At 33.7% G+C, this 56,161-nt stretch overlaps 2 long non-coding RNA genes across 2 annotated transcripts; both read right to left on the reverse strand.

The window, feature by feature from the left end:
- Nucleotides 1-19,553: 19,553 nt before the first annotated feature.
- On the reverse strand, nt 19,554-23,841 carry LOC132734112 (uncharacterized). The gene is made up of 3 exons (XR_009626265.1): nt 23,233-23,841; nt 22,566-22,848; nt 19,554-22,194 (listed from the first exon to the last, which is right to left on the reverse strand). It is a non-coding gene; the product is annotated as an uncharacterized LOC132734112 (long non-coding RNA).
- An 855-nt stretch (nt 23,842-24,696) lies between these two features.
- On the reverse strand, nt 24,697-28,699 carry LOC132734111 (uncharacterized). The gene is made up of 5 exons (XR_009626264.1): nt 28,447-28,699; nt 27,784-27,957; nt 27,120-27,293; nt 26,456-26,629; nt 24,697-25,968 (listed from the first exon to the last, which is right to left on the reverse strand). It is a non-coding gene; the product is annotated as an uncharacterized LOC132734111 (long non-coding RNA).
- Nucleotides 28,700-56,161: the final 27,462 nt, after the last annotated feature.

Genomic DNA, 56,161 nt, shown 5'->3' on the forward strand with positions numbered 1-56,161 from the left:
AATATGCCGAATAGAAATCCAAGATTTAATGTTGTTAAATTTCCTGAATTTGATGATTAATTCCATTCAGCGGTCAATGACATTTTTTTTTCACGACATGGGTTGGAGGTGGCAGGGAGGGGGGGGGGGAAGAAACAGACTGGGGTACACATGTATATTTTGCCAAACAAATAAAACTGTGCAATCACTTGAGTATGCAGGTAATTATTTATTACTTATAAGAATTAATGTTCCGTGAAATAGATTTGTATGAATTGGCGGCAAATAACAAGCGCGCGAAACGCCCACTGAATGAAAAATAAGGACAAAGTTTCGAAATAACAAACAATAAAAGCCTTGAATCAGATAACCCTCTCTCTATTTCCCTAATTGTCCTTTTAATGTTTGTCGGGACATCCACTGAAAAGCGGGGTTACTGTAAACATGTTAGTCAGCGTCCAGTGACCTAGATCAAGTTCATTTTTAATCATGCCAACCGCTTTAAACGCTTGATTTTAGGGTTCTCGTCGACTTGATCCCCCTAATTCTTATTGCTTTTATCTTTTTCTATTATTTTATTTATTTTCAGCAAGTTTTTGCGAAACAGAAATATGCTAACACACGAATTAGTATATATTAGAATGTAGCTATTTCTGTTGTAAGTAATGAAAAAGGTTGACGTATGAATGACATTTATTGTATTTCAATAACGTAGTGCCTTGATGTTTTTTGCCAAAGAAAAACTCGCGCAGTGCTATAACAGTGTAGTGTGTCATCCTTAAAAAATAAGGGATAGGTTTTGGCAGATTGATTCTAGGTGATAATTTAACTACTAACGAAAGATGGCTGTTCCTTATATAGATAGGTTAGGGATAGTTTTAATCGTTTCTATCATTTCTGACATAGTATTACGTACCTATTCGATGAATCATCCGTACTGAGAACCAATGACTTCCGCTTGTCCGCTTGAAAGCAAAGCAACGCATTTTGAGACTGCATGAAAGAAAGCGAACCCTCGTAGTGGTGGTGTTGGTGGTGGTGGTGGTGGTGGTGGTATTTTTCACTCCTGATCACGGCAGTAAGCCACATTGAATAACCCTCATTTCATATTGTCGGGACAATCTACTGGAAGCTTTCATTGTGTTGGTCTTTCTTACCCATATAAATCCTACACTTACTACGCTTATTTCTTAAATGGACTTGTCCAACTTACGTTGTCTTAACAAAAAAAACCACCAAAAAACTGGCAGTTTTTAAGAAAGGACCGATATAACCTGACCTGTATTAGCGATTGTAGCTTCATAAACATAGTTTGTACTGAAATATCTTGTTCAAATTAGACATATGCACTCCTTAGGATTTTCTAGATTTCAATAACTTTCTGCAATGAAGAACTTTACCCAAAGATGAGCACAATACATCTTTAAATAAACATAATTTTGATGCCACTTTTTGGTTTATATATCAACATTACATTAACACAACATAGGTGTGACGCTCTCTTTTTTGCTTTAATGACCAACATTTCAGCACCACAATTTCGATTAGTTAAATGTCATTTGAGTTAACTGCATTTTTTCCCAAACGGATACTACACGTGTCATAATAAATCAAAATAATTTATATCAGCACCGATTTTTACTTTTATTTTCTTTGTCTTTTTTTCTTTCCCTTTTTTAAACCAAAAATTCGCGAAATATTTAGGAAGTGCAGATGCTGATGGGATTGTTACCAAGCTGACACGACACAGTCAATGTTAGAATGAATTATTTTTACAATGCTTAAACGGAATAAATACGGTCCAATGGTCAACAATAAAGTCCTGGTTGTTGTGGTCAAAATTTAGCCTTGTCGCTTTTGTAATAGAAGCGACTTTAATGGATGACTCCGTAGAAAAGGTCTTTTTAAAAGTTTTAATGACAGATATGGCGCTAAATCCACCATTCATAAAATGGTTTCGGGGTATTCAGTATTTTATTCTCTGTATCAATACCAGCTTGACACCTCTGGTCACTGGGATGTTTTTCTTTAACACGATTCACAAGAAAAAAGATCGATTAAAATTTGATTTTCGTCGCATTTAAAAGGAGTCACGTGACCATCAAGGTCGTGTTCTCAATACCAGGTCACTTGGTTTTTAAAAAGAATTGCATCATATTTATGTCACTGGTCTGGTTTAGTTTTGAGTTTTTATTGGTTAGTTTCGAATTTGAGGTCAAAAACAAGTAGGTACATTTGAATTATATTAATATTTCAATTAAGCGACTTTTGGCCGAGCAATTGTTACTACACCATCTAAATCACAAGAAATAACCAGCGATCAGCTTACTAAATATTAAAGGCTCATTATGCCTCATTTATACAATCATTTTTATTTCTCATCTTGTTACAGTTTGAAAACAAAAATTCATAATTATACATGAGTTATCTTTTTCTTCTTTTGCCATAGAGTTCCACAAGTAAAACTGTGTGGTTTTTCTACGAAGCACCCCACTTCCTAACAAACCCCTCTTTTGTATATACACACTGTTCATTATTGTGCTTGTTCTTAAAACCTTATTGAAATGAAATAAAATGTCTACTGTCAACTTATACCTTTTTGCGCGTAAGTTTTAGTTATTTTTTATCTATTTTATCTTTTATATCATTTAATCCTTAATATATGTTTTTTAAAGCCTGAATTGTTTCTAGAGAAATCTTTCCCCGCCATCGACATAAATTCTTTTACATTAATTGAACACACGCTATTAAGTAAAACTGGTTTTGAACCGCCTGACTGAAAATGGCGCTTTTTCGTACTTAAAACAAGCATGACAAGTGGTTTGATAAAAAGTGCATTAACGAAAATTATTATATAGATCTAGATATCATGATCGCCATTATATCGCTTTTGAGCCGTGAACACAAAGAAATATGTACGTGTTACTGATTTTCTCAACTTTTAACCCAACTTTGCAAGCGCGCGCTAACCTAGCCTTAAGTATTAAGCGACCGGCAGTTTGCGGACCCCGTGGCGTGAAATATGGTTTATTCTTTTATAATCTGTTCAAAAGTGGTATCTTGTAGCGAAACTTGTGGAATAAATATTTCCTTTACTGTTGACCTGGTCATTGATATCAATTTCCACATATAAATACTACTCTTATAGTTTAATAGTTACTCTTCAATTTTCATCATATTTTTTGGCTATAGCTAGCCGGCGGTAATAATGTACTTAAATTACAATTTTCTTGGGAGATTTCAGTTGTATTGTCTGCCGAAATGTTAGTTCGTTTCGCTATTTTTTACAATAACATAACTCCCGTTCACAGTTAAGAAAACATCTAAAAATATGAAACCTGCACCCACCCCTCTAAAGATCAGAGACTCAGATTGGAAACTCAGCTGAGTTTGCATCGAATGGGCTCCTGAGTAGAACCACCGACGTTCTGTAAACTAGCTGGATAGCTTCGTCACATGTAAAAATGCAAAGTCCCTCACAAGATTCGAACTCACATCGGTTAGGGTCAGGTGGTTTGAAAACTAACGACCTTTACCTCGCGAGATTCGAATCCACATCGATGAAGGGCAGTGGTTTGAAAATTAACGACCTTAAGGTCGCAAGATTCGAACCCACAACGACCTCAACCACTCAACCACGGATAATGTCTTGGTTGGTTTTTTTCAATGACTTTTACAAGAGAATCTGTCCTACTCTTGCAGATGTGCTCCGTTTTAAAAAAGAAGCTCTAGTTCTTATATGTGTCCCTCTGTAGTCAAACAGATTTGAGACAAGTTTGTTTAAAAGTTTATAAAAAATAATTGGTCAACAATTGGACGGACCTTCTACCATATGTTGTATATTTACACAAAGACGATCTTTAGCCATCCGATAATGAAAAGGAAGACCTATATAATTGTGGCATGAAAGAGGCCACGGACATTGGCTATTTGAAATTGGTCAAAATGTTTAAATTATAGTTTAAAGTGATCGGAGACGTGATTTAGAAGCCTTTTGCCAGATCATGTTTCAAGTAATTGTAATTCTATGAAGAAAATGGTTATACTTTGCAGTGAAACATAAGATGGTGTTTTGTGAAGCAAATTTTAAATGTCTGAAGAAAAAAATATGACACGATGATGAATCTTATTGTAAAGTAAAACGTGGTCAAGCAAATTTCGCGCCCCGATTTGCTGTATGTAGAAAATTTATAAGATTTTTGTTTGCTCCCTAAAGACCGCTTTTTCAAAATGATAATAATATAATACGATTAAAATTTGATTAACTTCATCATCATCACCATTACCTCATCATCATCATTATCATCATCAAACTTATCATCATCATCACCATTACCTTATCATCATCATCAGCATCATCATCAAAATTATCATCATCAATATCATCATCATCATGAAAATCATAATCATCATTAATATTATCATCATCATAATTATCATCGTCAACATCAGAATCATCATCATAGTTATCTTCATCATCGTCAACATCAACATTAACATAATCACCATCACCAACATCAACAATATCATCATCAGCAACTACATCATTATTATTATTGCAAAGTCTAGTGGGAATGTGTTATATTCAAGGCATATGTTTTAGTGATTATTGAACAAAATACTTAAACATGTCTACTTCTACTTAATATTTTTTTTTGTTTTGTTTCTCTTTTTTAGTGTTTCACAATGTGTAGTGTTATTCAAAGGGACTTTACTGAGGTTTTTGACATGACGGGACTGGAAATATTTTTTCCGAGATTCGTGTATACCATTTGATGTAGGTCTGGACCCATAACTTGTGTGCACATTCTTCTTTTTACAGGCTTATCATTTTAATTGTGCAAAATGACCCAAAAATAAAAAGCGTTGCAACGCTTTTCATTCAAATCGGGCTAGGAATCACAAAAAAATCGATATTCAATTTACTTCAATTTACTTTATAAATACTTCTCTGTTATCGTCTGCAAAGTTTTCGATTTTTTAAGTGCTGCACTTGATCAATGAAAGAACTTAAAATTTAATGGTATTAGATATTTTCAAATAATGTTTTTTAGATATTTCATTTTTACTTGAAAGCAGGTGAACGTTGTCAGGAACTCTTCAATAATATTCGTACTCCTATCTTTGACATGCTATGACTCACTCGGCTGATATATTAGTATTGTTCTTCTTCGTCTATCATTAAAGAAGAGTGGCCGCTAATGAAGCCAGGGTCAGTCTGACCGTCTGCGGGACATTATGGACGTGAGTTGATTGACGGGTTGCCTCCTCAATCCGGATAATTAACCTCGTTTCCAGGAGATAAAGTTTCAGAAAATTACAATTTCGCCTTCGTAGTTTTCTCCTCTAACAACACGACCTTAGACACGGGAAATCAACATTGAATACAGTTAGAATTTTGGTATAAATGCACATCGTATTTGTATGAAATATAAACATAATTATAATGGAAACAAAAATGAGAATGACAATGAGAATATCAAACATCTGAGTGTAAATTCTTGCTAATACTAGTAATGATAAAGACTGGTCAAGCCAGATTGTTATTTATCTATTTATTATTATTTTTATTAATATTGTTATTGTTATTATTATAATCATCATCATCATCATCATCATCATCATCATCATCATCATCATTATCGTCATTATTATTATCATTATACATGTACTATTATTATTATATTTTTTTGTATATTTTTCTTATCTATTTATATGTTGTTGTTTTTTTTATTAATGCTGGTTAACAAACATTAGCATTATACACCGAAAGATCTGCATGATGATTCTAATAAATAAGATCAACCTATGTAACGTTTCTTTAAAAAAATATTATATTGCAGTCGTTTTCATTATAGACACATTATAATCGTCAAAATGCCAAAATCAGATCAACACTGTCTGAGCCAATAGTTCTGTAAGTGGGTTTTCAAGTACTAATTTTTTATTTTTATTTTTATTTCAGAGAACTCTGTTAATGTTAAAACTTTAAACTGTTCAAAACAAAAACATGCGACGAAAATATAGTCAGACCATTTTAATAAAGACTTAGATAACGGTTATGCTGATGAGGATCGGGATAGATCTACGTATATGATCAACAAAGTCAAAATACTCCCAATTTACGACGTTATATGCAAATCTTATTAAGTACAGTACAGATTATTTTCAATAATATGTAAGTATCGTAAAAACGGGTCAACAACGATAAAGTCCGAGGTAACGGATTGTAACAACGCACAATTTCTAACCACTTGCGGAGTTTCAATCTTATTAACCAAGGTCTAGACAAATCTTAAATAATGTTGCGTCACATGTGACGTAATATTACATTTAAAATCCTCGTGTCAACAATCGATTCGTTTCCAATATTCCCATTAGTAGAAGTGGTCTAATAAGAGTTGAACTTGTTGACCTTTCGGATCTCCTCGACAAATTGAAATACACTATTGTTTGAAAATAGATAAACAACAACAACAGGCAACAACAACAGCTGAGCCATTCACTTTTTCTTCCTTTTTTTCATGCACCTTAATTGTTCGTGCGTATGTCTGTTTTGTTACCATTAGAGTCTAGTTAGATCTAGATTTCCTTTTATTTATTTATTTTCATTTAAAAAAAAAAAAAATTAATGCAAATTTCTCAATTCACATGTTTTGCGACAATGGTCATAAATATTGTCGTCTGGTTCATTCATTGAATTTTCTAATGTACGGCCAATTATTTATGAATCTGTTGGAAGAAACTACAAAAATCGCTACATTTTAAGTTAATTTAGATGGAAAATGGCCATTAATTAAGAAAATTATTATTTTGTTCATTAAAGAACAATACGTAAGAAACATGGAATAGATGTCTACGTGTTATTGTACTAATCTAACCTTACATTTAAGTTACTTAAACATAATGATAAATCTTAATAATACAAAAAATGTGTTTCTTCCAAAACTATATATAAAGCTGTATTTTGACGGAAATGTTTCAATGACAAAAATCTGGTAGGAAATTTGAAATTTGTATACAAAGGCTTAAACTTGTCTTAGTTTTATCGTCTGCGAGGAAACCGTCAAAACAGCGCGACCATTAACGCGCTAGACACTATTGTGCAGCTATTGACCAAAGTTATATAATAACTTGCAAGTCTATTTGTGCACTATCGTTGGACAAACGATTTTCAATTATTATGATCAGTGGGTTGATAATTTCGTAGCCCGCTAGGGGGCATTATCAGGTGTCAGCGCGAGGCCCCAGCAGGGCATTACTTGAAAAAATCCTTACAAGGTTACTCGGTGCATTACGTGTCGCTTTTCCTTATTTCGTTCTTTCTTTCTTTATTATTTATTTATTAAGGACAATAACAGGGTACCCAATACAAAATGAAGCAATGTAGACACGTTTTCCCACCATATTCTCAATGCATTTTGTTATAAAGATATTACACCGTTCTTTATTTAGATTAAAGGCACATTATGCCTTTTTTAATTCTCTAAAATATGTCAATCATGTTTTAAAACATGTTTTAATAATGGAATAAGAGCATGTTAGATTTTAAAGAAATGAAGAAAGTAGCGTATGTTGAATGTGCAGAAATATGTCGTATATAAACAACTTTAGAAGTATTTTGTTTACCATACAATATACTTTATTCACTATCATGATATTAATTGTAGATGGTAAATTAGTATTTATTTGGAACTGTAACAAGATAACAAATTTTTTTTTAGAGATTTCCGAGCCATAAATGGGCCTTTAACTTTAGATTTACAAATTTGGTCACTGATTACTTTATATGTGTATTTCTATCATAGTCCTTATTTATCAATGACCCTGCGTGAGTCCAAATTTTTACTACATAAAATATGGACTTTCAAAAAGAAAGATCTTTTATTTATATCCAACTTTATTCTAATAATTTCATTTAAATTATATCTTAATATCTAATCTTTCAACACAAATATAAGTGACCGTGGACCTTTGTCATCGCGCCAGCTGTAAAATCCATTTCGGATCGCCATATGTCATCAAATTTATTTCTCTCTCTCTTTTTTGAATTGATTAAAAGATGGATGCCGTAGTCAGTGACCCCTGACCTCTAACCCCTATGCTGACCAGTCAATCCAAAAACGAATAGAAAAACAAGATCTTCAACTTATGTCATTCCACAAATCATAAAAAGAGCGTCTTGAATGACCTATTTATTTTCCATGGGAAGATTGAAAATGATTGCCTTAACAGAAACATGCGCTGAAAAAATATTTAAATAGCCTCAGAAAGCCTAAAAACATAAAATTTCAAAAAAAAAATCATCAAGGTGGAAATACATGTAGTCTGCAAATAGTTAAAGAATTATGCGAAGAGTTAAAATGAATATATGAATGTGAATTTTTGTTTTGCGATTCTAAGTCCAATTTGCGTGAAAAGCGTTGAAACGCAAGGTTTTTTTTTAATTTCTGGGTCATTTTGCAAAACACAAATAATTATTCTGCAAAACAATAGAAAAGATTTTGGTTTAGACCTACATCAAAATGTACACAAATCTTGGAAAAACATTTCCAGTCCCATCATGTCAAAAAAACCTCAGTGGATTCCCTTTAAGAATAAGAATATATAAATGCATAAAATCAATAAATTCTTCAAAGGGTGTTCCTAAAGAAAGTCATGAAAAGAAAATTGCAGACTCAGATTGATTAAATATAGTCACGGCTAAATATAATATATAATTCTTGTAAAACACCTTCTTCGTGACTTGAGTATAATTTTGAAATTGTAACTTACTAATCACCCCAAAAAAAAAACTATGAAAAGACATATGTGCGCTTTCAAGTTTTCCTTTAAAAATATGAATGATAACGTTTATTTGATTCTAACGATCGGTTTAATTGCTGATATTCGGGAAAATCGCAACTTTTCGTCTCTTTCCGGCAAACTTCGGATATGCATTTGGGACCTTGATAATTTTTTTAATTACTGGACGGAATATGGGGCCCTAGGGTCCGTCATCGCTCACGGCGCTTATATAAATACATGAACCGCCATCTTATCATGTTAATGCCAATCAAATCTCGTAATACGTCACGTGACAACGTGATTTACGGTGACACGTTGTTTTCTCAGTAAACATCTGTCAAAACATTCCGGTAACGAATACGTTACCTTGATGCTCCCTGTACTAGATTTATGACCGTCTTCAGAAGAAACTCCAATATTTTCAGAAAATTTAACAATCTTTGGTCTGGTGTGATCTGATTTTGCAACAGAAGTCATTTGCTTTTTCTTCGGAGGATACATGGTTAGAAACATGACAAGGTTATTAAGTAAACAATTTTTTGACAACAAAAGATGGGTAGAAGAATGCATATAATCACATTTTCATCAAAGTATTATTTTTATTTTTCTTCATCAAAGAAATTTGCCTTACTGATCCGACCTGGGATGTACTATAACTATATGTTCCAGATCCGACCAACTATTTCTTATATTCATTTTCATCGGAATGTCTATCATGACGTCATTAACTTTTAATATGATACTTATTACCATTATTTAAATAGATCATGACCCAGTGATGTCACATCATATCATGAATACATTTCATATTACATTAATTATATAGAGCGCCATCCAAACCATTCTGCTACTATATAATAAGATCTCTGCTAAGTCGGGGCAACGTCCGATGGCAAATTTGAAAGAAGACCTGAATTACAGATCAAGATAGATAGCATATTTACTAGAATGATGATTTATCTGTTGAATGTGAAAGAAAAAAATGTTCAAAAATTATCCTGCGGAAAAAAATTGTCGACGGACTGACGGACGTACAGACGCACGTACAACGCCATACTATTCTATGACGGTCCGAAGTCACTTGTTTTTAAAGGGAAATAACTACTTATATCTCATTGATTTATAGTCAAACTGTTTGCCTCCCTTTGAATATATTATCATATTCTGTCAAGTGACCGCCCTGGAACGAGCTCTTCCTCGGAAATTCGCCTTTGACATTCACAGGTTGGACGTGACTTAAACCGAAAAAAGTAAATCATATTAATAAACAAGAAAAAAATACGACGATTTAGTGAGACATTACATATTATAAAAACAATATTTTATAATAATTGACTAGTGAGCAATTGAATATGATGTGATATTCATGTTGTATGGAACAGAATTACATTGTAGTGCATTTATTCCATCTTGCTTGATGATATTTGGACTTACATTACGCTTGCTTCCATACTTCTTTATGACAATGGAAACCTACGTATTGCTGAATACAGTCATGCATTATGATTTCATGTAATCGCAACTTCATGTGATCGCAACTTCATGTGTTCCTTTCTGAACCATTAAACTCACATATTTTAATATGCTATATGTTTAATTGCATCTTTTTTAAGGACAGCGTATAATGTTCGGTGTTTAAGATAATCTTGATATAACTAGATGTAAAATGGTAAGTTCCTGAAAGTACCTTTAATTTGCTATAAATCTGCCACTTACATTGTCGACACTATTTCAAATAAATAATTGATTTTGATCAATACTTAGGCGAATTTGACGTGTCTTTGCATTCATATGCTGCAATATATTCACTTATTACAAATTATATAATGCAAGACATGAACAGTGCGCATTGACAACGAAGATGACAACGATAGCATTATTATAATCGCATGTTACAGTACGCACTAAGCAGTTGGCAGTAAGCATAATGCGAGTTGCAATATTTTGTTTTCATATTATGACAGCAGGTGTCGCTTTGTCGCATAGTATATCTTTAAGCACAAATGTATATGAATGTATTGGTGTGTGAGGGGTGTCTGTGACACAGTAAATTGGTGACTTATAGGCCCATTGGGCTGTGTACTATAATCATACAAACATATGCTCATTATTTGTTATTGGCTATGGACATGTCACAATAATAAACAACTTCCTTCTTTCTTCATTATATATTGTACTGCGTAACACACCTATTCCCCACTATTAGTGACCCTGAGACATTTGTAAAGTTTATAGCCAATAAAATTTGCCCCTTTTTAATGTTCAAGTCATTAGATAAAGATCTTTGCAGCACCAAGGCAGGTGCTTAACAACCGGATGGCAGCATTATATGTTTTGATAAGGGAGTACACCACTATTGCATGAAACTGACACGTATATATTCCATCCCAGCTCATGAACTTATCTTTGGGCTGAGCTGGGGGTTGCAGCCCTCAAGCCAGGGCCTGAATCCGCCACTGTATAACTGCCCCATTAAATAACTGTTCACGAATATATTTTTTCTATTAGACTGTATACATTATATAAAATTATATTGCATAACCTTTTTCTACTTATATTTATATTCTTTCCTGGCCAATATATATATTTAGTGCTTGGTACGTATTTATATATACGCAAAAGAATACCGTTGTATGGTCACCGCAGTTTATGTACGGAAAACGAAATGTGGAAAAATTCCTTTGATCTTGATAATAGAGTTCTCGCCCCTTAACAGTACATTGTTTAAATTGCTTATATATATTGTAAGATGATCAAACATAATCCACAAAGCATCAGACAGCATAAACACTGAATAATGGATATTATAAGCGAAAGCTGATAGTAATCACGTTATGCGAGAGATAAATCATATAAGTCACACACATGTACAAAAGGAAGTAAGGAATAAAGTTAAAAGTAATACAAAAAAGAACTAAACCGTAACTAGTTTGTATAGAGCCTGAAGAAATGTAGCTTATACATAAAGGAATATGACGTTAACATTTTAATGTTCCAAAACAGTACGATAAATAGCTTGTGCAAGTTTGATAGTTATCACTCAATGAAAGAATTAGTCACTACGAAAGTTTGAATGAAATAATGAAAAAATAAAGAAAAGAATGCACCCTTATGCAAAGTTCAAATATCATAAAGCAAGATGGAATAAAGCATACTACAAGTTCCAATGTCATCAAGCAAGATGGAATAAAGCATACTACAAGTTCCAATGTCATCAAGCAAGATGGAATAAAGCATACTACAAGTTCCAATGTCATCAAGCAAGATGGAATAAAGCATAATGCAAGTTCCAATGTCATCAAGCAAGATGGAATAAAGCATACTACAAGTTCCAATGTCATCAAGCAAGATGGAATCAAGCATACTACAAGTTCCAATGTCATCAAGCAAGATGGAATAAAGCATAATGCAAGTTCCAATGTCATCAAGCAAGATGGAATAAAGCATACTACAAGTTCCAATGTCATCAAGCAAGATGGAATAAAGCATACTACAAGTTCCAATTTCATCAAGCAAAATGGAATAAAGCATACTACAAGTTCCCAATTTCATCAAGCAAGATGGAATAAAGCATAATGCAAGTTCCAATGTCATCAAGCAAGATGGAATAAAGCATACTACAAGTTCCAATGTCATCAAGCAAGATGGAATAAAGCATACTACAAGTTCCAATGTCATCAAGCAAGATGGAATAAAGCATAATGCAAGTTCCAATGTCATCAAGCAAGATGGAATCAAGCATACTACAAGTTCCAATGTCATCAAGCAAGATGGAATAAAGCATAATGCAAGTTCCAATTTCATCAAGCAAGATGGAATCAAGCATACTACAAGTTCCAATGTCATCAAGCAAGATGGAATAAAGCATACTACAAGTTCCAATGTCATCAAGCAAGATGGAATAAAGCATACTACAAGTTCCAATGTCATCAAGCAAGATGGAATCAAGCATACTACAAGTTCCAATGTCATCAAGCAAGATGGAATAAAGCATAATGCAAGTTCCAATGTCATCAAGCAAGATGGAATCAAGCATACTACAAGTTCCAATGTCATCAAGCAAGATGGAATAAAGCATACTACAAGTTCCAATGTCATCAAGCAAGATGGAATCAAGCATACTACAAGTTCCAATGTCATCAAGCAAGATGGAATAAAGCATAATGCAAGTTCCAATGTCATCAAGCAAGATGGAATAAAGCATACTACAAGTTCCAATGTCATCAAGCAAGATGGAATCAAGCATAATGCAAGTTCCAATGTCATCAAGCAAGATGGAATCAAGCGTACTACAAGTTCCAATGTCATCAAGCAAGATGGAATCAAGCATAATGCAAGTTCCAATGTCATCAAGCAAGATGGAATCAAGCATAATGCAAGTTCCAATGTCATCAAGCAAGATGGAATCAAGCATAATGCAAGTTCCAATGTCATCAAGCAAGATGGAATCAAGTATAATGCAAGTTCCAATGTCATCAGGCAAGATGGAATCAAGCATAATGCAAGTTCCAATGTCATCAAGCAAGATAGCATAAATGCATTAATTCTGTTCCATATGCAAGTTTGCCAGAAATATTTTCAACAAGAAACTATATTATAACAGGATGGCATTTATTTTAGTAATGACACTGTATTTCTTCGGTAACGTAGATTTCAGATCTATTAATGTAACATATTGGCTGCATATAAATAAAAAATGTCTGTAAAATATATCAAAATTTCTAAATTCTCGATCCGGAGGGACTTTCAAACCCAGGAAAATTCAACGAAGTTGGGTACCTTGCTTATTTTCAGTTAATTTCTTCAAAGATAAATTTTCGTAGAAATCAAAAAGAGTCAATTTTGGAAATGATTGTTTTATGTATTTATTCAAAGGATATATATCATATATAATATATGAGAGGTCGAATGCATACACAAATGTTGTATGTAGCAACCTTTTTTTCAAAACATTCAACTTTCAACTTTCTTGATATTTAGAAAAGTTATTGCTAAGCAGTTCTATATCTATCCCCTTACACCATGTCACGTATGTTTCATTTTATTCAAATACAATTAAAGGTTAAGAAAACAATTTTATTTTTGTAAGATAATTTATTTTTTTGGATACTATGTTAACATTATTATATATAGAATGAAATACGGCCAGTAAGCTCTTGGCAGAAACGAATAAGTTGTTGTTGAGAACTTCAACAGCTTGTTATATTTATTTTTAACATTTCTGCGGGTACATAAACATATTATGAACATATCTTTCCTTTGAAAAACACTTTTGTATCTTCTTACATCTAATACAAGGTAACCGTTACTAAGAGGCATGCTAATCCCAACTTTAACTTTTATTTTCAAAAATTGTCGAATTTTAAGTTGGAGTAACGTATGTTTCACACTGGTTTATTTATGAACTTTATCACAGAATTGAAACTTACATGTAAAATCTATTTTATTATTTAGGAATCAAATGTACATCATTCTTTTGTCATAAAATGCGATTTATGCTTTTATATTTGCATGTGTAAACAATATAAAGTCTGTTTGATAAAAGTAACGTTTGTTTCACTGTGGTTAATAAAACAAGTTAAAACTAGGCCAAAGTTAAGAAAATTTACTTACTAATGTCAAATTGTAGTTAAAGTTGCTGTTATACGTGCTTTCTGAATTAAATTTCCCTTTTGATAAAATTACTTTAAAAAGTTTGTAACATATGTTTTTGTAACGTATGTTCCATTTTTTCATTGAAAGTGGGTTGAAAATTGAGGCAAGAGCGTATAACCCGCCATGATTTGTGGTTAATATATTAAAGTTACACACATGTTCATTTTCTTTCTTATTTGGAGTCTTCCTTGAATGGATCAGCTCTTAAACAATGGTAACGTATGTTTCTTTTTAAAATGCTGTTGAAAAGATTTGAATAAAAAATGAAAATTTCCGAAAACAGAATGATATTTGAGAGGCTGCAAGCTTATTTTTGCTTATAATTATATACATGCTGTATTATTAAGCATGCATCGATTCAATTATGTAATTTCTGTTTGGCTTCTAATTGTTTTAGGTTTGTCACTATTTATTTATATGCATTTGGCGACATTTGATCATCCAATATATCAATGAAGTTTTAACAGTCGAATATAATTTTTACTAATAACCAAAGTGCATATGCACGCAGCAATGACTAATTGTACATGTTTCGTGTATTCTGGAACTTATTTTTCTGAAACACAATTTCAAAGTTGAAAATTCTAGGTGGCGACAGTAACGTATGTTACATTTCAGGGCATTAATGGTACTTGTTAAAGAAAAATACCAGATAAAAATGTAAAACTGAGAGAGTCCCTATTAGACAAAGTGGCAGCCACCACGACATTGTGACCTCAAGAAAAACCTTCCTATAAGAGCTACCCAGTGGAACATCAAATGCTGTGTTTTATTGAGAATGAGCGTTAGATATAATTATCTCCTTTTTAATATTCACCTTTAAAGATATATAAACATTGAACTTATCCTGATCCATCTATATGGTACAAGACAGACTTCATTAATTTTATCTACATGTATTATTTTTATTGCTTTCATGAAACATTGTCTCAACATTTCTCCATTCATATTCCTAGAGTATTTTCCAGTTTTAGGAACCTGTCGCACGAAAACTGGAAATAGTATACAATAAGTATCTCAGACCAAAACCAGTTTTTGTTCTGCCATATATTATGAGCTTGTGACATTGGCTGATTCACATTTCTTATGCAGATGCAACATGATCTTTTTTTGTTTATTCATTTAGGTCGCATTCATTCTTTTACTTGGGAACACACAGTGGATTATTCTTCTGCGGATATTTCACAAGTTTTATGTTTAAATGTTGAATACTGCTTTAGCCGGTACTAGTATGGACTATAGGGTGTGTGGACGGTAGCTTGCAATTGCTGTCTTAAATAAGTACATGTCTCATTCTTGATTTGTATAAATATATAGATACATGTAGAACAAAAAAAATGTGATCAAATGTTAAAATTTAATTGTAAAATGCAGCTAAAGCGATAATGAAACAATTTCGATATGATATATAATATGAGCCGCATCACGACAATACCAACATAGTGCGTTTGCGACCAGCATGGATCCAGACCAGCCTGCGCATCCGCGCAGTCTGATCAGGATCCATGTTGTTCGCTATCAGTTTCTTTACTTTGCGAGGATGCGCAGGCTGGTCTGGATCCATGCTGGTCGCAAACGCACTATGTTGGCTTTGTCGTGACGCGGCTCATATTATTTTGCACACACAAGTGACATACTGTTTGGTTATCCTAATTTACACAAAATTTCAGTCACCGCAATAAGATTTTTATCGATAATTAACTTTGCTGTTACATGAGGAATATACTTGAGACATAGTTCAAGGTTCCCGTACTCTGAGCTGTAGTGCTGCAAATCAGCCTATTTTACTAGCCACTTTAGAATGGTAACTGGTCTATGTCAGGCAACAGCAAATTTCATATACCAAAATGTTCGTCTGGATTACTTTATTATGCAGGCTGTTGATTTATTGCATTAATACAATTCCCTTTTCATGTCTGTCGCATGAAGTGGTTTCAGTACTCTGATTAATCTAGCACTCGGCTTGTACCCTTTGTGCAACTGCAATAATAGAGGTTAATGCACTTTTCTTTTTCGAGCATTAACATCTGCAGAAGCATGAGAAAGCATTTAAAACCCTAGCCTCCAGGGCAAGGAATTTAATAAGTCCAAGTGTTTCTGAGATGTTAATGCTAGATATACAAAGGCGCTATTCTTGCATATATATGTCAATGTCTGATTTTAGTTTGTTTAATTGGGTTTTAGGTCTGTTTGTTTAATTGGGGTTTACGTCACACTGACACATTATAGGTCATATGGCGACGTTCCAGCTTTACTGGTGGAGGAAGACCTCAGGTGCCCTTCCGTGCATTATTTCAGACACAAATGGGCACCTGAGTAGAACCACAGATGTTCCGTAAGCTAGCAGGATAGCTTCCTCACATGAAAGAATCCAAACCCCTGTTGGGATTCGAACCCACAGCGGTGAGGGGCAAGTGGTTTGAAGTCAACAACCTTAACCACTCAGCCATGGACGCCCCGTCTGATTTTAGTAATACCACAATTAATCGTCTCTATATGCCTTTCAAAGTGTAAAAGAGATGTCATTTAACAGTTATGAGATAATGAAAGTTCTTGAGCCATCATTACAGTCAGCTATTTTTACTATTAAGTCACCCACATATAAATACATACTACAATAGCATGGTTTTATTAGATCTTCCGTTTAAGTATAGCTGCATGTGCAGTTTTTTATGCAATTATATATGACAGTATATAAAACATTGATAAATCAAGTGTAGAATCTATTTAAGAGCATTTAAAACCCTTTTTCAAAGGGTCGGTGTGTTGACGTCATTGAAACAAACACAGTGAAAGATTATATTCCACTGAAGATTGACATATCAAGACTGGTAATAATTTTTGAATTAGAACCATTTGATGTTGTTCAGATTCAGAACCAATAAGTTATGTGCAACATCACAGACCATGTTTTCACCAAACATTTTTTAGAATAATCATTTATAAGCTGAGTTGCAACAAAAATCACTTAAAAGGCTAGGAAAAGGAGATAAGCCAATGAAGTCTACTGCCCAATATCTTGAACTGGAAATTAACATTCTCTATGAAAAGGGCATTCTGGGTACCGGTAATGCTAAGGCACTATTGAACACCATCTGGATCAACAACTGTATACTCTTTGGTTGGTCTCAGGAACAAAAGAGAATTATGATTTGAGGTACAGCAAAAAATATAGTTGCACAATTTTAAAATTATATAGTTTTTAAAATCATACTGTCAAATTTCTTATCAAGTTTCAAAAACCTTGATTTAATAAATGTCAAATAAAAACAATGATTTATAAAAGCAATGACTTATAAAAACAATAACTTTAATAATTATAGACATAAAATTCACAGCCTTGTTTTAATTTTACAAACCATGAATCAGCAAATAAGTGCTCCCACTGAGATTTGAACTCAGAACTCCTCTTATGTATGTGATACAATAAGAGGCATTTTTAAAATTAAACTACAAGAGCTTAAAACTTACTAACCATGGCTTGTTATTTAAAAGATTAACATACTTCCTACTTTTTTGCATCTATATATAGTTTTTTAAATAGCCAAATATAGGTAAGGATCAAATATAGGTCTATTTAAAAAAAAACTGGCCAAAATTCACAATTTTATCCTAAAAATTCCTTACTTTTATTAAGGATTTCTCAGAATCATTTCAACTATTTAGCACATAAGAATTTTTTTAAAAAGCACACTTAAAATGTTTTTTTATCATCCGGATTACATATTTCTAAAAGATTTTGTAAAATATTGACAATTTTCTATTCCTTATGGTTCTTATTTTACCAATCTAAGGCATGTGCTGTTATGATGAATGAAAAAACAACACTAAATTGAATTATCAACAGGAATAAATTCTGTCATGTACGTAAATTTTGCTTCTATAGGAGAAGCAAGTAAATAACTGCATACATTGTGTTAAAATGTAACAAATTCGAGAAATTTTACGGAACTAAATTTCAACATTGGTACTGTGACATCCTATAATGACGTCATGAAAAAGAACGCATGACGTTACGCGGTAAAACAAGTAAAAATCACTAAAAAAGACTGGTTTGACATTTTTGCTTGTTAAATATTTCAGAATGATAAGAACTACTTTTTTACTGCGCACAGGCCAAAACTTTCAAAAACACATCACAATTTAACTCTGTTCTAAATGAAACTCTTTTATAAAAAAATCGATAACAGGATACATAGAATGATTGGTGCTATGGATGGAGAACTTAATTAAACTATCTGGCCAAAGGCTCACCAAAAAAATTCCTCCGCCTCGCTAGATCCAAGGCACCAACCTATAAATTATTCTCTATCACTTCAGACATCAAGAAAATGGCGAACATGCAATCAAAAATGTAAAAAAAATTAGTTTGTTTGTTTGTTTGTTTTTGGGTTTTACGTCACATCGACACAGTATAGGGCATATCGCGACGTTCCAGCTTTACTGGTGGAGGAAGATCTCAGGTGCCCTTCCGTGCATTATTTCAGGCACGAACGGGCACATGAGTAGAACCACCGACGTTCCGTAAGCTAGCTGGATAGCTTCCTCACAAGAAAAAAAATCCAAAGTCCCTGTCGGGATTCGAAACCACGGCGGTGAGGGGCAAGTGGTTTGAAGTCAACGACCTTAACCACTCGGCCACGGACGCCCCTCCCCCCACCCTCCCAAAAAAAAATAAATAAATAAATAAATTTAGTGATATGTAAAATAACATTGATAATACAAATACAAGATTCATTTCTCCCCCTCTGCTTTTACCATGGCTTGGGACATGCTAGAAGTTAAAACTGCACACATCCAGATATTTTAATTTCTTCAAAAATCAATCCAAATTTAGGAAAAGTAAAAAAAAAGATATGCATACTTCTTCCATTCAATTCAAAATTAGCTTATTACAAATATTTAAAAATATTGTTATATTAATTCTACCCACTTATTAATAGAATAATATTACGCAGGTACTAAATATTTTAATACATAATAGGAAATAAATAAAAGTCTTACTTATGGCTTTGTAAATTTTATAAAGTTTTCTGAACTTCAAATCTGAATATTTAACTTAATTATGCAACATATAATTAATTTTATTTAAATATGAATCTGGAAGTGTGCTGTTTTACAACTAGGCAGCATTGGGAGAAGTGTAGCGATTGACCTTTTCGAAAACCTAGCTGCACATCATTTTCCAGTACTTTACATATGAAGATCTTGGGAATTACACCTAATGAGTAAAGTATATAGACGATATTCAAGTTTTTTCTATAAATACATGATTTATTTTCATGGAGTGGTATGAAAATGAAAAATTTCACGAGTGGTGGTAGCTACGAGTGAAATATGATAATTTTCATACCACAAGATTTCACCGTTTATCTATCGCAAATTTTACACATTTATTTGTTGATGTGTTAAAATTGAAATAAGATATCCAAATCAGTGATTTTATCGCTTGATAAAATAATTATCCAAATCAGTGATTTTATCGCTTGATAAAATAATTATCCAAATCAGTGATTTTATCGCTTGATAAAATAATTGTTTGTCATTAAGATGTGCATCATTATGTCACTCGGGCTATGACCTTGTGATATAATTCATCACATCCGAACTCCAAACAGTGATTTTGTTTAGCTATAAAATCACTATTTGAGAAAATCACATTTTCTTTCATGGAATTATTAATAAAAAGATCTAACAATGAAATAATCATTTTATTTCACTTTAATCCCGAAAAGGCCAAAAACATACAGATCGTTACATTATTATACAACATTTCATTGAATTCCCGAGAGCTATGTACAGAAAGTACCGGAAAATGGCGTTTAGCTAGTTTTTCAAATTATTAACCTTTGATTGAAGCTCTGAAGAATGGTAAGTCTGTCACTGTACAGGATATGGTTTAGATAGTCACGCGTTTTGGTTTTGCTACACATCCCCCACCATTCCATAATCAGAGCTTCAATATCCAATATCCATGTCTGACCAATAACCGGAGAAAGTTTTGGTCAAAGATTGGGCCTTTACGTTAATTATGCCAAGTAGTTAAAAAAGTTGATTGGTCAACTAGGGAAAGCCATGGCTTATGGTCATCAAATGAGGTGGTCAGGTTGGTAAGGACTTGCAGATTGATTAAGGTCCAGTCAAAGGTCAATATAAAATTGAGCTGAAATAGAAAAAAATCAATTAGAAAAACTGCATTGTCTGCACTTCCACATCATGGTAGAACTATGAATGGGAGGAGCAGACAATCAACAATCATTGACTTTCTACAGTCAAGAAAAGCCAATTGTTTCATATCTATTTCATTTATATTTTCACATGTCTGATCTTTGCACCACCAAATTATCTTCCATTACATTATTCATTCATTTTTTATTTCGTTATGAACTCATTTCACTTTCAAATTTCATTCATAAATTCCTATATTATTGTTCTCCTTTTTTCATTTCTTTGAAGCCGATTCAATTTTTTGAAAATTCAAATTTCCATGCATTCCTTCCTTTTTCAATTTATTTTCATTCATTTTTCACTTTCACATTTCCTTTTGTTATTGCTGATCTCTTGTGATCTTCATTTATATTTCATTCATATTTCAACAGATACTTTCCATTTTTCACTATCTTTCCATTTTCACTTTCAAATTTCTTCATTCAACTCTTCATAAATATCTATATTATTTACATTATTGTTCTCAAATTTTTTGAAAATTCAAATTTTCATGCATTCCTTCCTTTTTCAATTTATTTTCATTCATTTTTCACTTTCACTTTTCCTATTTTGCTATTGCTGATTCAATTCATTTCTTTCATATTTCAACAGATACTTTCCATTTCATTTTTCACTAATTTTCACTGCAGTAAACTTCCATGTCCAGTTTTCATTAATGACTTCATGTCATCCACCAGGGATCATTTCACAATTCACAATGTTACTTTCAATAATGTTTACTCTCAACTTTCATATACACAATTTCAATTTCATCTAACATAGTATGTTGTTCATAATATCATTCCCCTATTATAAATACAATATAACATCTTTTTAATAATTTTACCTTTCTGTTCTGTACTTGCCTTGCCTTAACGAAACAACATTCCAATCTCATCACACATCCATCCATCAACACCATGTTTCATGCCATTCTTTGGTCTTAAGATTAACTGAAAGTTCACTGGGGTTAACAAAACAACATTCCAATCTCATTTGTCAACAAATCACATTTGTTAAAGTGCTTCTTAAGTCATATGACATCTCTCCACCTTTATTGGCAGAAAAAATATTCCCAAAAATGGACAGACAAAGGGCAGGTTTTGTTTGTTTGTTTGAATGTGCTTTACGTCACACCGACACAGTGTAGGTCATATGGCGACGTTCCGACACAGTATAGGTCATATGGCGACGTTCCAGCTTTACCTAGTTATAGACTAGCTTCACCTAGTTGTAGACTAGCTAAAATAGATTTACCAATGAAATCAAAGAGCAAGGTTTACCGTACAATACACAGTGTCCATCTCTCTCCACACTGAAACAACTTCCAAATGTACAAATCTACCAGCACAGATGTGTACCAAGCTGTATTTCATACCATATCCTTCTTGCGAGTATATAGGCACTGGGACTCTCGAAGAATTGATAGTCTCGATCAACTTTCACAATGCACGTCAAGTACTCCAATACTCTGTCACTGTTGGGCTTTAACGATCCACACGTCCATCCATCATCACCATGTTTCATGCCATTCTTGCAAATCTGCCTCCTTGGTCTTAAGATTAACTGAAATTTCACTGGGGTTAACAAAACAACATTCCAATCATATATTATATGTTGAACAAAGTCTTTTTAACTAAACAAATCACATTTGTTTTGTTGGTTCTTAAGTCATATGACATCTCCCCACCTTTATTGGCAGAAAAAATATTTCCCAAAACGGACAGACAAGGGCAGGTTTTGTTTGTTTGTTTGAATGGGCTTTACGTCACACCGACACAGTATAGGTCATATGGCGACGTTCCGACACAGTATAGGTCATATGGCGACGTTCCGACACAGTATAGGTCATATGGCGACGTTCCAGCTTTACCTAGTTATAGACTAGCTTTACCTAGTTGTAGACTAGCTAAATGAAATCAAAGAGCAAGGTTTACCGTACAATACACCGTGTCCATCTCTCTCCACACTGAAACAACTTCCAAATGTACAAATCTACCAGCACAGATGTGTACCAAGCTGTATTTCATACCATATCCTTCTTGCGAGTATATGGGCACTGGGACTCTCGAAGAATTGATAGTCTCGATCAACTTTCACAATGCACGTCAAGTACTCCAATACTCTGTCACTGTTGGGCTTTAACGATCCACACGTCCATCCATCATCACCATGTTTCATGCCATTCTTGCAAATCTGCCTCCTTGGTCTTAAGATTAACTGAAATTTCACTGGGGTTAACAAAACAACATTCCAATCATATATTATATGTTGAACAAAGTCTTTTTAACTAAACAAATCACATTTTTTTTGTTGGTTCTCAAGTCATATGGCGACTCTCCACCTTTATTGGCAGAAAAAATATTCCCCAAAATGGACAGACAAGGGCAGGTTTTGTTTGTTTGTTTGAATGGGCTTTACGTCACACCGACACAGTATAGGTCATATGGCGACGTTCCGACACAGTATAGGTCATATGGCGACGTTCCGACACAGTATAGGTCATATGGCGACGTTCCAGCTTTACCTAGTTATAGACTAGCTTTACCTAGTTGTAGACTAGCTAAAATAGATTTACCAATGAAATCAAAGAGCAAGGTTTACCGTACAATACACCGTGTCCATCTCTCTCCACACTGAAACAACTTCCAAATGTACAAATCTACCAGCACAGATGTGTACCAAGCTGTATTTCATACCATATCCTTCTTGCGAGTATATAGGCACTGGGACTCTCGAAGAATTGATAGTCTCGATCAACTTTCACAATGCACGTCAAGTACTCCAATACTCTGTCACTGTTGGGCTTTAACGATCCACACGTCCATCCATCATCACCATGTTTCATGCCATTCTTGCAAATCTGCCTCCTTGGTCTTAAGATTAACTGAAATTTCACTGGGGTTAACAAAACAACATTCCAATCATATATTATATGTTGAACAAAGTCTTTTTAACTAAACAAATCACATTTTTTTTGTTGGTTCTCAAGTCATATGGCGACTCTCCACCTTTATTGGCAGAAAAAATATGCCCCAAAATGGACAGACAAGGGCAGGTAAAATTTAGGGTAGAACCACAGATATTCTAGTCTACCTAGTTATAGACTAGCTAATATAGATAATTCCTATCAAATTGCATACTGACCGTGTCCATCTCTTTCCACACAAAAACAACTTCCAAATGTACAAATCTACCAGCACAGATGAAGAATTGATAGTCTCGATCAACAAACACTTCACCACTGTTACACAACCATCCATATTCTGAAAACATATTTAATTCCATGTGAAAGTTAGTTTTAGAGGTCGGCGGCGTACTATACAGGTTTTTCCAAAATCTTTTTATAGTAACCCCATTTTCTGAAAATGGAATATACCTCGCCAATATTTTATTTTTACAATATCAGTCTTCCTGTGTGATTTATATGAATAATTAAATTGGAATTTGTGTTTTAATTTGACGCCGTTGAAAGGCATGTTCAGGGAAATCATGTAAGGCTTGAAATAATGTATATGAAGCTACCTACAACGGTCAGAAAAGGTGTTTATATTGATCGCCTATATATACAGTGTGAAACTGAATGGGTTAAAGAAAGTTTTTGGATGGATAAATGTCATTTTTTTGTGTAAATGTAAATTAACCAATAAAATCTAGGAGAACGGTATATCACGCTGTGCAATGGAATTTATTCAAATTAGCGAGGGGCCATTTGATTATTAGTTGACTTGGTGGTCCATTGTTTATCCGGTATTGCACAGCTGTCAAAACATAGCATTGATCAAGGATGATCGTCAGCATTATTTTAAGATGGTTAATGATTTTACCGATTATTTTGTTTATTACTCTTGAAATAAGGATGCTATAGTAATGATTTACAGGGATTTTTTTGGCTTATTTATAGCTGCCATCCTAGACATGGATTGTTTGCATTCATTTAAACACTGCAAAATTTCAGTCATGCATTTTTTCCCAATTTTTAACAAAACAACGCAGAAATTCCCAATGCCATAGGTATGGGTCATGTTTCCAAAATCCTGGAAAAAATCCCTGATGGAACTTGTCATGCATGATGTGAGTAATGACAAAGGACAATTATCCTAAGTCTAGAGTAGATATCATTTATAATAACAAAAATAATACAAGTACTTAAAAAAATATAACAATTTTCAATTAAATTTTCCAAGTTCAACAAGAGCTGTTGGAGGACAGCAATGCTCGACTATTCGATAGAGTTGTCACAAGGATGTTTCATTGAGTATAAAAAGGGGCATAAATATGTAAATAAGTAAATCAGAGTTATGGGACCTGTGCCAATCATGTTAAAAAATCACAGTGAAAATGTATATTAAGTTTCATTCCATTCCTTTCAATAGTTAGGGAGATACCAGCTCACAAGCAAAAAGTTAACCATGAGTTTCATCCATTAAAAAATATTTTAATGCACCAAAACTTTAATGCGGACTCCGGGGCGAGTAGGACAGTTCTCTATATACTTTGTATAGTCAATTTAAAAATTAAAATCATTGAAGGGCCATTTCTCTGACAAATATGATTGAACCCAAAAATGATGACAAGATGCACAACTAGACTTGTAACTGATCTTTCTTGTAAAGTTTAGATGAAATTGCACTAGTAGTTTTTGAGTAGTCCGGACAAACAGTCGGAAGTACTTACATGACTTTTCCTTTGATCTTTTCATTCATTTTTAGTCACACAAGGCTTAAAAGAAGACACACAAGTAAAACAAACAAAAAACAATCAAAGAAAATGTACCAATACCTATTACTTTCCTAGTCACCCATGTGTTTTGCACGGACAGACAGACGACGGAGAAGTGATCCCTATATGTCACCACTACTCTGTAGAGGCAACACAAAAAGTTACAGAACCACCAACATACCAAAAGTTAGCCTGTTAGACAACTACAACTGACAATGCCTATCAAATGTATACTTTATTCATAAGTAATATAACAAAATTGTACTTTGTAAGTAAACATAGACAGGGAATGGAACCCTAGTCTCCAAAATGTCCGACAGGATACTCACCTCTATATTCATTTGGCTCAAATTGCACAGGATTTCAACCAAACTTGTATTTTGATTTTATTATGATTCATTATCTTTATTATGATTTACTATAGCATCAAAGAGCAAGGTTTACCTTATGACAAGCATCTCTCCTCATACTGGAACAACTTCTTGTTGTACAAATCTGCCAGCACATAGATGTACTTTAAGCTATTCCATACCATATCCTTCTTGCGAGTATAAAGGCACTGGAACTCTCGAAGAACTGATAGTCTTGTCCACTTCCACTTCATCACTCCTCCATGGTCTGAAAAATCACCAGGGTTTACAAAATAACATTCTAATTCACAAGGCTTAAAAGAAGACACACAAGTAAAACAGAATAAAAAGAATCAAAGAAAATGTACCAATACCTATTATTTTCCTAGTCACCCATGTGTTTTGCACGGACAGACAGACGACGGAGAAGTGATCCCTATATGTCACCACTACTCTGTAGAGGCAACACAAAAAGTTACAGAACCACCAACATACCAAAAGTTAGCCTGTTAGACAACTACAACTGACAATGCCTATCAAATGTATACTTTATTCATAAGCAATATAACAAAATTGTATTTTGTAAGTAAACATAGACAAGGAATGGAATAGTCTCCAAAATGTCGAACAGGATACTCACCTCTGTATTCATTTGGCTCAAATTGCACAGGATTTCAACCAAACTTGTATTTTGATTTTATTATGATTCATTATCTTTATTATGATTTACTATAGCATCAAAGAGCAAGGTTTACCTTATGACAAGCATCTCTCCTCACACTGGAACAACTTTTTGTTGTACAAATCTGCCAGCACATAGATGTACTTTAAGCTATTCCATACCATATCCTTCTTGCGAGTATATAGGCACTGGAACTCTCGAAGAACTGATAGTCTTGTCCACTTCCACTTCTTCACTCCTCCATGGTCTGAAAAATCACCAGGGTTTACAAAATAACATTCTAATTCACAAGGCTTAAAAGAAGACACACAAGTAAAACAGAATAAAAAGAATCAAAGAAAATGTACCAATACCTATTATTTTCCTAGTCACCCATGTGTTTTGCACGGACAGACAGACGACGGAGAAGTGATCCCTATATGTCACCACTACTCTGTAGAGGCAACACAAAAAGTTACAGAACCACCAACATACCAAAAGTTAGCCTGTTAGACAACTACAACTGACAATGCCTATCAAATGTATACTTTATTCATAAGTAATATAACAAAATTGTACTTTGTAAGTCAACATAGACAGGGAATGGAACCCTAGTCTCCAAAATGTCCGACAGGATACTCACCTCTATATTCATTTGGCTCAAATTGCACAGGATTTCAACCAAACTTGTATTTTGATTTTATTATGATTCATTATCTTTATTATGGTTTACTATAGCATCAAAGAGCAAGGTTTACCTTATGACAAGCATCTCTCCTCACACTGGAACAACTTCTTGTTGTACAAATCTGCCAGCACATAGATGTACTTTAAGCTATTCCATACCATATCCTTCTTGCGAGTATATAGGCACTGGAACTCTCGAAGAACTGATAGTCTTGTCCACTTCCACTTCATCACTCCTCCATGGTCTGAAAAATCACCAGGGTTTACAAAATAACATTCTAATTCACAAGGCTTAAAAGAAGACACACAAGTAAAACAGAATGAAAAGAATCAAAGAAAATGTAACAAAACCTAATGTTTTCCTAGTCACCCATGTGTTTTGCACGGACAGACAGACGACGGAAAAATGATCCCTATATGTCACCACTACTCTGTAGAGGCAACACAAAAAGTTACAGAACCACCAACATACCAAAAGTTAGCCTGTTAGACAACTACAACTGACAATGCCTATCAAATGTATACTTTATTCATAAGTAATATAACAAAATTGTACTTTGTAAGTAAACATAGACAGGGAATGGAACCGTAGTCTCCAAAATGTCCGACAGGATACTCACCTCTATATTCATTTGGCTCAAATTGCACAGGATTTCAACCAAACTTGTATTTTGATTTTATTATGATTCATTATCTTTATTATGATTTACTATAGCATCAAAGAGCAAGGTTTACCTTATGACAAGCATCTCTCCTCACACTGGAACAACTTCTTGTTGTACAAATCTGCCAGCACATAGATGTACTTTAAGCTATTCCATACCATATCCTTCTTGCGAGTATATAGGCACTGGAACTCTCGAAGAACTGATAGTCTTGTCCACTTCCACTTCATCACTCATCCATGGTCTGAAAAATACCAGGGTTTACAAAATAACATTCTAATTCACAAGGCTTAAAAGAAGACACACAAGTAAAACAGAATAAAAAGAATCAAAGAAAATGTACCAATACCTATTATTTTCCTAGTCACCCATGTGTTTTGCACGGACAGACAGACGACGGAGAAGTGATCCCTATATGTCACCATTACTCTGTAGAGGCAACACAAAAAGTTACAGAACCACCAACATACCAAAAGTTAGCCTGTTACACAACTACAACTGACAATGTCTATCAAATGTATACTTTATTCATAAGTAATATAACAAAATTGTACTTTGTAATTAAACATAGACAGGGAATGGAACCCAAGTCTCCAAAATGTCCGACAGGATACTCACCTCTATATTCATTTGGCTCAAATTGCACAGGATTTCAACCAAACTTGTATTTTGATTTTATTATGATTCATTATCTTTATTATGATTTACTATAGCATCAAAGAGCAAGGTTTACCTTATGACAAGCATCTCTCCTCACACTGGAACAACTTCTTGTTGTACAAATCTGCCAGCACATAGATGTACTTTAAGCTATTCCATACCATATCCTTCTTGCGAGTATATAGGCACTGGAACTCTCGAAGAACTGATAGTCTTGTCCACTTCCACTTCATCACTCCTCCATGGTCTGAAAAATCACCAGGGTTTACAAAATAACATTCTAATTCACAAGGCTTAAAAGAAGACACACAAGTAAAACAGAATAAAAAGAATCAAAGAAAATGTACCAATACCTATTATTTTCCTAGTCACCCATGTGTTTACAAAATAACATTCTAATCTTATAATGTTAATATTTACCATGTCTTTACAAATTACTTTTCAAATAAGCAGGTAATTATCAATATTTCATTGGTTGTTTTATATCATATGATGACACATGCTTTATTATATGGCAGATAAAGGCCGTCAAAAGAGTTTCAGGGTGGGGCAAGTTCATGCCTAGTAGAACCACTTACCTTCCAGTCTAGCTAGCTAAATGACTATCTCCAATAGACAATTCCTATCAACTGTTTGTTGAACTAGCTGAATTTTTTCATCTTGTAAATAATTGATACTATGCAGGAACAAATAAACGGTTACAAAAAAATCCTTAAAGTATAATATTGTAAAATACCTAATTACTCCATCCAACCAGTTTCCAACCAATGATACACAGTTATCCACATCCTCACGTCTCCGCCACAATGTAGAACTAGAACACCAACATCTTCTTCCCAGGAGGTTTCCAAAAACACAAAAAACACAAAACATTAGAATATAGGCAAAAAAAAAAACATTTAAAGAACCTGGCAAATAGATCTGCAATACAAAAATATAGGTATTAGAGCAAACAAATACATAATTAAACATATCAAACATAATCATAGTACACAAATTCTAAAAACACAAGTCATAGCATAAAAAGAGTAGATTAAACATGAAACAAGAGGTCTAAAGGAGGTAGGAAGCATACAACAAAAATAAAAAAAACATATGATTATTTTATTGGTGAAAAAGATACAAATACATATCAAATACAATACGCGAGTATAAGTATATCAAAAAACCGCGGGCGCATCACGTACGTAGCCTGGCCAGAATCACATTTTATAACAACCATCAACAATAACTTCAACTCAACACATTACTAACTACAGGGATAACTTACATAAAGATTTTTTATAAATCGCGAGTATATAAAAAAAACCGGGCGGATCACGTAGCCTGACCAAATCGCATTTTATTACAACAACCATCAACAATAACTTCAACTCAAAACCTAACAACAGGAGTTCAGGGATAACGTATATAAAGATTTTTTTATAAATCGTGAGTATATCAAAAAACCGCGGGCGCATCACGTAGTCTGGCCAAAATCACATTTTATAACAACCATCAACAATAACTTCAACTCAACACATAACCAACTACAGGGGGTACAGGGATAACTTACATAAAGATTTTTTATAAATCGCGAGTATATCAAAAAACCGCGGGCACATCACGTAGCCTGGCCAGAATCACATTTTATAACAACCATCAACAATCACTTCAACTCAACACAATACTAACTACAGGAATAACATATACAATTTTTTTTAATATAAATCGCGAGTATATCAAAAAACCGCGGCGCATCACGTAGTCTGGCCAAAATCACATTTTATAACAACCATCAACAATAACTTCAACTCAACACATAACCAACTACAGGGGGTACAGGGATAATTTACATAAAGGTTTTTTATAAATCGCGAGTATATCGAAAAACCGCGGGCACATCACGTAGCCTGGCCAGAATCACATTTTATAACAACCATCAACATTCACTTATACTCAACACAATACTAACTACAATGATAACTTACATAAAGATTTTTTTATAAATCGCGAGTATATAAAAAAAAACCCGGGCGGATCACGTAGCCTGGCCAGAATCACATTTTATTACAACAACCATCAACAATAACTTCAACTCAAAACATATCTACAGGGGTTCAGGGATAACTTATATAAAGATTTTTTTGTAAATCGTGAGTATATCAAAAAAACGCGGGCGCATCACGTAGTCTGGCCAAAATCACATTTTATAACAACCATCAACAATAACTTCAACTCAACTCATAACTAACTACTGGAATAACATATATAAAGATTTTTTATAAATCGAGAGTATATCAAAAAACCGCGGGCGCATCACGTAGCCTGGCCAGAATCACATTTTATAACAACAACCATCAACAATAACTTCAACTCAACACGAATAACATATATACTTTTTTTTATATATAAATCGCGAGTATATCAAAAAACCGCGGCGCATCACGTAGTCTGGCCAAAATCACATTTTATAACAACCATCAACAATAACTTCAACTCAACTCATAACTAACTACTGGAATAACATATATATAAAGATTTTTTATAACTCGAGAGTATATCAAAAAACCGCGGGCGCATCACGTAGCCTGGCCAGAATCACATTTTATAACAACAGCCATCAACACTAACTTCTACTCAAACTCAACACGAATAACATATATAATTTTTTTTTATATAAATCGCGAGTATATCAAAAAACCGCGGCGCATCACGTAGTCTGGCCAAAATCACATTTTATAACAATCATCAACAATAACTTCTACTCAACAGATTACTAACTACAGGGATAACATAATTATATAAAGATTTTTTTTAAAAATCGCGAGTATATAAAAAGAAAACCGCGGGCGCATCACGTAGTCTGGCCAAATCACATTTTATAACAACCATCAACAATCACATAACCAACTACAGGGGGTACAGGGATAACTTATATAAAGATTTTTTATAAATCGCGAATATATAAAAAAACCGCGGGCACATCACGAAGCCTGGCCAGAATCACATTTTATAACAACAACCATCAACAATCACTTCAACTCAACTCATAACTAACTACAGGAATAACATACATATTTAAAGATATTTTATAAATCGCGAGTACATGAAAAAATAGCATACATAAAGATCAAATACAAAAATTGTAAAATATCATCACACTTACTCTTTTAACAAAGAACGTCGTCTCGGCGCGAGTTTCCCACCAAAAATGACCTGTTAGCTCAAATGATCACGTGGTCTGTAATCTGTGAAGCGGGAAAATTCGGCATTTTCCGCCGTGCTTCTCAACTCTGACCTTTTCATTATTGAAATATATTGTTGGTCAATATTGGCCTGAGACATTTGAATATTCAATGACCTTTTATCGGCAATCATCGGAATCCGGCATTCAAATATGATCGAGAATGGGAAATCTTAATTTATAAGTACACAGGGGTGGCAGGATAAAGGTGGGGGAAAAATCCCGGGATCCGGGATTGTATTAGATATATAGGGAAAACTAATATAATGTATTTGTGTTGATTATTGTCGTAATGAAAGGCGATTTAACGTTAACTAATTATTTTTTATTGTATGTTATGAATGGTTAATGAATATAACTTAAGATTTAAATATATTTAGAGCTATTTATTAACAAACTTAAAATGCGGAAATCACAGTACTTGTAATTATAGTATAATTGGAAAAGTTTTTGTTAATATAATAATTGGCTAAATTTTATGCTAATGTATTTAAATATTATTTTTAGAAAAGATCATAAGATAAACTTAACATAATTGATAACAAAAAAACCTTTTGACGTGTATGACAGGTGGTCAATTCCCGGGATCTCTGTACTGTTAAATAGATTCCGGCTTTTCTGAAAGCATAATGGTATTGGTTAATTTCCCGGGATATATATATCTTATACGATCCCGACTTTTCTTAATGCGATTTCCCGGCATCTCTTATATCTAAGAAGGAAAATCAACGTATTTTTCGTGACCATTATGGTTGAGTATTTATACATTATTGTAAATACAAGTTCGACTTGGCATGCTTAATTTACGTAAAAGGCGTGTAAAATATTATATAAAAATGCTGATTTATCTGCAAATTAACAAATGTCTTGTTGTTTTTTAATGATATATACTATACCAAAAGGCTTTCACGTTGAAGAAACAAGAACCCGGTTTGAGCCGGGTGATGCTCCCCAAATAGGTTTTGGACACAGAAAGTACACCTCTTGTAGTTTCAGAGTTATGTCCCTGGAAAAAGTTCAAAGTGCAATAATTCTAAAATTAGGCAAGGCAGGGTTACTGTTCTTTGCACTGCACTTCTAATCAATGTGATCTATCAACCTACAAAGTTTCTTGATGATATCTCTTATGATTTCCGAGTTATGTCCCGGACAATTTCAAAAAGTAAAAATAAACAAAGGGCAATAACTCCAGAATTAGGCAAGGCAGAGTTATGATTCTTGTGCACTGCACATCTACCCATTGAGATATATCTACCTACAAAGTTTCATGTTGATATCTCTTACAGTTTTACAGCTATGTCCTGGACAAGATTTTTCTAAAAGGGGAAATAATTCAAAAATGAGGCTTAACAGAGTTATGGTTCTTTTGCACTGCACCTCTACTCAATGAGATCTATCTACCTACAATGTTTCATCTTGATATCTCTTATACTTTTTGAGTAATGTTCCGGACAAATTTCAAAGTGTTAAAATAAACAAAGGGCAATAACTCCAAAAATTAGGACAAAAAGAGTTATTGTTCTTATGCACTGCACATCTACCCATTGAGATCTATTCACTTACAAAGTTTCATGTTGATATTCTTATAGTTTTAGAGTTATGCCCCGGACAAGATTTTTCTATAAGGGGAGATAATTCAAAAACCGGGCAAAATAGAGTTATGGTTCTTTGACACTGCACTCCCCCTCAATGCCCTGTACCACTTTATGAAGTTTCAACAAATTATCTCCAAGGGTTTTCAAGTTATGCTCCGGACAAGACAACGGACGGACAGACAGACGGACAAGGCGCCGACTATATGCTCCCCCGAAATTTTTCGGGGAGCATAAAAAAGGGAAAGAATACAAATGTAAAACATACATACAAACGTATATAGTACAGATGTTTAAAAAGTAATCAAGGTCCATTGATCGTATAAAAATAATGTGTTTCACTTATAAACAGATATGAATGACTAAAATGAATATTTTTATAAGAAGAGAAAATTATTTGTCAATTTTTAATTATAAAATGAACAAGCAGATCATTAAATAAATACTTATCTACAATATAAATAAAGCATAAAAAATCAATACTTACAGTTTAAACTTGCTAGTATATTTAAATTATCGAATTTGTACGCTCTGAAATAAAAATCCTCTCTCTTCCTTTTGGCTTACATTGTCACGTGATCAAATCAACAAAGGTGTGGACTAAGTTTATTTCCATTGCAGTAATGACTTTAATTGTTTTTATCACAACTTAATCCCGAAAAAAATATGTTGAAACAACTCCAGAATTATAACAAATATTAAAATTATCGAAAATATTAAATCGTCATTCAAGCTGAGTAAATAGACCCAAATATAAACAGTTGCAGGTTAAGTTATTGAATTAATATACCAAATCAACAAAATTTAATGAATAATTATTGATAGTTAAATAACGATATCAACATACCATTAAGCAAGACGCACACAGCAGAAAGCATAATGTGCATGTAAGAAAGCAAGATGTAAAAGTCAGAATGCAAGATGTACAAGTCAGAATGCAAGCTGTACAAGTTAGAATGCAAGATGTACAAGTTAGAAAGCAAGATGTAATTTTTGCGTTAAAATACCCTTCCATAATGTTGGCCGCGCGAAATATTTGAACATATGGGATTGCAGCTATTTTTAGATAATATAATAAAATAAATTACTTTACAGCCTAGGAAATACAAATTTTGTTCCTTCTTTTGAAAGGGCAAACAAACATGTGTTTTTATTATAATTTGTAATAATAGATTTAGATCACGTGTGATGTTTATCACCTGAAGACTTGCAATTGCATTGAATGTGAAACTATTTGTGATAAAGGAAGCAACATGGAATAGTTCGTACAGACATCTAATGAAAAATTTAAGCACTTTTAAGCACTTTTTCCCATTTTCAAGCACATTTTGTTGCACATGTATCATTTCAAGCAATTCATCCCCTTATTGTTACCGTTAAGGAAACATTTCATTGATTTTGGTACGTATTTGTTTTGTCTTTTTGTCGGTTATTACCGACAGTGTACTTCAATTAATTTCAAGCAAATTTGCTGCAAATTAAAACACTGTAAACCGATAACCGATAATAAAAAAGCTTTTAAAAATACTGAAAATGAATCATTTTCAGTCTTACTGGACTTTTGATTTTGGCCCAAAAAATAAAAAAAAGAAAATTGTTGCCTTTTGCTTTAGGAAACTATAACCAATAACCGATAATTAAAAGCTTTTAAATACTGATAATGATTGCATATTTAGTCTTATTGAACCGATCTTATTACGTTTACTGTCGTCTTGGTCACGTGAATCAAAATAGCCAATGGAATAACGGTAACACAAATGATGACATGCGAGATGGAAATGCTCGCCGTAAAAATATATTTTATCCTCATGAACTTACGGGTGAAGAAACAAACAAAACACCAAAGTGAGTGCGTAAAATATAACAATAATGTGGGTAGGTGTAGCTACGTCAGTCTCTGTCAACCTGTTTTCGCGATGCTAATTTGATCAATGGCGATACTGTCATGAGTTTTTTCTGCGGTTTTTCCTATCCTTTTTTTTCCATTTTATCTTTGAACCTTAATTGATGTATACTGTCAAGGAGCGTGGATGCCGATTTGAATATAATGAACAGTACACCAATGGAACAGAATTCCCTAAATATATGCAATATTGACTTGTATTGATCTAGATCCTATTCTTCGGAATAATCCGTCCCGATGGGATCCGCTCATAGGCGGGTTTTTTTTCCCGAGTGACGGATATTTCCAATCTCAACAGCTATTTTTTTTCTTGCATTCCACATATATATTTAATTCTTTACCTTAATAAAACAACTTTTCCATGGAAATTTATAACAAGGTATCATTACATTCGTAACTATTTTCTCTACAACTTCATTCATAACGGCGAAATTACGTCAATCCTAAGCATGCCATTTTGCCATAGCATGCGACTCATCTGACACCCCCATCAATCGCAACTTTTCGGCCCTTTCCGTCAGTCTTCTATGAAGGACCTCAAACACAATAGTACGAATACACAGAACGGGTGCGGTATTTCGATCTAACCTACGCTAAGAAACTAAACATGTAAACAAATAGCAATTTAATGCCGGGAGTGGTTTGCAAGTTTGTTTCCAATATATCAAGTAAAAATTCACCTAAAATAAGTGAATTCATACATACAAAAGCAAACAATACATTATTTATATATTTACTATTATGGTTGTAGAAACCGAAAGTACAAAATGCCAATCTGTTGAAATTTAGTCGGATTTGTTTAAAAATGAAATTTCCGGCATGGGTAAAACTAACGGAACCACCAGTCTGATATGCAAGAAAAAGAACAGTTAGCACGAATGAGAGACTGAGAGAGTGGTATGGTCTGGAAATGTTCAAAACCGTGACAGACTCAGGATGCAGCTGAAACTGTCAAGTGCATTGAAACTGAGGGGCGCGAGTTTAAACCCCAGAAGGCGATTTTTTTTTCATTCACTCCACTCATTGTGGTAAATTTTAGGGATATTTTGAATAAGGCTTTTTACATAGGGAAATGGTCAAATAAGTGTTTAATGTGGTTGGGGTAGGGTCACATTTTTATACAATCATATTAAAAAGATTTGGTTTAGAAACAATCATTTTGTTCGTTTAATTTGTTATCTGAATGATATTATTTGTTTCTGAACAATGAGAAATAGGAAAACGTTTTTCATAATGATGATACTATAGATTAAGTTTCCTAATTTCTAGAAAAAAGCCCTTCTAATAGCAAATTTTAGTTCACAAAAAATGTCCATAATTCAATAACTCATAAACCACACGGTAAATTTTGTTTAGATTTTGCATACAGGTGACCTTTAATGCATATATAACTGTCCTATGTTGTCAATTTGACAGTTCCTAATAGTGCTCATTAGGGGTGGTCTACCTTAACTGAAACATTAATTATTGTATAAAACAGGGAAAAGATTGGATGGTGTTGCCATAGCAACTTTTGCTACGTTTATGGCGTTCTTACTACGACTCTTCTACACGTCCCAGGTTGTGATTTATACGTCTCTAACACGATTGAAGGGGGCGAACACATATGAGCCGCGTCACGTCAAACCAATATTATGGGTTTGCGACCAGCATGGATCCAGACCAGCCTGCGCATCCGCGCAGTCTTATCAGGATACATGCTGTTCGCTTACAAACCCTATTACAAGTAGAGAAACTGATAGCGAACAGCATGGATCCTGATCAGACTGCGCGGATGCGCAGGTTGGTCTGGATCCTTGCTGGTCGCAAACGCATAACGTTGGTTTTGTCCTGACGCGGCTCATATCTCTTTGCAAAGTCCTGGGAAATGAGTGCATTGTATACATACCAGATCAAAATGAATCTAACTATAATATGTTCATAATATTTCAAAGGAAAATTAAGCCTCACAAATCCATGTTATTATATTCTTTAGAAATATTAAAGAAACTCCTCTGAGGTCCAAAAGCCTAAACACATAAAATTTGAACTTCTTACATAGATCACCTAGGAAACTTAAAACAGAAAGATATTCGAAAGACAGAAATAAAATGGAAATCGTATCGTGCTATTCTTAACCCACTTTGAGTGAAAAGCGTTGCAACGCTTTTGAATTTTGGGTCATTTTTCACAATTAGAATAATAACTCTAGAGGAACGGAGTGAGTGAATGATCTGAAAGTTTGCATACAATAATAATAAAATACTCATTCATTATAATTATACCAATTGCCAGCAAAAGGAGCGAAGATGGAAAATGAGTATTTTTTTAATCTGTAGCAACATACCGAAAATAAAAAGATTCTGAGAAAAAAAAAGCATTTCTGAAGCAAAATGGGCCTTTAAGGAAATTTAAATTGTCAAACTTATTGGTTTTACAGCTGCTGTTGTATTTGTAAAGTTCGAGACAAGTAAAGGGTGGGTCGGGTAGTAAATGCAAAGCCCTTACTTGAATGGAATGTTAATTTGAAATACATGTACATATTTTACATTAAAGTTAAGCATACCTGGCTCATGAGAACATAATTATATAAGTGCAGCAGAGCTGCTGTTTATTATCTAAAAACACTTCAACAAACCCTTGAATATGTTCATTAAGTACAAGTATGACATGATGGATCTTTAAAGCAACATGCTTCCTGATTCATACCAATCGTAAAGTCATCGGCTATTATCAATAATCCGAAGACTGACGAAAAGGACCGAAAAGTTGCGATTGAATTCATGCTAATATATTTTTTTTAAAAATACGTGTATTAAAAAGTCAAATAGTATTGTCAAGTGAACAAAGAAAGTGATTTATACAGTGCAAATGACACTTACAATCCACGTAAATTACCAAAAAGAGGTCAAAGTATGCAAAAAATAGTCCTCACTGCGTCTGTCACGCAGTAAAAATAATTTGAAATATGGTTATTAAAACTGATAAGTCAGTCATTAATCGTACATAAAATTTAAATTATTACTTGAATCTTGAATCTTAAAATGTTAGTACATTATTCTCAAGTCTGATTTTATTGAAATATTTCGGCTCATCTGGAGGACTGCAGCTTTAAACGTTGTAGTCCGTACGAATCCTCTAAAGTGACTCTTTTTTTGTATTGTCATGTGCAATTTTACTTCGTTTTTTAAATGAAAAAATTTTTTTTTGCTAAAACAAGTTAACATTTCGCTCAAAGGAAAAAGAATTTAGTTTAAATGACGATTTCCTTTAAACATTTAAAAAGAAAGATTTCTTTAAACGAAATATGATTTCGGTTACAGAATTTCGTAAAAACAATATAGGGGCCAATTTTTCATGGTTTCCTATTTCTCATTCAAAACTGGAACATTATATACATTTAATATGATATGGTATGATGATATAAAATGATAATATGAAATGACAATACAATACAATACAATATGCTTCACTAACCCAAACGCAATGTAATATTATTTCATTTCATTTTTTTCTACAATAATGCTATACTTTTCGTCACTACAAACAATTAATACAGTGTGCATAGTTTTGAAGAAATGAAAGAGAACGTTCAAGATGAGGACACTACAAGGATGATTCCAAATGGTGCAAGCCAGTGGCGTACCTACCGATACGCCAATACGCACGGGCGTATAAAAAGAAAAGGTTTCGAAAAAAAAACAAGAGCTGTCGGTAGGACAGCAACGCTCGACTATTCTTAGTGTTTGATAGCAAAAAAAGCCTTGATTAAAAGGTAAACTTTACTCAGTAAAGAAAAAGGCAATTTTTTTCTTTAAATCCATATTACAGTTATAGGCATTGGAGAGAGTCCTATTATGCTGTCAAAGAAGGGTATAAAATTTCAACATGACTGTTTCAAAGCCTTATGAACTTTGAAAATACTTGAGGTATTACACAAACTTTAACGTAAATTCTAAGTCGAAAAAGGGGCATAATTATGTCAAAATGCTTGATAGAGTTACCTCCTCCTGTCTTCAGGTTGGGGTCATGATGGTGAACAAGTGTGCAAAGTTTCAAAGCCATATGTCAATGGACTTTGGAAATATTTGAGGTATTACAAAAACTTTAACGTAAATTCTAAGTCGAAAAAGGGGCATAATTCTGTCAAAATGCTTGATAGAGTTACCTCCTCCTGTCTACAGGTTGGGGTCATGATGGTGAACAAGTGTGCAAAGTTTCAAAGCCATATGTCAATGGACTTTGAAAATATTTGAGGTATTACAAAAACTTTAACATAAGTGGTTACGCCGACGCTGACGCAGACGCCGACGCCGCCGCTCGGGTGACTACAATAGCTCTACTTATTCTTATCGAATAGTCGAGCTAAAAATGGAATGTCTTTTTATATTTTACCTTGTAACTATAATCAGTATATTATTTTTAAGTTAGTAATATACATTCAACTTATATTCATTTCATATTATGTAGAATAGTTTTGACACTGTGAATCAGATCTTTGCAGTGAACTATTGCCAACATCCATCAAATTCAACTTTTGTTTATTTGACCGTCAAAAAGAATACCAGTATTTACAAAATATATCACTAGACTATATATACAATGTATATTCTTTATTATACGTAGTCTCACCTATACATATTTAAAACATAGACAAATATACAACGAGAACAATGTATAACCATATAAGACACATTATGTCTACATTCTTTATTTTCGCCGACTTTAGATAACAAATTGGCGAGTCTGTTTATACCAACATGCTTTATGTGCGTGATGCATTTAACTTCGTAATGAAATAACTTAAATATTTCGAATGTAAATTGAAAGACTAGACTAAATGTTAGTGCGATACTACATATTAGCTGTGAATACGATAACCTTTCGTTACACTAAACATTTAAGCTGTTGTGTTTGTATTAATTGTCATACAGATAATTTTAAAGCATATTTTCCTTGATTATATCTCACGTTAAGTTATGGTGAAACAAAAGAAAAATAAGAAAGAAAAACTAAACTTGTTACAAAAGGAAATAAAACCCAACTTTTTTTACAAGAGAGACACCTGGCTATGTTTTGTTTTTCTAAAAGCAAATAACTTTGGAACTTTTTAAAACAGTGTAAACGTGATAAGTGATTATTTAAAATTTTGGATCAGACAACATGGAAATATGTGGCGTTAATCTGAAGGAACTTAATTTAGCTATGTATTTACTTCTGTATATTGAATATTTCTGAATGTGTTACGTTGTCTAGGTCAATACAATTTAATATCACGTATATTATCGGATTTAAGTTAATAATTTGTTCATTATATTCTATTGGTGACGTGACTTATTGGATACTAAATAGTGAATATTAAAAAGAAACAAAAGAAAGCGTTGCTATAGTCACGGAGGAAATGACGTCACAAGGCTCGCCATTGATCAAAATAACATCGACAGAGACGGATGAAGCAACACATACTCACATTATTGTTATATTTTACGTACTTACAATGTTGTTTTCTTTGACGTCAAATTTGATTTTAAATTATTTACTCTTCACCCGTAAGTTCATGAGGATAAAATATATTTTTACAGCGAGCATTTCTATCTCACATGTCATCATTTGCGCGACCGTTATTCCATTGGCTATTTTTATTCACGTGACCAATGACGATAGTAAAGGCAAAAAGATCGCGTGTGATGTCATTATTTGCTATTGTATTGGTGTGACGTCATATAGTATGCTGACAACAGCTGTAAGACGGTGTTTGGCGATATCGGAGCGATTTAGGCATGCAAATTTCACCGACAGAGGCAAAGTTAAGAATATCGTCTTCATTTGGGTATTTGCTTTAGCGACTAGTGTACCGTATATATTTAACAAAGATACAACAAATATATTTACAGTCATCCCTAATTTACGACAACAATGCTTAAATGACGCAACAACAAACGATGAAAATACATCTATGAGTGAAAACATATCGAATGTGATTCATCAGCAACATAATTTGAGTGCATCAGATACAGTTTGTGTCAGTTCAAAAGCTTCTTTCGGTTCTTTTTCTATATATAACACAGTGTTACTTTGTATGCAGGTGGTTATTCCGTGTTTAATTGCATTTATTCTTGAATCAGTTACATTACACGGCATTAAGAAACGGCCAAATCAAAATCACTGGGTAAAAGAAATTATGATTACTAAACAGCACATTTGCATTGCTGTTGTTTTTATCATTTGCTGGTTGCCATTGATGTTAACGAATATAATCTCGGATTACACGAGAATTCCCGAGATCAGCTTTCATATTCTTCAGCCATTTGCAATGAGTAGCATTATATATTTCCCCATCATTTATTATTTTCTGAATGCTCATATTAAAAGAGAATTCTTACTGCTGGTTCAGAATATTGTAACCACCATCACCACTCATCCTTGAAATTACCCCACCCCACCATCCTTCCTTGTTACTCAAAATCTTGTAAGGAGACACTAGTAGTATGATAGAGAAATTTTGAAATACCTCACCCAGTCCCACCACCCTTCATTGTAATGTGCTGTGTGGTAACCTGTTCTTCATATCAGAGTCGTTATTTATACATTCTGTCCCTTACTGCTGGTTCAAAATAATGTAAGGAGATAGACTATTTAGTATAAAAGATGGCTTTTGAAATTACCCCCCCCCCCCACCAATCACCCAACCCACCATTCTTCCTTGTTACTCAAAATATTGTAAGGAGATAGAATGAAAGAGAAATTTTGAAAATACCCCCAGCCCCACCACCCTTCTTTGTTAAGTGCCTTATTTGCATTGCTCTCGAAAACAATGTTTGATATCATTATTTTTCATAATTAATAATATTACTGTTTATTGTTAACATTAGCTGTAGAAATTATCTATATTCCAGATCATATATTAAATCAACGAACTTAATACAACAGTTTCCATGTATTTTTGAAAATAAAAATACAATGTAGTTTTAAGATGTAACGTTTATTTTAACTGACTCCATGTTATTGGTAGTGTTTCAAATTGAAAAATTGCTTAATATTGTTTATAATGTAATACATACAGAATATTAATCAAGTTTTTTTTCTATGAAATATGATAATTTTCATAGCACAAGATAAAAATAAATCCTGTGTTTAAAGAAAATAAACTTGAATTTTCTTTTATCATACATTTTCCTCTTTTTGACATTACAATATGAAAGACTTCCCCCTAAATTTTGTGTATTGGCTAAATTTGTGAGAAAGTCATTGTCGGATATTTACGGTTGATTAACATAAAAATCCGTGGGTATCCGACGATCAAAGAAATAAGTCCGGCAAGACACCAGTGAAAAGTCATTTTACAGTGAAAATATAGAGAATGAAAATACGCATTTTATTTCATCAATATTTCTTAACATTCATTTATAAGTATAAGGTAAAATTACCTATAATAATCAAGGGCAGGACTTTCTACGACATTTTACTTATGATGTAATCTGGACCACACATGTAAACCGGTTGCGAGTTGAACAACTGGCTGCGGTTGTAGGTAGAACAACTAATTGCGAGTAGGGGTAGAATAGCTGGTTGTGGGGAGAGCAACTGGTTGCGGGTGGAACAGCTGGTTGCAAGGAGAACAACTGGTTGCGGGTGGAACAGCTGGTGGCGGGGAGAACAACTGATTGCGGGTAGAACAAATAATTTCGATTGGAAGGTTCAGCTGGTTGCAAGTACAATATAGCATTATGTTACTTTTAGAAAGTCGTTTTTTAATTTCAATAAGCGATACATGAAAACATTTGTTAGGATATGCCTTGTGAATGTAACGTCAGCTGGTGTCCATTTATGTATATATGCGATGTGGGCTGCAAAATAATTTAGAAAATAATCTGAAAATTTAAACATGTCTTACCTACTTGGGGCCGAACAATTGGCCTATTGCAGAGGAGACCTTTTGCACCCATTTCATCACTCTGAAGTGAAAAGTGGGCATTCTTAAATTGCGAAAAATCAATTTTTCCCAATTTTCACGGAAAATACATTTTAAATATCCCTTGGAAAAATTATTGATATTTCTAGCCAACAGTCTATTTTCGCACGATTTGCACGTGCAATGAAACTGTATCACATGTGGATTTGTATAGTGGTTGTTAACATGGCTGAGTTGCATTGTAAGCAAAGAGCATATTGCAAAATTCGTGGGTTATTGGGTAAATGCACGTCGGAAATAAAAGCGGATCTAGATTTAGTTTATGGAGAAAATGCCCTTCCATATCGTACAATTGCCTGGTGGGTATCAATGTTAAAGAAAAGTAGAAATAATGTTAAGGATGATCCCGCCCTGGGCGGCCAATTTCCGCTCCCCCTGAAAAAGACATCAGCACTGTCAAAGCCATAGTTGATGAAGATGCAAGATATACCGTGGAGGAGATAAGTGACATATCGGGCCCAAGTGCGTCATATGAGTTTTTATATGTATCATAATGTCATATATGTTTTCATATGTCATATGTGGTTTCCATCTCGAAAGAAAAGTTACAGTAAAAGAAAGTGTGCCGCATTAGCTAACTTCTGACCAGAAAAGTGAGCGGGATGAAAAAGCCTCGGCCTTTTTTACTAGGTTCACAGATAGAGACCCTAGACGCCTGGGAGAAATTGTCATAGGGGGTGAAACGTGGTTTTACTTTTTCAGTCCGAAAATAGACTCAGTAACAAAATGTAGATAGGTGAAAACAGCGATCGCCCAGTTGTTGCTCGACGAAGCAGGAGCGTTAAAATAGTTATGTACGCTCTATTATTGACAGTGTGTAGTGGCCCGTGTCGCTGTGCCGGAGAGAGGTAGAGTCGCTGGAACATTCTACCGTGACCATGCTCTCACTGCTGTAGTTTATCACTACATTACGTCTATACGTCGTGCAAAGTAATGAGTGCATTGTATAAATACGATTATATTATTTTAAAGGTACAGTCTGCCTCAGAAATCCATATTTATTTAATTACTTAGAAATATTAAGGATGTATTTAAAATGTTTTAATTATTAAAATTGATAAAGAGCATGTTACATGTGTAACATATGAGGACAGTAGCGCTAAATGTGCAGAAATGTGCCGTTAAGGTAGCAAAATGTAAATAAAGTAGTATTGTGACTTCCATACAAAATACTCATTCATTATAATTATACCAATTGCCCAGCAAAGCAAAAGTAGTAAAGATAATTCAACTATATAGTACATGAGTGTTTTTGGAAACAGTAGCAAGATTCCGAAATAAAAAGAATCTGAGAAATAAAAATAATAGCATTACTGAGGCATAATGGGCCTTTAAGAAAATAAAAATTGTGAAACTTATTGATTTTGCAGCTGCTTTTGTATTTGCAATGTTCGAGACAGGTTAATGGTAGTGATGTAGTAAATGCAAAGCCCTTACTTGAATGAAATGTTTATGTGATATACATATTTTAAAAATAATTGACATAAAAGATTAGCATACCTGGTTCATGAAAACATTTATAAGTGCAGCAGAACTGCTGTTTGTAATTCTAAAAACACTTAAACAAACACTTGAATATGTTCATTACATTATGGATCTCTCCAGATTCATGCCAATCGGAACGTCCTCCGTTATTCTCTATAATCCGAAGACTGACGGATAGGACCGAAAAGTTGCGATTGAATTCATGCTAATATTTAAAAAAATACGTGTATTTTAAAGTCAAATATTATCGTCAAGTGAACAAAGAAAGTGATTTATACAGTGCAAATGACACTTACAATCCACGTAAATTACCAAAAAGAGGTGAAAGTATGCAAAAAAATAGTCCTCACTGCGTTAGTCATGCAGTAAAAATAATTTGAAATAATGTTATTAAAACTGATAAGTCAGTCATTAATCGTACATAAAATTTAAATTATTACTTGAATCTTGAATCTTTTTACTTTTCTAAAAATGTCAGTAAATTATTTTCAAGTCTGATTTTCTTGAAATATTTCGGCTCATATGGAGGCTTGCAGATTTAAATAATGCACGTTGTAATCCCCTAAAGTCACTTAAGTGACTCTTTTTTTGTATTGTCATGTACAATTTTACTTCGTTTTTTTAAATGAAAAAAAATGTTTTGCTTAAACAAGTTAACATTTCGCTCAAAGGAAAAAGAATTAAGTTTAAATGACGATTTACTTTTAAATTTTAAAAAAGAAAGATTTCTTTAAACGAATTATGATGTCGGTTACAGAATTTCGTAAAAAAAAATATAGGGGCCAATTTTTCATGGTTACCTATTTCTCATTCTTAACTGGAACATTATGTACATTTAATATCATATGATATAATGCTATGAAATGATAATATGAAATGACAATACAATACAATACAATACAATACAAGTATGCTTCACTTACCCAAACGCAATGTTAATATTTCATTTCATTTTTTTTTCTACAACAATGCTATACTTTTCTTTACTACAAACAATTAATACAGTGAAAGAGAACCTTGAGAAATTTAAAGAAATTGTGCATAAAATTTTGTATACTTGTACGTCTATTCAATCAAGGTAAGAAAGATTTAACTTCAAGATGAGGACACTTCAAGGATGATTCGTTTATCTTGTACTAAGCGACATTTTGTCATAGACAGTTCATAGACCAGTCGAATAACGTTTGTTAAGCTGTTTTTCTATCATTTATTATAATGACCTCAATGACTGAATTGTTATGATCGCCGACTTCGAAGCACTTCACCCCAAATGGTGCAAGCCAGTGGCGTACCTACCGATACGCCAATACGCACGGCGTATAAAAAGAAAAGGTTTCGAAAAAAAAATGGAATGTCTTTTTATATTTTACCTTGTAACTATAAATCAGTATATTATTTTTAAGTTAGTAATATACATTCAACTTATATTCATTTCAAATTATGTAGAATAGTTTTGACACTGTGAATCAGATCTTTGCAGTGAACTATTGCCAACATCCATCGTCACAAACCAAATTCAACTTTTGTTTATTTGACCGTAAAAAAGAATACCAGTTTTTACAAAATATATCACTACACTATAAATATATTCTTTATTACACGTAGTCTCATCTAAACATATTTAAAACATAGACAAATATACAACGAGAACAATGTATAACCATATAAGACACATTATGTCTACATTCTTTATTTTCGCCGACTTTAGATAACAAATTGGCGAGTCTGTTTATACCAACATGCTTTATGTGCGTGAGGCATTTAGCTTCGTCATGAAATATAACTTAAATATTTCGAATATAAATTGAAAGACTAGATCTAGAGTTGAAAACAAAAATGTTAACGATAATATTTATTGTCTACAACATTGACATAATACGCATTAAAAAATATTTTAAGGAAGCTAAATGTTAGTGCGATAACTACTTAAATTTGCTGTGAATACGATAACCTTTCTTCCTAACATTTAAAGCTGTTGTGTTTTTTATTAAAGTCAAAAGAAATTTTAAAAACATATTTCTTTGATTTATCTTTACGTTAAATTATGGTGAAACAAAAAAAAAATAAAAAGAAAAAAAATAAACTTTTACAAAAGGAAAAAAAAACCCCTCCTTTTTTTTCAAGAGAAAAAACACCTGGAAAATGTTTTTTTTTAACTTTTGGGAAATTTTTTTAAAAAAGTGTAAACCCTTTTGACTTTTGTTTATTTTTTTTGACATTCAAAAGTATGTAAATTTTTATGTCCCTTTTTATAAATTTTTGATAAAGACAATTTAATTTATACAATTACTTAAAATTCCCCTAAATCCTTAGTTATAAGGGACCAAAACTATATTTGATATATAAGTCTCTTTGGCGAAACTTCGGCCAAAAAAACCCCTTCGGCATTTAAAATCATAAATGCCGGGTACGCCCCCCGCAAGCTTTTAATTTCCCCCCAGGGGAATTTGATATTTTAATACAATTGATTTAGCCTTATGGAATATGGGCGGTTCCATCCGGCTGCCAGCTCGAGTAAAGAAACATTTCACATATGTAGGTTTTTCTTCAACTATGAAATAGACAAACACCATATATGACCTTTATAGCGTTGATATGAATTAAATCAAACCAAAATAAATAAAAATAGGCGGATATTTACTCATGCATATGATTTGATTTCGTTAATTAATTTGACCATGACAGTCATGGTCATTTAAGGCTAGTGGTCAGTTCAACCTTTTAGATTGTCTGCCAAAGCCGTCCGTTTAGCTAAGGAGGTAGAGCTTGGACTGTGAATCGGGCGACCCGGGTTCGATTCCCGGAAGGGACAGGTCACTTTCGTTGTGATTGATCATGAAATATTTTACGGTCATTCGCACTGTACCTCTGCTCTGGCATGTACAGAAGTTTCAGTTCCTTGCAAAAGTGAAGGCAACTAGTACTGGTAAACTGCTTGACAGCCTGCCCAGTTACGATGCGGTGTTTGAACTGTGCTCTGGTGAATACACTGTGGCTTACTGTCGTGATCCGGACTGAAAACTACCACCACCACCACCAGATTGTCTGTCATGTGACCTTTGCAGCATTGATATGAATTAAAACAAACCCAAATGAATCGAAATAAGCGGTTATTTATTCACGCATACAATTTGATTACGTTGAACAACATCATTGTCATTTATTGCTTTTAACTTGCTGAGACAGTACTTAGAATCTACGTGAAAGAAACACGAGTTTTGATAAGATTTAAACAAACCCAGCATAAACATAGCACTCCAATTAGTGACGTACAACTACTTATTAATGTGTTAGTGTTTCTATATATGACAGTCACTTCAACACTTCTATGTTTCCGCTGATTCGCCGATATCGATCATTCACAAGGAGGCAGAGTGAAATAACAACAACAACAACAACACCAACTCAAATCGTAAATTACACTGAGATTTTCCGATACACATAATATTTCAATCTTCCCAGTTTTTGGATAACATTTATTCAGGTGATACAATCGTTTACAAATTTTTGAAAAGTGATTATTTAAAATTTTGGATCAGACAACATGGAAATATGTGGCGTTAATCTGAAGGAACTTAATTAGCTATGTATTTACTTCTGTATATTGAATATTTCTGAATGTGTTACGTTGTCTAGGTCAATACAATTTGATATCACGTATATTATCGGATTTAAGTAAATAATTTGTTCATTATATTCTATTGGTGACGTTTCTAATTGGATACTAATAGTGAATATTATAAAGAAACAAAATGATAGAAAGCGTTGCTATAGCCACGGAGGATATGACGTCACAAGACTCGCCATTGATCAAAATACCATCGCGAAAACAAGTGACAGAGACGGATGAAGCAACACATACTCACATTATTGTTATATTTTACGTACTTACTTTGTTGTTTTCTTTGACGTCAAATTTGGTTTTGAATTATTTACTCTTCACCCGTAAGTTCATGAGGATAAAATATATTTTTACAGCGAGCATTTCTATCTCACATGTCATCATTTGCGTGACCGTTATTCCATTGGCTATTTTTATTCACGTGACCAATGACGACAGTAAAGGCAAAAAGATCGCTTGTGATGTCATTATTTGCTATTGTATTGGTGTGACGTCATATAGTATGCTAGCAACAGCTGTAAGACGGTGTTTGGCGATATCGGAGCGATTTAGGAACGCTAATTTCACCTACAGAGGCAAAGTTAAGAATATCGTCTTCATTTGGGTATTTGCTTTAGCAACTAGTGTACCATATATATTTAACAAAGATACAACAAACATATTTACAGTCATCCCTAATTTACGACAACAATGTTTGAATGACGCAACAATAAACGATGAAAATACATCTATGAGTGAAAACATATCGTATGTGATTCATCAGGAACATAATTTGAGTGCATCAGATATAGTTTGTTTCAGTTCAAAAACTTCTTTCGGTTCTTTTTCTATATATAACACAGTGTTACTTTGTATGCAGGTGGTTATTCCGTGTTTAATTGCATTTATTCTTCAATCAGTTACATTATTCGGCCTTAAGAAACGGCCAAATCAAATTCATTGGGTAAAAGAAATTATGATCACTAAACAGCACATTTGCATGGCTGTTGTTTTTATCATTTGCTGGTTGCCATTGATGTTAACGAATATAATCTCGGATTACACGAGAATTCCCGAGATCAGCTTTCATATTCTTCAGCCATTTGCAATGAGTAGCATTATATATTTCCCCATCATTTATTATTTTCTAAATGCTCATATTAAAAGGGAATTCTTATTGCTGGTTCAAAATATTGTAAGGAGATAGACTATTTAGTATAAAAGATGGCTTTTGAAATACCCCCCCCCCCCCACCACCACCACGCATCCTTGAAATGAAATTACCCCACCCCACCATCCTTCCTTGTTACTCAAAATACTGTAACGGGATAGTATGATAGAGAAATTTTGAAATACCCCCCCCCCCCAAGCCCACCACCCTTTATTGTTAAGTGCTGTGTGGTAACCTATTGTTCATATCAGAGTTGTTATACATGTATGTCCTTTCTGAAATATTTATTCCAATTTTGGTGTTGAAGTCGAGATACTGAGGTATTCATATCATTTATAAACGGATATCTCCAAAGTGCGTTTGCCTTGTTTTTAGCGCTCTCTCAAGATCAATGTTCATATTCACAATAATTATTTTCTATAATTCATAATAAATATTACATACTGTTAACATTACAGCTACAGAGAATTCATATGTAGAACTATGTTCCTGCTTTTAATATATATAGATTAAATTATGTTCAACGAACTTACAACCGTTTACATTTAGTTTGAAAATAAAAATACATGTAATTTTAAGATGTTACGTTTATTTTAAATGACTCCATGCGTTTCAAAGACAATATTTATCCCGACCGACCAGCTGACTCCTATATACCCCCTAAACTTCGTTTGTGGGGGTATATTAAATTTTTACAGTGAAAATACAGATAATAAAAACACGCATTTTATTTCATCAATATTTCCCAATATTCATTTATAGGTACATGTATATGATAAAATTATCTATAATAATCAAGGGCAGGACTTTCTGCTACAAAGTCTACGACATCGTATTTATGATGTAATTTCGACGACACCCGTAACCCGGTTGCGAGTTGAGCAATGGCTGCGGTTGTAGGTAGAACAACTGATTGCGAGTAGAACAACTGGTTGTGGGTAGAATAGCTGATTGCGGATAGAATAGCTGGTTGTGGGTAGAACAACTGATTGCGGGGTACAGCAACCGGTTGCGAGTAGAACAACTGGATGCGGGTATAGCAACAGGTTGTCTATGTTATTCTCAAATCAAATAAGCGATAAATGAACATTTTTGTAAGTGTATATGCCCTGTGAATGTAACGTCAGCTGGGACGAAATATACTCATGTCCATTATGTATATATGCGCATGTCGTCTGCAATATAATTCAGAAAATAATCGTGAAAATTAATTATGTCTTACCTATCTGTGATCGGAACTGATTGACCTTTATTGCTAGAGGATCACCTTCTGCACATCTATGACAAGGCTCTGAAGTGTTACGATGGGCATATCTTAATAAGCGGCAACGTTAATTTAACTATAATTTGCACGTGAAAGTACATGTATAATATAGTATTGGAAAAATTATTGATTTTCCTAGCCAACAGTCTACTTTCGCACGATTTGCGCGTGCAATAAAATTTTAGCAGGTCATTAAATACATGTGGTTTTGTTTACTGGTTGTAAACATGGCGGAGTTGTATTGTGTGTAAAGAGCATATTGCAAAATTCGTGGTTTATTGTGTAGATGCACGTCAGAAATAATCAAAGCACAGAAGGCGCTGAATTTGTTTGGATCTCAGAATGTCAGAAAGGTGAAGGTTGTGAGATTATAAACCAATTTGTTTTTGTATAGTGCCACCAATGCTTTCCAGTGTTTAACTGTAGTAAATTGGCTATAAGACTGATTGCAACACTGATATTCAATTCAATGTTTATTTGACTTAAACAATTTAAAAAAAAAATTGAGTTGCCTTAAATGGGATTTGAACTCCAGACCTCTCGATTCTAAGCGAGCGTGCAAACCCCTCGGCCACGGTGAAGGTATATTTTGTTTGTTTGTTTCATTTTACGTCTTTTCCCAACAGTATTTCAGTCATATAGGCGGGTAGTTTCCTAACCATCGTTCCTGGAGAGTTACACCAGTACTAGACTACCTTCCTCCGTGGAGGTATATGTTTATGGCCTGAAGAAAACCATATCATTCTAAATTAGGGTTTGTAACACTTATTATTTCGATGTTAAACCTGTTGTTTAACACAGATGTAAATAATCATGGAGCTTACTATAAGCATGTATATCTATAAAGAATTAAACATTAATGTAACAATATTATAAATCGTCGACCATTCGGGAACTATTTTGCTTGAAAATTAATGCGCCTGTCATTTGACAATCTTTAAGCAGTGATCTCCCCTGAATTTTTCGGCGTTAGTGTACATATAAAGGGAAGTAACCGCTTCAAAAAAGCGGACTACTTTCGGCATTTGCAATTAACAGCATCAGGGTCTGAAATTTTGCTACCATTATTTGTTTGGTCTGACGACCCAAACAATGAAAACGGATCTGGATTTACTTTATGGAGAAAATGCCCTTCCACATCGTACAATTGTAGGGTGTCAATGTTTAGGGAAGGTAGAACTAATGTTAAGGATGATCCCAGCCCTGGGCGGCCAATTTCCGCTACTTCTGAAAAAGACATCAACACTCTCAAAGCCATAGTTGATAATGATGTAAGATATACCGTGGAGGAGATAAGTAACATGTCGGGCCTTAGTGTGTCATATGTGTTTTCATATGCCATATGTGGTTTCCATCTTGAAAGAAAAGTTACAGTTAAAGAAACTTGCCGAATTAGCTAACTTCTGACCAGAAAAGGGAGCGGGTTGAAAAAGCCTTGGCCTTATTGTCTAGGTTCAAAGATCGAGACCCTAGACGCCTGAGAGAAGTTGTCACAGGGGATGAAATGTGGCTTTATTTTTTGAACCCGACAATAACTCCTTAGGTGAAAACAGCGATCGCCCAGTTGTTGCTCGACGTAGTAGGAGCGTTGAAATAGTTATGTACGCTCTATTTTTTGACAGTGATGGAATAGTGGCCCGTGTCGCTAAGTCTGAGAGGGGTAGTGTCACTGGAACATTTTACCGTGACCATGTTCTCACTGCTATAGTTAATCACTACATTACGAAGAACAAAAGTTCCGGGGCGCGCAGGATCAAAGACCTCCATGATAATTCACCTGCGCCCGGTCAGCTTTGGCTCAAGCTTGATTAGAGGAGCAGAGGTTTTACTACATCCCGCTTATAGTCCTGACTTCTCTCCTTGTGACTTTTAGTTAAATTCATACATCAGATCATGCTTTCGGTGTCGCCGGTTCGAAACCCGTATTGCCGTCGGAAGCGCTCTCTATTAGTGTATAATCAGTTTACCCAAAGAACAGTTCAAAAATGCTCTCTCTTTTTTCGGAATGGATTCTGGGGCTGTGAAGAGGTCCATAATGAATATTTTGAAGGACTCTACTAATCATTTTTTACGGGGAAAAACGCGCTGCAGTTGCCACTAATTAAAATATGCCCCTCGTAGCTTTCTTGATATCCCCAAAAATGAGGAAGGCTTTCCAGTCACGTGTACAAATTTGCTTCCCATGTATCAATCATAACAGAATTGACATATATGTATCAGAGATTATACTCTAAAATCTCGCCAGGAACGGTGACGGCCGGAATTTATGCTCTCTTGTGTCCATCTCCTACCTCAATTATATAATAACCATCCCTTGTAATATCTGAGGCGAGGCAGTAGCATACGCCTGATGGCCAACTTTAAAGAATGTATGACTGTCAAATATACATGTATGCCTTTTAGATAGATTGTTAATGGCACAATTGGCGATTTGTTCTGTTCAAAGTGAAAATATACATATTAGTAATAGAAGATAAGTTATGTGAACTTACTTAAACTTGATTTTACTTTGACTGAACAAAAGAACTATTGCACAAATAATCAATTCTTTCAAATTTGCCTCAACAAGTTCAAATTTACCTTAGATAATATAAAACAAAGTAAAATTGAAATACTCCCGTCAGTGAACATTACCCATTTACACTTTAATATGAATGATCCATTATACATATAATCTTCCAAAGGCACAACCTTTAAGTTTTGCACACACAAAGAAAATGCTCACAGCTCTAAAATTTGGATAATCAACAATAATTTTATAGAAAGTTTGCATATAAAGGGACATAACTCAATTATCAGTTGATTGCAGCTAAAGCTCAGTTCTTTATATTCTCAAAAGTTATCCCGTGGAAACCAATAATTTAACAGAAAAATTGGTTTAAAAGGAGCATTATTTTGTTTTAAACCTGCGTTTTATATAATATACTTACATCTCAAATATAAACACATTCATTGTTTACCATCAAATGTTATCCCGCGAAAACCAATACTTAATTGTCTGTGGACAGACGGACGCCGTTCGTTCCATACAAAGAATTTTCGGGCGGGAAACAATTGTAAAAATCTTTTGTTAACAAGACGCTGTATATATGTACAAGTCAGTAAATAAAATTCTGTTCTGTAAAAATATTGGTAGCTTGCAAATATTTTTAGATTTTTGCTGGTCTTTTCTTTTACTGTTGACAAGGAATAATTTACTGGTTCGAAAGTACAACCTGTATAACCTGCCGAAGTTCAGTTATTAAACCAATGTCAACAAAAATACATTTTGTTTTTGACAATTACATTCAAAGTCTGTATTATAATAGATAACAGACCATATCTAATAAGTGATGCCAGCACTTGCTAAACTACCTTAAGTAGAATATTTCAATAAACGGCAAGGAATGTCCTATGATGTATATAATTATTTCCAAACAAGAGCCATGTCAACATGGCCATCCCCCGCCGAATGTGTTTGCTCATTGGAAGAATGTATATGTAGTAGAGCAGAATAATTCCATTTTAAGAGGTCTTTTGGTAATGAAAACTGATGGCTATAGTGATTACAGATTTGAAACCTATGTGAATACTGATGGCTGAATATAACAAAGGGCAATTACTGAAAAATAATGCAGGGTAGGTTATCATTCTTGAGTGCTGCATCCCTCCTCAGTAAAATCTATCCACCTATGAAGTTTCAAGTTGATACCTCAAATACTTTTTGAGACAAAAAAATGAATTAAAAATTAAGTATGAAAAATAACAAAGGGCAATAACTCAAAAATTATAAAAGGTGGAGTTATCATTCTTGTGCACTGCACACCTCCTGAATTAGATCTATGCACCTATGAAGTTTCATAATGATATCTCAAAGGCCTTTTGAGTTATGCTCTGGACAAAAATTAATTTTGAAAAATAAAAAAAGGGCAATAACTCAAAAATTATGCAGAATAGAGTTATCGTTCTTGTGCACTGCACTCCTCCTCAATGAGATCCATCCACCTATGAAGTTTCAAGTTGATACCTCAAATACTTTTTGAGATAAACTCTGGACAAAATAGTATGAAAAAGAACAAAGGGCAATAACTCAAAAATTGTACAGGGAAGGGTTATCATTCTTAGGCACAGCATTCCTCCTCAATAAAATCTATCCACCTATGATATTTCATGTAGACATCTCAAACACTTTTGAGTTATGCTCCACTCAGGGGAAAAATTAGGTATGAAAAATAACAAAGGGCAATAACTCAAAAATTATGAAAGGTAGAGTTATCATTTATCATTCTTGTGCACTGCACACCTCTTGAGTGAGATCTATGCACCTATGAAGTTTCATTTTGATATCTCAAAGGCTTTTAGAGTTATGCTCTGGACAAAAATCAATTTTGAAAAATAACAAAGGGCAATAACTCAAAAATTATGCAGGGTAGAGTTATCATTCTTGTGTGCTGCACTCCTCCTCAATGAGATCCATCCACCTATGAAGTTTCAAGTTGATACCTCAAATACTTTTTGAGATAAGCTCTGGACAAAATAGCATGAAAAAGAACATTGGCGATAACTCAAAAATTGTATAGGGAAGAGTTATCATTCTTGCGCACAACATTCCTCCTCAATAAGATCTATCCACCTATGACATTTCATGTTGATATCTCAAACACTTTTTGAGTTATGCTTCACTCAGGTGAAAAATTAAGTAAGAAAAATAACAAAGGGCAATAACTCAAAAATTATGAAAGGTAGAGTTATCATTCTTGTGCACTGCACACCTCCTGAGTGAGATCTATGCACCTATGAAGTTTCATGTTGATATCTCATAGGCTTTTGGAGTTATGCTCTGGACAAAAATCAATTTTGAAAATAACAAAGGGCAATCACTCAAAAATTATGCAGGGTAGAGTTATCATTCTTGTGCACTGCACTCCTCCTCAATGAGGTCTATCCACCTATGAAGTTTCAAGTTGATAACTCAAATACTTTTAGAGATATGCTCCTGACAAAAATGTAGGACGTAAGGACGGATGGAGACTATTTCTATATCCCCCACCGCCTTTTCGGCGGGGGATAATAAAGTATTCCTGGCTTCAAATATGCTAGTCATTCTAAAATTCTTCAAGGTGAGAGTGAAATGGAATTGTCCAGCTCCATTATTTTGGAACAGCCCCATATCAATCTTGGTGATATCAAGAGGCCAGCAAAGAGTATGGTCAGACTGCATGGATACTTGTGGCTAATCACTTCCAGTTCCAGCATAGTAATGTTGTTTTTTTTTGTTGTTTTTTTTAAGCAAATCCAGTGAAAAATGCTTAAGTGTTGTTGAAAATGTCCTCATAACAGTATCTTAAAGATGATAAAACACTCTTCATAAATAGTTCATTTATTTCATATTTTTCTCAATATTTTACAGCATAAAATAGACAGTTTCATAAAAATACAAATGGCAATTCACCTCTCACCAGCTAATACATACATGACTGACAGTGAAATAATTATCATTTATTCCATGACAAAAATGGACCTGATTCACCCTATTGTAAATGTGATGAATGTATTTCTTCAGGAATAACACAATCTAATACATTATTAAAATGAGCCTTAAAATACAACTAGTAA

The sequence above is a fragment of the Ruditapes philippinarum genome, unplaced genomic scaffold (assembly GCF_026571515.1).
Source record: "Ruditapes philippinarum isolate M1 unplaced genomic scaffold, ASM2657151v2 ctg3289_1_1_1_1, whole genome shotgun sequence".
Classification (NCBI taxonomy): Eukaryota; Metazoa; Mollusca; class Bivalvia; order Venerida; family Veneridae; genus Ruditapes; species Ruditapes philippinarum.